Here is a 55,191-nt window from a genome sequence, read left to right as displayed (position 1 = left end):
TCATAGTGTAGGCTCAATGCCCTTTATTTATGGCTAGAAACCAATTATGAGTGAGTACATACCATATTCATCTTTTTGGGTCTGGGTTACCTCACTCAGAATGGTGTTTTCTATTTCCATCCATTTGCATGCAAAATTCAAGATGTCATTGTTTTTTACCACTGAGTAGTACTCTAATGCATACATATTCCACACTTTCTTTATCCATTCTTCTGTTGAGGGGCATCTAGGTTGTTTCCAGGTTCTGGCTATTACAAATAATGCTGCTATGAACATAGTTGAACAAATGCTTTTGTAGTATGATATAGCATCTCTCGGGTATATTTCCAAGAGTGGTATTGCTGGATCCTGGGGTAGGTTGATCCCGAATTTCCTGAGAAACCTCCACACTGATTTCCAAAGTGGTTGCACAAGTTTGCATTCCCACTAGCAATGGATGAGTGTTCCTCTTACTCCACATTCTCTCCAGCAAAGGCTATAATTGATGTTTTTGATTCTAGCCATTCTAACAAGTGTAAGATGGTATCTCAGAGTTGTTTTGATTTGCATTTCCCTGATTGCTAGGGAGGTTGAGCATGACCTTAAGTGTCTTTTGGCCATTTGAACTTCTTCTGTTGAGAATTCTCTGCTCAGTTCAGTGTCCCATTTTTTTAATTAGGTTAATTAGCAATTTTTAAAGTCTAGTTTCTTGAGCTCTTTATATATTTTGGAAATCAGACCTTTGTCTGTTGCAGGGTTGGTGAAGATCTTCTCCCGGTCAGTAGGTTGTCTTTTTGTCCTAATGACAGTGTCCTTTGCTTTACAAAAGCTTCTCAGTTTCAGGAGGTCCTATTTATTCAATGTTGCCCTTATTGTCTGTGCTACTGGGGTTATATGTAGGAAGTGGTCTCCTGTGCCCATGTGTTATAGATTGCTTCCCACTTTCTCTTCTATCAGATTCAGTGTGTTTAGATTGATATTGAGGTCTTCAATCCATTTGGACTTGAGTTTTGTGCATGGTGATAGATATAGATCTATTTTCATTCTTCTACAAGTTGACATCCAGTTATGCCAGCACCATTTGTTGAAGATGCTTTCTTTCTTCCATTGTATACTTTTAGCTCCTTTGTCAAAAATCAGGTGTTCATAGGTTTGTGGGTTAAAATCCGGGTCTTCTACTCGATTCCATTGGTCAACATCTCTGTTTTTGTGCCAATACCAATCTGATTTCATTACTGTAGCTCTGTAATAGAGTCTGAAGTCAGTGATGGTAATGCCACCAGATGTACCTTTATTCTACAGGATTGTTTTGGCTATCCTGGGTTTTTGTTTTTCCATATAAAGTTGATTATTGTTCTCTCAAGGTCTGTGAAGAAATTTGTTGGGATTTTGATAGGGATTGCATTGAATCTATAGATTGCTTTTGGTAGAATTGCCATTTTTTACTATGTTGATGATCTAATGGGAGCTCACCAAGGCTAGCTGGACTGGGACTTATGGAGCATGTAATCAAACCGTACTCCCTGAACATGGCTGAAAGGAGGGCTGACTGAGAAGCCAAGGACAATGGCACTGGGTTTTGATCCTACTGCATGTACTGGCTTTGTGGGAGCCTAGTCTGTTTGAATGCTCACTTTCCTAGTCCTGGATGGAGGGGGGAGGGCCTTGGACCTCCCACAGGGCAGGAAACCCCGACTGTTCTTTGGACTGGAGTGGGAAGGGAAAGGGGATGGGGGGAGTGGTAGGGAAATGGGAGGGGAGGAGATGGAAATTTTTAATTAAATAATAATAAAAAAGAGAAAAAAAGAAAAAAAGGGTGGGAGATCAGGCACAACAGGTTAAAGGAATTGGGATAGCAGATTCTCAAGACTGCTTCCTGCTTATTTGTGGGTATCATCTTGGGGGGAACCTGAGAAAGCTGGGTGCTGGTCACATTCTGCGGTAGCTGGTCACTTTGTTCCTGCCTGGTGTTTGTGGTATGGAAATGTGTGATTTCTCTTACACCTGTTTACGGTATTGGCAGAACAGAGAACAAAGTTAAGTTTAGGGGGAAAAAATTAGGACCATGGAATTGAGAGGGGTATATTTGACTTGTTTAAGGTGGGTCCTTCAGTTTGGCTCCCTGGAACTCACAATCCTTTGTGTTTGTGAAAACAGAAGTTTTAGACAGTAGCATACTTAGTGACAGATATTTTTGCGTAATGAAAAGTTTCTTTAAGACTATGAAAGGAAACATGAAAGAGATTTGATAACTTGTATTTATTGAAATTTGTTTGGTGAGGCTGTCCTTTTAAACAACAAAACTTCTCAGCTGTCAAACTACATCATAGATCTTTGAGAAGGATTAAATTTTACTTGAGAGTTGTTGATTAAAAAATGACAGAGAACTTACTTGGTTGGCACCTAAAGCTACTCCTCAGGGTTCTCCATGATTGCTGAGGGTTGTAATTATCTTTTGCTGTTTAGCACAGGGCCTGCCAGGCTCCAGAAGATTCTGTGGGCTAAGAAATCTGTAGGAAGATATGCTTACCTTGACCTGAGCAGCTAGGCTGTTTAATACAGCGATTCTGTCCATGTCTGGAGATCTTCAGTTTAAACGAAAGGCAGTTTTGCCAAGTGGCCAGCACTTGGCAGTTGAAGCAAATTGCAGATGGACATTGTTTTGTGCCCATTTGTCTTCTATCTTCTTTGGAGGAAATAAAGTGCTGTTAGGAGCCAAACTGTCTCTTTTTGTTATGAAAACTTTTTAATAATTAAATATTAAATTCCATATCACCCATATCTATGAGCAGTTGAGGGCTGTTTATTAGGTATCACTACAGTATAGAATCTGCCTGGAGAGTAGGGTCTGAGCTTGACTCTACTGGCTTTCAACTTAACAGGTAATATTTACACTCATAAAGACAGAAAGAAGAATAAAACTGCTTACAATAGAAGGTTAACAGCAGAACTTACAATAGTAGAGGACAGGTAATATATTTTAAATTAAGGTTGGATTAAAATATGCCTTATTTTTTGTAAGAAACTTAAAAGTACATACCAGTTTAAAATATGAGAATTATTGCTTTTGTAGTCTGAATTGAGATGCAACAAACAGACAATTATAACATTTAACAGTAGACATTGGTGTATTTAAGTACATGTATACCCACACACAGTGAACAGGAATTGTGCAAAGTTGTTGCTCTTGGTGGGCCCTACCAAAGGCATGCCACTGTGCAAAACACACATGTAACAGAGTTAGCATCAGGGAACCAGATAAGGAATACCTCAGTAAAGATGGTAGAACAAGGTCACCTGACCTGGCTCTCAGTTAAGATGGAGGTGAAGTCACCTGACCTCAGTCAAAATGGCAGCAGTCACATGTTGTATGGAAAAGCCATGATTTTTGAGCTGTAGGAGTTTTAAACAAAATAATGAGAGACCTAGAGACATGATCTGCCCTGTCATTGAGCTGCCATTCCACAAGACGTGGAGGGGAACAAAGGCTAGAATTGAAAACAGCTGCCTCGTGGATCCAGCCAATCTTGTCAGTAGTGGTGGAAGGGACAGTTTGAGGAAAAATAGAACCTGCAGGATACCAGTGGAGCATAGTTTGAAGGTTTATACCATAGTTGAAAATGTGAAACCCCACGAAAAACAGGGCCTATAGAAGAGCATCCTTTCTCTATAGGCAGGGTGTGAAATGGCAGTGAACACCTCAGGGCTTATAGAAGAGCATCCTCTCTCTACAGGCAGGGTATTAAATCATGACTGGCTCCAGTCCGGGATACTCAGAAGCCAGAGAAGCTTAGAGGCCACTACGAGTGGTCTGTCACAGAAGGGACCACTTATGAGGGGCTAAAAAGAAAAAGGAGAAAGATTGGATATTTATTTAGTGAGTTATGTAGGAGAAAGGGAAAAGGGGGAAGGGGAGAAGGGAGAAGAGCAGAAAGAAAGGCAGAGAGAAAGAGAGAAACAGAGAGGGGGAAGGGGAGAAGTGGGGAGAAGGGAGAGAGGCAGAAGCTGCTTCTTTGAGAAAGAGACAGAAAAGAAGGGACTCAGACTAGAAGAGGAAAAATGAGCCCCCTACCTCAGCAATGGGGGAGGGAATGGGCAGGGCTTGTCTCTCAAAAAGATGGGACAGACTATTACAGTGGCAGCATGAATCAAACGCTTCTCAGAGTTTGATGAGGACGGCTCCCACCCAGTGGTCCCAGAGCTGGCAGTAAAGGTACCTCTGCCATATTGAAAGGCTGAGATAGAGACAGAGACAACATCCAGGGACACTGAGACCAATTTGCTTACCATTTTCAAAGTGTGCCTGGCCCAACCCAGAGACCTTTGCCAGAGTAGACCCGAGGCAGTGACTTCCACAGAAACAGGTACAAGGGAGCTACCGCAGATGGAGCAGACCCAAGCCAGAGACCTCTTCAGGACTGGGCACAAGTCAGGGACCTCCAAGGGAGCAGCCATAAGCCAGGGACATCTGTGGGAGCAGGCCCAAGACTGCAACCTCAGCCTGAGCAGGCCTGAGGCAATGACCTCAACAAGAACAGGTACAAGGGAGCCACTATTGAGGGAACAGGCCAGAGCCAGAGACCTCTGTGGGATCGAGTGTGAATGAGAAACTTCCAAGGGATCAGGCCTGAGCCTGAGCCAGAAACTTCCACTGGAGCAGACCTGAGCCAACAACCTCCACTGAAGCAGACCTAAGCCAGCAACCTCTGCCATAGTAGGCCCAAGGCAGAGCCCCAACCTGTGAGAGCAGGGCTAAATGACCCCCGAGATTGCAGAGTGATCCCCTGGAGAACTGAACAACATCCAGGAACACAAAGTGGCCAACAGGGTGACTGGAACCATGGCCTTTACTGCACCACAAGGAGTAACCATCTGAACCTTGGATCCACATGGAAGATTGATCAAGAGAGCCACAGCCCCAACTGTTGTGAAAAAGATGGGTAGACAAAATAAGAACACACTCAACACCACAAAGAGCAATACAACCCCAAAAAAGCTATTGACCATGCAACAGCACAACTTGAACACTCAAATAGAACTGAAGCATAAGAAAATTACCTAAAAAATAACTTTAGGAGAATATTTGAGGCCCTTTAAAAGGAAATAAAAATATCCCTCAACGAAATGGAGGAAAAGACAAACAAAAAATTGGAAGAAGTCAACAAATCCCTTAAAGAGAACCAAGAAAAAGCAATCAAACAGATGAAAAAAATAATTCAAGACTTGAAAACCAAAATAGAGACAATAAAGAAAACACAAACTGAGGGAATTGGAGAAAAAGAAATTATGAGAAAAAGATCAGGAATCACAAATGCAAGCATAAATAGCAGAATACAAGAGATGGAAGAGAGAATCTAAAATGATGACGATACAATAGAGAGAACAGACTCATTAGTAAAAGAAAACATTAAATCTAACAAAAGCTTAAAACAAAATAGCCAGGAAATATGGAACACCAAATATGAAAAGACCAAGTGTAAGAATAACAGGGATAGAAAAAGGAGAAAAAGTTCAATTCAAAAGCACACAAAATATATTCAACAAAATTCATAGAAGAAAACTTTACCTACCTAAAGAAAGATATGCCTATGAAGATACAAGAAGCTTACAGAACACCAAAAAAGAAGTCCCCAAACCACATAATAAACAAAACATTAAACATACAGAATAAAGAAACAATATTAAGAGCAGCAAAGGAAAAAGGTCAAGTAACATATAAGGGCAGACCAATCAGAATTACACCTGACTTCTCAATGGAAACAATGAAAGCCAGAAGGTCCTGGTCAAGCATTATGCATATATTAAGTGACCATGGATGCCAGACCAGACTACTATACCAAGAAAAACTTTCAATCAGCGTAGAAGGACAAAACATATTCCATGACAGAACCACATTTAATTAAGACATAGCCAAAAACCCAGCCCTACACAAAGTACTAGAAGGAAAACTCCAACCCAAGGAAGTTAGCTACATCCAAAAAAATACAGACAATAGATGTTCTCACATCAACAAATACCAAAGGAAGGAAAGCACACACAATAATATCATCACCAATGAAAACTAAAATTACAGGATCAAGCAATCATTAATCACTAATATCCTTTAATATAAATGGACTCAACTCACTTATAAAAAGACACAGGTTAACAGATTGGATACAATAACAGAATACATCATTCTGCTGCATACAAGAAACACACCTCAACCTCAAAGACAGACATCACCTCAGAGTAAAGGGTTGGGGAAAATTTTCTAATCCAATGGGCCTAAGAAACAAGCTGGTGTAGCTATCCTAATATCTAACAAAGTAGATCTCAAACTAAAATCAATCAAAAGAGACAAAGAAGGACTTTTCTTATTAGTCACAGGAAAAATCCATCAAGAGGAAATCTCAATACTGGACATCTATGCCCCAAATACAAGGGCAACTTCATATATAAAAGAAATACTTCTAAAGCTTAAATAACACATTAAACCCCACACACTAAGAGTGGAGGACTGCAATGCTCTACTCTCACCACTGGACAGATCTGTCAGACAGAAACTTAACAGAGAAATAAGAGAACTAACAGATGTCATGACTCAAATGGACATAACAGACATCTATAGAACATTCCATCCAAACATAAAAAAATATACTTTCTTCTCATCACCTCATGGAAGCTTCTCAAAATTGACTACATACTAATTAACAAAGCAAACTTCAACATATTCAAAAAATTGGAATAACCCCATGTATCTTATTTGATCACCTTGGCGTAAAACTAGATTTCAACAGCAACACTAATTCCAGAAATCTCACAAACACATGGAAATTAAACAATGCTCACTTGAAGCATCAAAAGGTCAAGAAAAAAATAAAGGGAGAAATTAAAGACTTTTTAAAATTCAATGAAAATGACCACACAACATACCAAAATTTATGGGATACAATGAAAGTAGTGTTAAGAGGAATGTTCATAGCACTAAATGCCTACATGAAGAAGCTGGAAAAATCCCACACTAGTGAGTTAACAGAACATTTGAAAACTTTAGAACAAAAAGAAGGAAACTCACCCAAAAGAACTAGGTGGCAAGAAATAAATTGAGAGCAGAAATAAAAAAATAGAAACAAAGAAAACATTACCAAAAATCAATGAGACAACGAGTTGGTTCTTCAAGAAAATCAAAAAATAGACAAACCTTTATCCAAACTAACCAAAAAGTAGAGAAAGAATATCCAAATTTAAAAAATCAGAAGTGAAAAGGGGGTATAAAAACATACATATCTAGAGAATCATAAAGTCATATATCAAAAACCTGTACTCCATAAAATTGGAAAATTTAAAGAAAATGGACAATTTTATAGATAAATATCACTTACCAAAATTAAATCAAGACCAGATAAACAATTTAAATAGACCTATAATTGATAAAGGAATAGAAACAGTCATCAAGTCTCCAAACAAAAAAATAATAAAGCCCAGGACCAGATGGCTTCAACATAGAGTTCTAAAAAATTTTCAAAGAAGAACTAATACCAATACTCCTCAAATTATTCCACATAATAGAAACAGAAGAAACATTGCCAAACTTTTTTATGAGGCTACAATTACCCTGATACCCAAATCACACAAAGGCATAACTAAGAGAGAGAATTACAGACCAATCTCACTCATGAACATTGATGCAAAAATATTCAATTAACTACTGGCAAATCTAATCCAATAATACATCAAAAAAATCATCCAGCATGATCAAGTAGGCTCCAGCACAGAGATTAAGGGATGATTCAACATATGAAAATCTGTCCGGGACCATGAAGGGTGCACCCACCCACTGAGACAGTGGAGCTGATCTACTGGGAGCGCACCAAGGCCAGCTGGACTGTGACCGAAAAAGCATGGGTTAAAACCGGACTCTCTGAACATGGCGAACAATGAGGGCTGATGAGACGCCAAGGACAATGGCACGTGGTTTTGATCCTACTTAATGTGCTGGCTTTGTGGGAGTCTAGCCAGTTTGGATGTTCACCTTCCTAGACATGGACAGAGGGGGGAGGACCTAGGACTTACCACAGGGCAGGGAACCCGGACTGCTCTGTGGACTGGAGAGGGAGGGGGAGAGGAGTCGGGGGAGGGGGAGAAGGGTGGGAGGAGGGGGAGAAGGGTGGGTGGAGGGGGAGAAGGGTGGGAAGAGGGGGAGGGAAATGGGAGGCTGGGAGGAGGTGGAAACTTGTTTTTTGTTTATGTTTTTTTCTCCTTTTCTCAATAAAAAAAATTAAAAAAAGAAAATCTGTCAATGTAATCCACCATATACATAAACTGAAAGAAAAAAATCACATGATCATCTCATTAGATGGTGAAAAAGCCTTCAACTAAATATGACATCCCTTCATGAAAAAGGTCTTGTTGAGATCAGGGATACATGGAACATACCTAAACATAATAAAGGCAATAGACAGCAAGCCAACAGCCAACATCAAACTAAATGGAGAGAAATTCACATCAATTACACTGAAATCGGGAACAAGACAAGGTTACCCAATCATATCTATTCAATATAATTCTTGAGGTTCTAACAAGAGCAATAAAACAACAAATGGAGATCAAGGGGATACAAATCAGAAAAGAAGTAGTCAAACTCTATTTGTTCATGATATGATAGTTTACATAAGAAACCCAAAAATTTCTACCAAGGAACTTCTACAACTCATAAACACTTTCAATAATGTAGTAGAATACAAAATTAATTCAAAAAAAAATCTGTAACCCTCCTGTACACAGATGATAAATGGGCTAAGAAAGAATTCAGAGAAACATCACCCTTCACAATAACCACAAATATAAAATATCTCAGAGTAACTCTAACCAAACAAGTGGAAGACCTGTATGACAAGAACTGTAAATCTTTGAAGAAAGAAATTGAAGACACCAGAAAGTGGAAAGATCTCCCAAATTCTTGGGTAGGTAGAATTAACATGGTTGTAGTGATGAGTTGAGCAGGCCTGCTTTTCGCCCCCCCCCCCGGGCTCCCACACAGCTAGCTTTACACCTGAAATAATTACATGGAAACTGTATTCTTTTAACACCGCCTGGCCCATTATATCTAGCCTTTTCTAGGCTAACTCTCATATCTTGCTTAACCCATTTCTAATAATCTGTGTAGCACCACAAGGTGATGTCTTACTGGGAAAGATTCAGCATGTCTGACCTGGCAGCTGGCTCCATCGCATCTGACTCACCTCCCTTCTTCCCAGCATTATGTTTGGTCTACTCTGCCTATCTAAATCCTGCCCTATCAAAAAGCCAAGACAGTTTCTTTATTAACCAATGAGAGTAACACCTAAACAGATCATCATTTCCTCCATCACATGGTAAAAATGGCAATCTTACCAAAAGCAATTTGTTGATTCAATGCAATGCCTATCAATATCCCAGCAAAATTCTTCAAAGACCTCTAAAGAATGGTACTCAACTTCATTTGGAAAAGCAAAAAACCCAGGACAGCCAAAACAATACTGTACAACAAAGGAACTTCTAGAGGCATCACAATTCCTAACTTTAAACTCTACCACAGAACTACAGTACTGAAAAAAGCCTGGTATTTGCATAAGAACAGACAGGAGGATGATGGGAATGAATCAAAGACACAGATATTAATGAACACACCTACAAACACCTGAGTTTTGACAAAGAAGCAAAAAAATATCAAATGGAAAAAAGAAAGCATATTTAACTAATGGTGTTGGCATAACTGGATATCAACATGTAGAAGAATAAAAAATGGATCCATATCTATCACCATGCACAAAACTCAAGTTCAAATGGATCAAAGACCTCAACATAAAGCCAGCCACACTGAACCTTATAGGAGAGAAAGTGGGAAGTACACTTGAACACATTGGCACAGGAGACCACTTCCTAAATATAATGAGAGAAAAAATTAATAAATGGGACCTCCTGAAACTTAAAAGCTTCTGTAAAGCAAAGGACATGGTCAACAAGACAAAATGGCAGCCTACACAATGGGAAAAGATCTTAACTAACCATACATCAGACAGAGGTCTGATCTCCAAAACATTCAAAGAGCTCAAGATACTGGTCACCAAAAGATCACATAATCCAATAAAAAAAAATGGAGTACAGACCTAAACAGAGAATTCTCAACAGAGGAATCTAAAATGGCCAAAAGACACCTAAAGAAATGATCAACAGCCTTAGCCATCAGAGAAATGCAAATCAAAACAATTCTGAGATTCTATTTTACACCTATAAGAATGGCCAAGATCAAAAACACTGATGACAACTTATGCTGGAGAGGTTGTGGGGCTATGGGAACAATCTTGCATTGCTGGTGGGAATGCAAGCTAGTACAGCTCATTTGGTTGTCAGTGTGGTGATTTCTTAGAAAATTAGCAAACAACCTTCCTCAAGACCCAGAAATACCACTTTTGGGTATATACCCCAAGTATGTTCAATAATACCACAAGGGCATGTGCTCAACTATATTCATAGCAGCTTTGTTTGTCATAGACAAACCTGGAAACAACCTAAATGCCCCTCAACCGAAGAATGGATAAGGAAAATGTGGTACATTTACACAATGGAGTACTATACAGCAGAAAAAGTTAATGACATCTTGAATTTTGCAGGCAAATGGTTGAATCTAGAAAACATCAGTTTGAGTGAGGTAAGTCAGACCCAAAAAGACAAATATATCTACTCACTCATAAATGGTTATTAGACATAAAGCAAAAAAAAAAACAGCCTACAAATCACAATCACAGAGAACCTAGACAACAATGAAGACCCTAAGAGAGACATATATGGATCTAATCTACCTGGGAAATAGAAAAATACAAGATCCCCTGAGTAAATTGGTAGCATGGGCACCATGGGAGAAGGTTGAATTGGAGGGGAGAGGAAAGGAGGGGAGTATAGAAAGATGTATAGCTCAATAAAATCAATAAAAAGGGAAAAAACAGAATTCATTAAAATTGAGGAGTTTCTAGAGCAGATACTGGCTCCCCCAAGGTACAGTGTTTTATAGGATATTATTATACTTAAGAATTTTTGGTCTATTTATTCCAGATTAATTTTTTATCTTTAAAAATTACATTTATTGATTGGTTATATGATGTGTGTGTGCATGTGTGCACACACACACGTGAATGCCGTAGCACATGTGTGGAGACTATAGCAAAACTTGTGGGTGTCGGATATTTTCTTCCATTAATTGGGTCCCAAGGATCAAACTCAAGTCCTCAAATTTGGTTGTAAGTACCTGTACCCACTGAGCCAACTTACCAGTACCAGATTGTGGATTCTTGCTTACTCAAAAGTGCTTTGGGAATCTGGGCATACAATAAGAAATGTACATAAATCACTTCCTTCAACTTCAAATACATAATAGATATAATGTTCCAAATGATTTTTAAATTCATAGCAGGTTTTAAAACCTAAAAACACATTTTATGTGAACTTGAAATAAAGAACACACGGAATGGGAAACAAGAGTATTAACACTGTATAATTCATAAATGCTAGTTATCTTACTTAGCAGAGTATCTTGGACTCCTGTGACCAACAAGTTGAAGAGAGGTATGGTCTACCTGACAAAGCCATTTTTGTTAGATAGTCCATCACTCCTGGGTAGAGCATTACACTACCATGGAATAACTATTTCTAAATAATCTTGCATTGTAAATGCCAGGAGCCAATTCAGGCTTCTTTCTCACAACTCACAGGGCCTTGAAGTAGAAACTTTGAGACAGAAAGCTTAAAGTTAACCAAAACATTACGTGCTAACCTTGGAGACTCAAGCTCTGGAAAGCACCACAGAGTGTCTTCATTGCTTGCTGCTTATCACTAACAGCAGGTGTTCTAGCCACTGACCTTGCAACTACCCCGCTTAGCTGCCATGCCATGCTGCTGAATCCCTTTCCCCTTCCCCCTACCCCCTTCCCCAGTCCCCCCTGCCCGAGTTCCTCACTGAGGAGTATTTAAGACTAAAGCTTGCTTCAATAAAGGAAGACTTTGACAAATTGAGAACAGAATTCTGTTTTGCCTGCTTGGTCTTCTTTCCCTTTCTCACCCATGTTCTTTCAGGTAGTGCCCCTTCAGACCCTGGAATAACTGGACCTGCTGGTCGGGTTACATATAAATATAACAGGTTTCCCCTATGGCTTTTCCAAATATCCTTTGTTTTTTATCCCTCCCCCCCTCCCTCTCTATATGAACTGTCCCCCATATTAATTAGTTTTCTAGCATTGTGACAAAATGGCATGACCTATGCAACTTATTAAAGAAAATGTATAATTGGGCTTATAATTTCAGAGGATTAGAGTCAATGATGTTAGCGCAAAGGCATAGTGGCAGACATAAGTTGTGACAGCATTATCCAGAATTGAAGAGGGGCAGAAGGAAGGCTGGCTGGTTCATGGAGGAACACCATGCTCTTTGATTGGTATATGTGCATAAAACTGGAGATCCTGTGAACATCTTGGAAATAGATGACCAAAGAATCACAATTGCTGGTGCTATGCAAAAGGATAGAATCATTTTAGGAGGATAAGCAGAGCAAGAAGAGAGAGGGTTCCTCTGTGAAGAAATTGAGCATAGAATGGAACAAGACCCAACGGTACTTTAGGAGATGATGTTGGACGAGGAAAGGAGGATGATTTTAGGTTTAACAGGACATGAGACATGAATGTACTCCTTAGATAAGAGGAAAGAGCTAACAGAGACAAAGCAATAGATTATTCAGGGGTATGTTAGTCAGGGTTTTCTAGAGGAACAGAGCTAACAGAATGATTATATATGGGATTTGTTAGAGTGGCTTACAGGCTAAAGTCCATCTAGTCTGACAATGACTTTATACCAAAGGAAAGTCCAATAATTCAGTAGCTTTTAGTCCATGATGCTGTACGTCTCGGCTAATTTTCAGTATATGCCAGAATTCTGAAGAAGTAGGCTTTTGTGCCAGTGAAGGAATGAACTTGCCAGTGAAGGTGAAGGCAAGCAGGAAAAGAACAAGATCTTCCTTCATCTGTGTCTTTTATATAAACGGCCAGCAGAAGGTGTGGCCCAGACTAAAAGTGGATCTTCTCACCTCAAGGATCTGGATTAAAGGTGGGTATTCCCACTTCAAGTGATTTAATTGAGAAAAATCCCTCACAGGTATAGTGATATTTTTATTAATGTTTTAATAAATAAAGCATGCCTGAAGATCAGATTGCAAAGCTAGCCACACTGGTCAGCCATACAGGCCAGGCAGTGGTGGCACACACCTTTAATCCCAGCAGTCACACTAGTTAGCCATAGAGGCCAGGTGGTAGTGGTGCAGACCTTTAATCCCCATACTAGAAACAAGTAGAAGGCAGGAGGGGACAGGAATTCACTCTCTTTTTAGCCTGAAGATTTCATAGAAGTAAGAGCTCTCTAGAGACTTGGCTGCTTTGCTTCTCTGACCTTTCATCTTGAACCCTAATATGTATCTCGAGGTTTCTATTAGTTGTGCTATATACAGATGCACTGAGATTCTTGGGTTGTGATTAATTCAAGATGTAGTCAAAATGACACCAAGAATAGCTATCACAAGTCCACCCCTTGTCAACCTAACACATAATCATATCTTCTTATATCATGCTTAATTTTCAAATGAAAACAATAACCACCTAACATCATAGAGCTAACCCAAGTACAGTCACAAACACATTATAAGTTTTAGAATAAGTGGCATTGTCCCTGGAGGAACATTCTTTTGGTATCTCAAAATTTAAATATGATAATCACTGATATTCTCTTAATTGATGTTACATTACATGATAAAGAAATTGAGGGAAAACACAAATATATGTATAAGCATATCCTTAACAAAATATGATAGAAACACTCATATAAATTCCAATCACTATTTCTGCAATTGGTGGCATGGTTTTAGTTGGTATTTAGAACTACCTTCCTCTACTACCCCATTCTGTATTTCCCCCACCCTCAGGAAGCAAAGCAACTCAGCAGGTCTTGATTCTTTTCCTGGAGGAGTACCTCATACCTTCATTCCTGAAGTGTCTGTGCCCTTTGTCATCCTGCATGGATTAGGCTGTTCGAATTTCCCATTGGCTTCTATTGCAGGACATGGTAGCACCGAGAGACACCCTAAAGCATGTTGCCTTGATTGCTTTGTCAGTGTGTTTGTTACTTGTATATAGGAAGACTACTGATTTTTTTTGTGTGCTAGTTTTGTATTCTGCTACTTTGCTGAATGAATTTATCAGCTGGATGAAGACTTTAGGTTCTTTTTTTTTTTCATTCAAAAATTTACACTTCTTCCCCTCCTCCCATCCCCCTCCTGCTCAACCACTCCCCCTCTTTCCTCCCTCTCCCTCCTTAAGAGAGGGCAGGGTACCCTGCCTGTGGGGAGTCCAAGGCCCTCCCCCCTCCATCCAGGCCTAGGAAGGTGTGCATCTAAATAGACTAGGGTCCCAAAATGCCAACACATGCAGTAGAAACAAGTCCCAGTGCCATTATCGATGGCTTCTCACACATTCAGAGAGTCTGGTCTGATCACATGCTCGTTCAATCCCGGTCCAGCTGGATTTGGTGAGCTCACATTAGATCAGGCACACTGTCTCAGTGGGTAGACCAGACTTTAGGTTCTTTATGAAGAGAATAATATCATGTGAGAATAAGGATATTTTGATGTCTTCCTTTCCTATTTGTATCCCTCTTGTCTTATTGCTCTATCTAAGACGTCAAGCACTGAACAGGTATGGAGAGAGTGGACATCCTTGTCTTGTTTCTGATTTTAGTGGAAAATACTCGAGCTTTTCTCTATTTAGCATGATGTTGATTGTTGGTTATGGATTTGCTGTAAATTGCCTTTATTATGTTATGTCCCTTGTATCTCTAGTCTCTCTAGGACTTTAACAATGAAGGGTTGCTGGATTTCTGTCAAAAATCTTTTCTGCATCTAATGAAATGATCGTGCTTTTATGTACTTGAATCTACGAAAAAAGACATTTTACCTGCTTGTTTTCCTGACTACTTTATGAAAATGTATTGCTTTGTTCCTTGCAAATAGGAACATAAGCAAGACTCTAAAGCATTGTTGTTAAGAGCATATAAGGTTAAAATCCCAGGCCATAATTTCCACTAAATTTTAGAAACTAAAATATTCTCAGTTTGAATAGAACACATTTCTATTGAGAGATTTTGAATACCTTCAATTTTTGGCACAATTTGGAAATTTAGAAAAGTTCTATTCTTTATAAAGTCTAGGACACCATGGCCCTGTGATACAGTATGGGACTCATAGTGACCTGTGTTTCTTTTGAAGGTATCCTCACCTGAGTTCCAAGAACAAGGAATCTTTTGATATGGGCTGTAATCTCTTTGCCAAGTTTTCTGCATACATTAAAAACATGCAAAAGGAAGCAAATAAAAGTAAGAATTCTTTTTTTTTGATTGCTGATTATTCTTCTTTATTACATCTCTACCAGACAGATGAAAATGGCACTCTAAATACACAGATGAGGTATTTTCATGCTTCTGAGATCCTCTTCTGTTAATCATTTTAGCATTTACAGTTTAAAAAGTGTTGACAAAACAGGACACATTGGGTATATCTTCTATCCTTGGACTGGTACTCTGGAGGCTGACACATGATAATCATCAGTTCAAATGTAGCCTAGACTATTTACTGACATCCAGGCCAGGCTAAATCACAAGTCTCCACTTTTCTCAGTTATTTGCTCATTCTCCCATTGTTACTCAAGTAAAATAAAATTTTCACAAATATATAATCCATTTCAGGGAACAGCCTACTTCCCTTTCATTTTCTGTTCTGTCCTCTGAAATGCTTTTGCATTGAGTTTTATTACATTTAGAATCCAAGATTCAATATATCAATTACCAACACAGTTCAAATAGAGCTTTGTTGGCTAGCTGTGAACTAATTGAAGAACTATGCCTTTGAAGTTCTTTAAACTGAAGGATCTAACATCTCCAATAAATATTCTTGAATAGGTTTGCTTTCCTCTGAGTCACATAAACATGCTCTTCTCTCTTGGACCTTAAGTCCAAGATATTTCACTCACAATTTGAGCTGACTGTCTCATCATTGCATTAGTGGAAAAGAACTAGTTCAAGCAGTGTGCACACCATGAAAGCTTATTAAGAACATATATAGTTGTTACATTAACACTGGCTGGCTGCAGTTTGTTAGCCAAACTGAACATTATGAAAGTGAGTTTGAGTATGAATGGCTGTATATAGTGTGAGGGGTTTGTGAGTTGGTAGTATACAGCACAGTAACCTTCCAGTAAGGGAAACATATGACTTTGTCTACATTTTAGACAAAATATTAAATAATAAATCCAATATCCTTTATACTTATTTTTAAAGTTTATTTTGTAGTACCTTGTCTTTGAGGTGTATTTCTACATAGGAGAATATAAATGATGTATTTTACTAGCAACTTTTTCCACTTTTTTCTAGGTTGGTGCCATGAAGTATCATGACTTTGACATTCCAGCAGAATTCTCAGGAGTCTGGCGCTATCTCCACAATGTCTATGCTCATGAAGAATGTGCCCACACTTGTCCTGAAGACAAAGAAATTGAAAATATGTATGCAAGTCTGGCTAAACAGTAGAGAAAAGACAACTCTTTCAGGAGAAAAACTTCTCTTTGTTATTAAATTTCACTTTGTTACCTTATTAGAAATATTATTGAAAATAATAGCATGTAAATACTATTTCCTCTAATTAATGCAGTCATGGAAAAGAACTCTTAAGTTTTCTGTTATCTAGCTAGCCTAAAAATCTGACCTCTTTGTACTTTACAGATAATCGTATTTTTTTACTTCATTTATTCCTATGACAGACGATTGAATCTTAAAAATATGTAAAGCATCTTTTGTTCTTTTACTGAGTTCCTGAAGATAAAACGTATGTGGATGAAGTAAAGATTGACAAAAACTGTATAATATCACCCATTTATAAACTCACAAAAAGTGATGTCACAAAAGCACATATAGTAGTTACCAAAGGCTAGGAGAGTACAAGGATAGAAAAATGGTAAAAAACTTGATCAATAGGCATTAAGTTACAACTAGATATAAAAAATAAGTTCTGGTGTTCTTATGCATTCTAACATAACTATACATAAAATATGTATTATTAGAGTAGAAGAAAAATATTATTGTTTATGTCCCGAAAATGAAAAAAAATGGAAATTAGAGTTTAAAAGTATAATTTATTTTGGATTTTTCGAGACAGGGTTTCTCCTTAGTTTTTGGTTCCTGTCCTGGAACTAGCTCTTGTAGACCAGGCTGGCCTCGAACTCACAGAGATCTGCCTGCCTCTGCCTCCCAAGTACTGGGATTAAAGGCGTGCACCCACCGCCCGGCTAGTATTTTTGAGTTTTAATGATAGCCAATATAACCCAAAAAAGAAATGAAAATAAAATGTCTGAGGTTCCAAATTATGTAAATAGAGCCAAACTTCAATACTCCTTAGAAACAATTCGATCTAAATTACTATATTAATTTTATATTTTGATTAATACATAGCTGACATCAAAGTATGACCACTTTGAAGAGGGAAAATCCAAAACAATGATTTTTTTTAAATCATTAAACAGGTCAGGATAGTAGCACTTTCCTCTAATCCTAGTCCTTGGAAAAAGAGATAGGCAGATTTCCGTGAGTTTAAGGCCAGCCTGGTCTACATTGCAAGTACATAGCCAGAGATACATTGTGAGACCCTATAAATGACTAAATAAAAATCATTAAGAGATCAAGACCAATTAGTCATATGATAGCACTCAATACCTAGAAATATAATCAAATGATAGACACGAGACTATGTCCTTTGTGACCGTTTTATATTAGTATTATTAAATGAGCAGATATTCATTTTACAAAACTTAACTTTATAAAAAGAGATGAGGGAAAGCATAGCAAATCTGCAAAGTCAATTGGATTTTTCATTCATATAAAAAAGAAAATGAAGAAGCTTAGTTGACAAAAATGTTTGAGATATCCATCAAATTATAATGTAGATGGAAGATGTTCATAAAGTTTTCTATTTAATTTAAAAAGTACCATATATATTAAAAAATAGTAAATGCCTTGCATGTCATATGTCAGTGTATCATTCAAAACTAGGAACAACAGCTTAACTTGCTCCTTTCAAAGAGAAACAAGCAAAGGGGAAACTTCAAGAAAGAAAAACATGGTTACTATATGCTTTGAACAGAGTGGAATTTACATAAAATTTAAAGGATGTAGTGTTTTAATAGGTTTGAAGGAAAATGAGGCAGTGAGTCAAGAGTCAACATCAAGCCTAGGCATAAAAATGGTATAAATGGTCTTTGATAATCAGTGAAAGTAATATCATGATGTTTCTTTGTAGCATGATTAATGAAAACCCAGAGACAGATACTGAAGTTCAACCTGAAGATCAGAAAAGCAAAGCAGCCAGCCACTGGCTCTTACCTCTACCTCAGACCAAAATGTCAATCCTGCCTCCACAAATCCTCAGAATGAGACTCATCTGAGACCTGTCTCCTCCTGTTTTATATTCCTTTCTAGTACTGGTATTAAAGGCGTGCACCATAATATCACCTGGCTTATGTGGTGAACTAGTGTGACGACTAGGATTAAAGGTGTGTGCCACCACTGCCCGGTCTCTGGATGATCAATGTGGCTGTTTTACTCTCTGATCTCCAGTCAAGCTTTATTTATTAAAATACAAATGAAATATCACACTACATTTTTTTTCACTGGAAAAAAATCTAAGATCTAAGAAATTGCACTTGTAATCTGGTGGAGTTGTGGCTTCGCTGAAAAGATTTGACATTTTCATTTTCATTAATATGATTTCAAAAAGTAAAGTTGTTTAAGATTTATGATTTTAAGGCAACAAAGTTTTCTCAACAAAGTTGCTGTTATGCCTTGAAATTTATAAGCTCAAGCTGTTTTTACAGCTTAGTGATAAAGTAAGATCCTGAATATAACAAGATGGGGATTTATGACAAGGAAGTGGTTGCCCAACTACTCATAGACAAAAGAATTATTATCTTTTTCCATTAGGCTATTTGGGGCTGCCAGGGTCAGTTGAAGTGAATCCTAGAAGTTTCCCAGCCTCTTATCTTCTTAAATGATATTAGCAGGGCTCAATTCAGCAACAATTTAAAGAATGATTAATATGTGATTATTTTTCTATTTAATCCCCCACAACAACTCTGTGAATTATATAAAAGTACAGTTCTCTGCGAATTATATAAAAACACAATTCTCAAATGCTGTTATTTACTTATAAGAGAACTAATATGAAGATAGGCTAGACATTTGAAAAGGATAAGAAGATAAATGTTTTTCTCTGTTGATTGTGAAAGATAGTTTTGTTATGGATAGTATCTTGGGCTGGCATCTGGGGTCTTTCAGAGTTTGCAGAACATCTGTCCTTAACCTTTTGGCTCTCAAAGTCTCTGAGTAAGGTGTTATTCTAATGTGCCTTGCCTTTGTATGTGACTTGGTCTTGTCCCCTTGCCACTTTTAATATCCTATCTTTGTTCTTTATACTTAGTGTTTGATAATTATGTGTTGTGGGAAGGTTCTTTTCTGTTCCTGCCTACTTGGTGTTCTGTAGTTCTCTTGCACCTTGAGAGACATCTCTTTTTTTAGATTGGAGAATTTTCCTTTTATGATTTTATTATATTTTCTTTGCCTTTAACCTGAGTTTCTTCTCCTTCCTCTATACTTATTATTGTAGGTTTGTCCTTTTCACATTTCCTGTAGCTTTTATACCTGTGTATTTTAAAAGAGCATTTAAGAGGGCTGGAGAGGTGGCTCAGATGTTTAAGAGCACTGACTGCTCTTCCGGAGGTCCTGAGTTCAATTCCCAGCAACCACATGGTGTCTTACAACCGTCTGTAATGAGGTCTGGTGCCCTCTTCTGGCCTGCAGGCATACATGGAGGCTGAACACTGTGTACGTAATAAATAAATATATCTTGCACGCCTTTAATCCCAGCACTAGGGAGGCAGAGGCAGGCGGATCTCTGTGAGTTCGAGACCAGCCTGGTCTACAAGAGCTAGTTCCAGGACAGGCTGCAAAGCCACAGAGAAACCCTGTCTCGAAAAACCAAAAAAAAAAAAAAAAAAAAAGGATTTTAAAAATAAATAAAATAAAAGAGCATTTAACATTTCATTTGATTGAACTATTCTTTCTTCCTTACTTCTAAGCTTTTTATTTGAATTCCTGAATTTTTAATTTCCAGTTTTATTTTGGTTTCACTTTTCTTTAGTGATTTTATTTGTTACGTTCTGTTTTCATATCTTGAATTATTTTCATTATTTTTTTTCTTTTTTTATTGAGAAAAGGAGAAACAAAAAACAAGTTTCCACCTCCTCCCAGCCTCCCATTTCCCTCCCCCTCCTCCCAACCTACGCCCCCTCCTCCCACCCTTCTCCCCCTCCCCCCACTCCTTGCCCCCTCCCTCTCTAGTCCAAAGAGCAGTCAGGGTTTTCTGCCCTGTGGTAAGACCTAGGACCTCCCACCTCCGTCCATATCTAGGAAGGTGAACATCCAAACTGGCTGGGCTCCCGCAAAGCCATCACATTACGTAGGATCAAACCCCCGTGCCATTGTCCTTTGCGTCTCATCAGCCCTCATTGTTCGCCATGTTCAAAGAGTCCAGTTTTATCCCATGCTTTTTCAGTCACAGTCCAGCTGGTCTTGGTGAGCTCTCAATAGATCAGCTCCACTGTCTCAGTGGGTGGGTGCATCCCTCGTGGTCCCGACTTCTTTGCTCATGTTCTCCCTCCTTCTACTCCTCATTGGGACTTTGGGAGCTCAGTCCAGTGCTCCAGTGTGGGTCTCTGTCTCTATCTCCATCCATCACCAGATGAAGGTTCTATGATGATATGCAAGATATTCGTCAGTATTGCTCAAGGATAGGGTCATTTCAGGTTCCCTATTCTCAACTGCCCAAGGAACTAACTGGGGACCTCAGCTTGGGCACCTGGGAGCCCCTCTAGGGTCAGGTCTCTTGCCAACCCTAAAGTGGTTCCCTTAACTAAGAATTGTGGTTCCGTGCTCCCCTGTCCAACCTTCCTTTATCCCAATCCTCCTGCTTTCCCAAGGCCCGACCTCCTTCCCTTCTAACTTTTCTCTCCCCATCTCCCCTTACCCCCAACCCACCCCACCCATAGATCCCAATTTTCTCCCCGGCAATTTTGTCTACTTCCCTTAGCCAAGAGGATAACTATATGCTTTTCCTTGGGTTCCCCTAATTACTTAGCTTCTTTAGATTCACCTATTGTAGACTCCGTGACCCTTATTTATGGCTAGAAACCAATTATGACTGAGTACATCCCATATTCATCTTTTTGGGTCTGGGATACCTCACTCAGGATAGTGTTTTCTATTTCCATCCATTTGCATGCAAAATTCGAGAAGTCTTTGTTTTTTACCGCTGAGTAGTACTCTAATGTGTAGATATTCCATACTTTCTTCATCCATTCTTCCATTGAAGGGCATCTAGGTTGTTTCCAGGTTCTGGCTATTACAAATAATACTGCTATGAACATAGTTGAACAAATGCTTTTGTCATATGATAGGGCATCTCTTGGGTATATTCCCAAGAGTGGTATTGCTGGGTCCAGGGGTAGGTTGATCCCGAATTTCCTAAGAAACCGAAACACTGACTTCCATAGTGGTTGCACAAGTTTGCATTCCCACCAGCAATGGATGAGGGTACCCCTTCCTCCACAGCCTCTCCAGCAAAGGTTATCGTTGGTGTTTTTGACTTTAGCCATTCTGACAGGTGTAAGATGATATCTCAAAGTTGTTTTGATTTGCATTTCCCTGATTGCTAAGGAAGTTGTGCACGACCTTAAGTGTCTTTTGGCCATTTGAACTTCTTCTATTGAGAATTCTCTGTTCAGATCAGTGCCCCATTTTTTAATTGGGTTAGTTAGCATTTTAAAGTCTAGTTTCTTGAGTTCTCTATATATTTTGGAGATCAGACCTTTGTCTGTTGAGGGGTTGGTGAAGATCTTCTCCCAGTCAGTGGGTTGCCTTTGTGTCTTAGTGACAGTGTCCTTTGCTTTGCAGAAGCTTCTCAGTTTTAGTAGGTCCCATTTATTCAATGTTGCTCTTAATGTCTGTGCTTCTGGGGTTATACATAGGAAGCGATCTCCTGTGCCCAGCTGTTGTAGGGTATTTCCCACTTTCTCTTCTATCCTTTTCAGTGTGTTCGGGCTGATATTGAGGTCTTTAATCCATTTGGACTTGAGTTTTGTGCACGGTGAAAGATGTGGGTCTATTTTCATTCTTCTACAGGTTGACATCCAGTTGTGCCAGCACCATTTGTTGAAGATGCTATCTTTCTTCCATTGTATACTTTTAGCTCCTTTATCAAAAATGAGGTGTTCATAGGTTTGTGGGTTAAATCTGGGTCTTCTATACGATTCCATTGGTCGACTTCTCTGTTTTATGCCAGTACCACACTGTTTTCATTACTGTAGCTCTGTAATAGAGTTTGAAGTCAGGGATGGTAATGCCTCCAGAAGATCCTTTATTGTATAGGATTGTTTTGGCTATCCTGGGTTTTTTGTTTTTCCATATAAAGTTGATTATTGTCCTCTCCAGATCTGTGAAGAATTTTGATGGGATCTTGATGGGGATTGCATTGAATCTATAAATTGCCGTAGGTAGAATTGCCATTTTTACTATGTTGATCCTCCCAATCCAAGAGCAAGGTAGATCCATCCATTTTTTGGTATCCTCTTCAATTTCTTTCTTCAATGCCTTAAAGTTCTTGTCAAATAGATCTTTCACTTCCTTGGTTAGATTTACCCCAAGATATTTAATGCTGTTTGTGGCTATCGTGAATGGTGAAGCTTCTCTGATTTCCCTTTCTGCTTCCCTATCCTTTGTGTATAAGAGGGTGACTGATTTTTTGGAGTTGATCTTGTATCCTCCCACATTACTAAAGTTGTTTATCAGCTGTAAAAGTTCTTTGGTGGAGTTTTGGGGGTCACTTAAGTACACTATCATATCATCTGCAAATAACGAAAGTTTCACTTCTTCCTTTCCAATTCGAATCCCCTTGATCCCATTATGTTGTCTTATTGCTATTGCTAGAACTTCAAGTACTATATTGAAGAGGTATGGAGAGAGTGGACATCCTTGTCGTGTTCCTGATTTAAGCGGGATGGCTTTGAGTTTCTCTCCGTTTAATTTGATGTTAGCTGTCGGCTTGCTGTATATAGCTTTTATTATATTTAGGTATGACCCTTGTATCCCTAATCTCTCCAAGACTTTTAACATAAATGGATGTTGAATTTTGTCGAATGCTTTTTCAGCATCTAATGAGATGATCATATGGTTATTTTCTTTCAGATTATTTATATGCTGGATTACATTGATAGATTTGCGTATGTTGAACCAGCCCTGCATCTCTAGGATGAAGCCTACTTGATCATAATGGATAATATTTCTAATGTGTTCTTGGATTCGGTTTGCCAGTATTTTATTGAGAATTTTTGCGTTGATATTCATGAGTAATATAGGCCTGTAATTCTCTTTCCTGGTTGAGTCTTTGTGTGGTTTTGGTATCAGAGTAACTGTAGCTTCATAAAAGGAATTTGGTAATGACCCTTCTGTTTCTATATTGTGGAATACATTAAGGAGTATGGGTATTAGCTCTTCTTGGAAGTTCTGGTAGAATTCTGCATTGAAACCATCTGGTCCTGGGCTTTTTTTGGTAGGGAGGTTTTTGATAACAGCTTCTAATTCTTCGCGACCAACAGGTCTGTTTAGATTGTTCACCTGGTCCTGGTGTAACTTTGGTATATGGTATTTATCTAAAAAAGTGTCCATTTCTTTTACATTTTCCAGTTTTGTGTTATACAGGCTTTTGTAATAAGATCTGATGATTCTCTGAATTTCCTCTGTGTCTGTGGTTATGTCCCCCTTTTCATTTCTGATCTTATTAATTTGCGTATTCTCTCTCTGCCGTTTGATTAGTTTGGATAGGGGTTTATCAATCTTGTTGATTTTCTCCAGGAACCAGCTTTTGTTTCATTGATTCTTTGGATTGTTTTCTGTGTTTCTATTTTGTTGATTTCAGCCCTCAGTTTGATTATTTCCAATCTTCTACTCCTCCTAGGTGAGTCTGCTTCTTTTTTTTCTAGAGCTTTCAGGTGGGCTGTTAAGTCTTCAATATGTGCTTTCTCTGTTTTCTTTAAGTGGGCACTTAGTGCGATGAACTTTCCTTTTAGGACTGCTTTCATAGTGTCCCATAAGTTTGAGTATGTTGTTTCTTTATTTTCATTGAATTCCAGGAAGACTTTAATTTCTTTCTTTATTTCTTCCTTAATCCAGGTATGGTTCAGTAGTTGACTGTTCAGTTTCCATGAGTTTGTAGGCTTTCTGGGGGTAGCATTTTTGTTGAATTCTAACTTTAATCCATGGTGATCTGATAAGACGCAGGTGGTTACTAATATTTTTTTGTAACTGTGTAAGTTAGCTTTGTTACCGAGTATGTGGTCAATTTTCGAGAAGGTTCCATGAGCTGCCGAGAAGAAGGTATATTCTTTCCTCTTCGGGTGGAATAATCTATAGATGTCTGTTAAATCAAATTGATTCATTACCTCCATTAATTCTCTAATTTCTCTGTTAGGTTTCTGTTTGATTGACCATATATATGGTCATTGGTGAGAGAGGAGTGTTGAAGCCTCCTACTATTAGTGTGTGTGGTTTGATGGCTGCCTTGAGTTTTATTAATGTTTCTTTTACATACGTGGGCGCTTTTATATTAGGGGCATAGATATTCAGGATTGAGACTTCATCCTGATGAATTGTTCCTGTTATGAGTATAAAATGTCCCTCTCCATCTCTTCTGATTGATTTAAGTTTGAAGTCAACTTTGTTAGAAATTAGTATGGCCACACCTGCTTGTTTCTTAGGTCCATTTGCTTGATAAGCCTTTTCCCAGCCCTTTACTCTGAGTAGGTGCCTGTCTTTGTGGTTGAGGTGTGTTTCTTGTAGACAGCAGAATGTTGGATCCTGTTTTCGTATCCAATCCCTTAGCCTGTGCCTTTTTATAGGTGAGTTGAGCCCATTGACATTAAGTGATATTAATGACCAGTGGTTGTTAACTCCGGTCACTCTTTTAGTAGTAGGGTTTGTGTGTTTCCCTTCTTTGAGTTGCGCTGGTGAAAGGTCTCTAGATGACTGAGTTATTGTGGGCATTGTTGGACTCCTTGGTTAGTGATTTTCCTTCTATAGTTTTCTGTAAGACTGGATTTGTGGCTACGTATTGTTTAAATTTGTTTTTATCCTGGAAAATTTTTATTTTCATTATTTTACTCAACTATTAGATATTGTTTTAATGGTCTTCAATGAAGCATTTATTCATATCTTCTTTAAAGTCCTTGAACATATTCATAATTGCTATTTTGAAGTTTTTTCTTGGACTTTTGATTTTAAATTGCTTTACTCAAGGCCTATTGCAATAATATTGCTGACTTCTAGAGGAGGCATATTGTATTGGTTGTTTGTTTTGTTTGTGTTATGATCTAGGAATCTAGAATTATCATGTTTGAAGTGTTTCTTGATGTAAATATCTGTTCTAGTATTATTTGGATGGGTATTCTATTCTTGGAATTCAAGAACATGAGGAAAAAGTTGGTTTCATTTCAGAGATGCAGCCATGCTCCAACATGCAAAATCCATAAAAGTAATCCACCACAACTCATGGGATTTTGAGATTGGGGCAAAATAATAATAACCAAACTCAGAAATCTCATTTGCTATAGAAAAAAAGGTAATATATACCATAGGATAATAAAGTACACTAATTAGATACACTAATCTAGTATATCTACTTGTGAGCTATTTTAGCAACTATTACCTTTAGACAATTTACACTGGTATAGATTCTTGTATATTGGTATATATGTAAAATTATTTTTATATTCCTAAGATAATTTGTATATTGATACAAACTCAAAATTATATTTTTCTTTTTTATATACATTTTTATTAATATTTATTGAGCTCTATTTTTCTCTGCTCCCCTCCCTGCCTCTCGCCTCTCCCCTTCAATTCTCCCCCAAAGTCCCCATGCTCCCAATTTACTCAGGAGATCTTGTCTTTTTCTACTTTCTACTTCCCAAGTAGATTAGATCTATGTAAGTCTCTCTTAGTGTCAGCATTGTTGTCTAAATTCTCTGGGATTGTGGTTTGTAGGCTGGCTTTCTTTGCTTTATGTTTAAAAAACACCTATGAGTGAATACATATGATAATTGTCTCTCTGTATCTGGGTTACTTCACTCAAAATAATGTTTTCTAGCTCCATCCATTTTCCTGCAAAATTCAAGCTGTTGTTATTTTTTTTCTGCTGTGTAGTACTCCATTGTATAAATGTACCACATTTTTCTTATTCATTCTTCAATTGAGGAACATTTAGGTTGTTCTGGCTATGACAAACAAAGCTACTAGGAACATAGTGAAGCACATCTCCTTGTGGCATGATTGAGCATCCTTTGGATATATACCCAAAAGTGGTATTACTGGGTCTTGAGGAAGGTTGTTTGCTAATTTTCTGAGAAATCGCCACACTGACATTCAAAGGAATTGTACCAGCTTGCATTCCCACCAGCAATGCAGAAGGGTTCCCTTTTCTTCACATACTCTCCAGCATAAGTTGTCATCAGTGGGTTTTTTTTGTTGTTGTTTTGTTTTGTTTTGTTTTGTTTGTTTTGTTTTGTTTTTTCGAGACAGGGTTTCTCTGTGGTTTTGGAGTCTGTCCTGGAACTAGCTCTGTAGACCAGGCTGGTCTCGAACTCACAGAGATCCGCCTGCCTCTGCCTCCCGAATGCTGGGATTAAAGGCATGTGCCACCAAAGCCCAGTCATCAGTGTTTTTGATCTTGGCCATTCTTACAGGTGTAGGATGGAATCTCAGAATTGTTTTGATTTGCATTTCTCTGATGACTAAGGATGTTCCACATTTCCTTAAGTGTCTTTCAGCCATTTTAGATTCCTCTGTTGAGATTACTCTGTTTAGGTCTGTACTCCATTTTTTTATTGGATTATGTGATCTTTTGGTGTCCAATTTCTTGAATTCTTTGTATATTTTGGAAATCAGACCTCTGTCTGATATGTGGTTAGTGAAGATCTTTTCCCATTCTGTAGGCTGTCATTTTGTCTTGGTGACCCTGTCCTTTGCTTTACAGAAGTTTTCAGTTTCAGGAGGTCCCATTTATTAATTGTTTCTCTCAGTGTCTGTGCTGCTGGGGTTTTATTTAGGAAGTGGTCTCCTGTACAAATGTGTTCAAGTGTACTTCCCACTTTCTCTTCTATAAGGTTCAGTGTGGCTGGCTTTAATGTTGAGGTCTTTGACCCATTTGGACTTGAATTTTGTGCATGGTGATAGATATGGGTCTATTTTCATTTTTCTACATGTTGATATCCAGTTATGCTGGATATCATTATACCATTTGTTAAATGTGCTTTCTTTTTTCCGTTCAATATTTTTTGCTTCTTTATAAAAGATCAGGTGTTTGAAGATGTGTGGATTGATATCCAGGTCTTCTATTCAGTTCCATCGTTCCTCCTGTCTGTTCTTATGCCAATACCAGGCTGTTTTCAGTACTGTAGTTCTGTAGTCAAGTTTGAAGTCAGGGATTGTGATGCCTCCAGAAGTTCTTTTATTGTTTTGGCTATCCTGGGTTTTTGCTTTTCCAAATGAAGTTAAGTACCATTTTCTTGAGGTCTTTGAAGAATTTTGCTGGGATTTTGATAGGCATTGTGTTGAATCTGTAGATTGCTTTTGGTAAGATTGCCATTTTACATTGTTAATTCTGCCTACCCAAGAGCATGGAAGGTCTTTCCAGTTTCTGGTGTCTTCTTCAATTTCTTTCTTCCAAGATTTAATGTTCTTGTCATACACGTCTTCCACTTGTTTGGCTAGAGTTACTTCGAGATATTTTATGCTATTTGTGGCTGTTTTGAAGGGTTCTGATTCTCTGATTTCTTCCCCAGCCCTTTTATCACCTGTGTACAAGAGGGCTACTGATTTTTTTTTGAGTTAATCTTGTATCCTACTACATTGCTGAAAGTGTTTATGAGTTGTAGAGGTTCCTTGGTAGAATTTTTGGGATCATTTATGTAAACTATCATATCATCAGCAAACAGTGAGAGTATGACTTCTTCTTTTCCAATTTGTATCCCCTTGATTTCCCTTTGGTGTCTTATTGCTCTAGCTAGGACCTCAAGAACTATATTGAACAAATATGAAGAGAGTCTTGTTCCTGATTTCAGTAGAATTGCTGGGAGTTTCCATTTAGTTTGATGTTGGCTGTTGGCTTGCTGTATATTTCCTTAATTATGTTTAAGTATGTTCCTTGTATCCCTGCTCTCTCCAAGACCTTTATCATGAAGGGATACTGTATTGTGTCAAATGCTTTTTCTGCGTCTAATGAGATGATCATGTGGTTTTTATTTTTCAGCTTGTTTATATGGTGGATTACGTTAACAGATTTTTGTATGTTGAACCATCCCTGTATCTGTGGAATGAAGCCAACTTGGTCATGGTGGATGATGGTTCTGATATGTTCTTGGATTCAATTTACTAGTATTTTATTTAGTAGTTTTGCATCAATGTTCATGAGTGAGATTGGTCTATAATTCTCTTTCTTAGTATTGTCTTTCTGTGGTTTGGGTATCAGGGTGATTGTTCAAAATTATATTTTGCATATTGTACATTGTTAAAGAGAACTGTGGGCTGCTTTCTGCCACCCAGCTCCCAGCCACCTGGCTAGCTTATGCCCCGAAATAACAACACACAAACTGTATTCTTTTAAACACTGCCTGGCCCATTATATCTAGCCTCCTCTAGGCTAATTTTCATGTATTAATTTAGCCCATTTCTAATAATCTGTGTAGCACTGCTAGGTGCACTTACCGGGAAAGATTCATCATGTCTGACCTGGCGGCTTGCTTCATCGCATCTGCCCGGGAGAGGGGAGCTATCGAGTCTGAGCTCACTTCCTCTTCTTCCCAGCATTCTGTTCTGTTTACTCCACCCACCTATGTTTTAACCTATGAGGCCAAGCAGTTTCTTTATTAATTAACCAATGACCGACCTTCCTCCATCAGTACATGTTCTTATTTCTGTTTACAATGTTTTTGTACAGAGATATAAAATTATTTTTGTCATACTGTATGTATGATTCTACTTCTGATTAAGAGATTTTGTATAGTGATACAGATTAAGAATATTTTCATCATATTTTACTGTACATTCCAACCTCTGATTAAGATATTTTTATATATTGTTATAATTTTGAGATCATTATCCTTATTGTGTACATGTTTGAAGATTATTTTTAGTCCCTAAGCTATAGGTTATTAAAAATTACAGGTTAATAGTCATCCATATTTGTCATACTTACGTTAGTTAGGTTTTCTAGATGCACTGAGGAATACTCTGCATGGATAGGTAATCTTCAAACACTTCAAAGACCTGAAGAATATGGCATTTAAATGTATTAATTTAGAATTGTGTTGGTGTGAGCCATTGGCTCCTGGCAGCACCAATTTATTCCTGAGAGAATGATGAACACCAAAGACATTCCATATGGAGCTTGTATTCTTGTTGACAAAACTGGGCTATTGGTCAAAGAGCTGCTCTTGACTTGACTTCTGACAGTAAACACACTGTCCAATCTGGACAAGCAAGATATACAGACCAGTTACTACTGAACCTTGTCAAGACAAGGTAGGATAGTCTTTCAAATTTTCCTGCTTCTAAAAATTGTCTGTCAGGTACTCTAGGCCTATAGCCAAAGTTGGTTGCCCCAACACCATAGATAGACTTTTTGTGAATATCCAGCTAACCAGGTGTTTCTGTCATTTCTTAGATCTTTTCAAAGCCACTTGCTTGCACTTTCTGCTTACTTCAGTAATATTTTTCTTCTCAGGTCTTTGATGGGTTGGGGACTAGGTAGTCACAGTTACTATCTTAGCTAAGGCCTTTTAGGTACAAGACTTAGACTCCCCAGGATAAGACAACTATTAAAATAATCTCTGTTATTTGTAAATTACATATAGCCTGGACACTTAGTATGTATTTCTTGATTGATGTTCTTGTTAGTTGTAGTTTCATTTCACCTGGATATTGTATTCTGTTCCTATTCCTCATTGTGATCTGTGAGTCTCCTTTAATAAAAAACCCTTTATTATACCATATTAGAAACTAACATGGGATTTCTTTATTCATGCCCCCAATCTGACACATTTCTCTTCATCTGGCACCCAATGTGGGGCTGACTAAATCCATATAAAATGAGAGAAAGCTTAGAAAGGAATTCAAGACATACACACACAAAAAAAACAAAGTTAGCATGGTTTCTTGGTAGTCAGCATCTTTTTCTGGGTGGGCTCTGTTTGCTGGTGGTAAACAGGAGTGCCATGGCCCCTTTAAGAGAGGTCTTCCTGGTTCAGCATTAGCAGAAAATAAAGTGTGGCTTCTTTAAGAGATGGCAGCTTCCTGGTTTGTGCTAGTTCCATGTACAGTTCTGACTCCTTTAGGGGCCAAGCACTTAAATGGGGTCTGTAAGCAGTGTGTTGAAAAATGCTTAACAGTGACACAGACCCACTGTGACCCTGGATCTGGGATGGAGAGAATGGCTCTCAGAGGCAGTGATCATGTCTCTGTCATGTTGGACCAGGTGGAGCAAGAAGGCAGGACCACACAGTTGGTCCTAGCCATGCCCACTTAGGATTTAAAAGAAAAAAAAGCAGTTCTGGTTAAAAAAATAATTACAGATACAGATACAAAAGGAAAGGACCTCTAAATGGGTCACAGTGTTGGAAAAATGTGCGTAGGCTTGGGAGAGAGAAGAAAAAGAGTACAGAGATTTATAAAAGAAGTAAATCATTTTAAAAGTAAACAAAGTTTTTAAATAGAGTATAGAAATTCATAGATTAAAGGAATGAAGGAAAGAAAAATAAGCCACATAAAGACAGAATATACACAAAGAGTCTAGATTATGTACATTATTGTGTTTTCTTTGAATGTTTTGACTGTGAATAAGTTAAGTACAGAGAGACATTTCATTGTATAGGCAGCCAAGCAAAACCAACACATATACTTTAAAGGTATCTTAACTTCAAAAATTGGTTCTAAGGATATGCTGCTTTGAAAAAGAGGTTTTACTTTTGTTTCCACAGAAGATGAGAACCTGTGAATTCCTTCCAGACTAATGTAATTCAATAGAGCAAGAGCCCCCTGAAAGGTTTCTGTAAACCCATAAAATTACTTTCCCAACAAAAAGTAGGAAGCAGTTTGGAGAGAACTATGCCCAAAATCTCAAATATTGTTTATAAATGTTTGTTTACATTTAAAGGGGAATATGCTATAGAGATGAATACTTTGCATTGGTATGGATCTTGCTTTATTGATACAAATTTAAGATCAATTTTGTTATATGTATATTTCTGTTCCTTATTAAGATATTGTTTGTGCTGCTCACTTAAAAATGTAATATATAATTAATAAATACAAGTTAATAGTTATCTATAATAGTCAAGCTTGTAGTCATGCTAGCTAGGATTTCTAGACATATGGAGGTGTATTTCAGTTAGATAATCTTCAAACCTTTGAAAGACCTATGGATTATGGCATTTAAAATGTTTTAAGAACTTAGGACTCGCCGGGCGATGGTGGCGCACACCTTTAATCCCAGCACTCAGGAGGCAGAGGCAGGCGGATCTGTGTGAGTTCGAGACCAGCCTGGTCTACAAGAGCTAGTTCCAGGACAGGCTCCAAAACCACAGAGAAACCCTGTCTCGAAAAACCAAAAAAAAAAAAAAAAGCAAAACAAAACAAAAAAACAAAAAAAAAAGAACTTAGGACTTTTCATGACAATAAAAAACCGTATGATCAACTCATTAAATGTAGAAAGGCCTTTGAGAAAATTCAACAATGTTTCATAATAAAAGTTCTGGAGAGACGAGAAATACCTCAATATAATAAAGGCAATTTACAACAAGTCCACAGCCAACATTACCCTAAACTGAGACAAATTCAAAGCATTTCCATTAAAATAAGGAATAAGGCAAGAGGGCCAACTCTCTTCAAACATATTTAACATAGTTTGTGAAGTCTTAGCTAGAGCAATAAGACAACTGAAGGATATCAAGTGTATTCAAATAGAAAAAAGAAGTACAAGCATAAAAGACTCCACCAGGAAAATTACACAGCTGATAAACACCTTCAGTAAAGTAGCAGGATATAGAATTAATACAAAATACAGTGTCCTTCCTATATAGACATAACAAACATTTAGAAAGAAGTCATGGAAAAAGTACCTTTCACAGTTGTCTCAAAAATATAAAATATCTTGATACAACTCTAACCTAGCAAGTGAAATGCTTTTCTAACAAAAAACTTTAAGACATTGGAGAAAGAAATTAAAGAAGACGCCAGAAGATGAAAAGATTCCCTATGCTCGTAGATCAGAACTACCCCCTGGTGTGGGAGGTCCTTCTGTCTATGTGAAGCTTTCATTGGTTAATAAAGAAACTGCCCTGGCCTGTTGATAGGGCAAAACTTAGGTAGGCAAGGAAGACATAACTGAATTCTGGGAGGAAGAAGGCAGAATCAGAGAGATGCCATGGATCCACTGAGACAAACACTGGGAATTTTACCTGGTAAGCCACTGCCACATGGGGATACACAGATAAATAAAAATGGGTAAAATTAAGATGTAAGAATTAACCAATAAGAAACTAGAGCTAATGGGCCAAGCAGTGATTTAATTAATACAGTTTTTGTGTAGTTATTTCAGGGCTAAGCTAGCTGGGTGGCCATGATGAACAAGCAGCCTTCTCCTGTTACAACTCCCAAGTGTCAAAAGAATGAAACTTAATTCAGCCTGATTTAGGTAACTGGTGGTGGGCCAAGACTTCTTTAAGTCTGACATCAGCTCATTTATTTTAGTCATATTTAAAGATAGCACAGTTTTGGGGGGAAAGTTTACAGATAACAATTAACTCAGCTCCATGAATATAACAAAGGTTAAGACATGCTTACATGGAATGTCACTGGGTATATCAACCATATTCTAGGGCAGGATCCATGGCAAGGAGAATCTGACCAAAACAAAATGTACTCCATGGTTTTTGGTGTGCTTTTATTTTGCTTTGGCATTTCTTGTCTTATTGGGTTTTTTGTTTGTTTGTTTCTTTGTTTAGGGATTTTGTTTGTTTGAATTATTTTGTTTTACAGTGAGAGTGGGGGAGATCCTGAAGTTAGTTGGGTAGGAAAGTGGGGAGATAAGGATCTGGGGAAGCAAAAATATGACATATATTATATAAAACATAAATAAAAAATATATAAATTTTTATAAAATGTAGATTGACAGAAGCCTTAAAAAACAAGCAAACAAAAGACCTGCCAAGCCAGACGGTGGTGGTGCACGCCTTTAATCCCAGCACTCGGGAGGCAGAGGCAGGCGGATCTCGGTGAGTTTGAGGCCAGCCTGGTCTACAAGAGCTAGTTCCAGGACAGGAACCAAAAGCTACGGAGAAACCCTGTCTCGAAAATAAAAAAATAAAAAAAAGACCTGCCAAAATACCAGGAAGTCTAATGTGAAACAATCTCTCCTAAAATTGGCTGCATAAATATGAACAGAACAGTGACACTATAAATAGACATGCTATTGTGGAAGGAGGAAATTTGCGTGGCATCCCACCTTTAGACAAAGAACTATAGACAACTAATGACTTGCTGGAAATGAAAAAAACTTGCTTCTCCCAGGACTGAGCCTCCTTGTTGTTTATGTAATACAAAGTCATCATACATGAAATTATAAATATAAGCAACAAAATGGACCAATCAAGTTGTATTCGTGTGTGTGTGTGTGTGTGTGTGTGACAATAATAACAAAAGAGGCTATTAATTTGAGCGTGGAAAGAGCTAAATGGAGGTGTGATGCCTATTCTTGGTGTCAACTTGACTACATCTGGAATTAAATAAAATCTAAACAGCTAGGAACACCTGTGAGGAATTTTATTTCTTCATTAAATAACTTGAAATAGGAGGAACTATCTTTAAACTGTATCTTTTGAGGTGGGACAATCTACATTTAACCTGGGCCCCACCTATATAAAAGATATAAAAGAAGGAAACTCTATTCTTCTCCTGCTTGCCCTCACTCTAGATGGCAAGTCCATTCATTTACTGGCATTAGAGCCTACTTCTTTGGGATTCGGGCATATACTAAAGACCAGCTGAGAATTCCAGTCTTATGGACTGAACAACTACTGGAGATTCTTGGAATTTCCTTCGGTAGACAGCTGTTATTGAGCTAGCAGGACCACAGCCTGCTTGCTTATTGGAGTGGCTTATAGGCTGTGAACCTGCTAGTCCAACAGTGGCTACATCTATCTATCTATCTATCTATCTATCTATCCATCCATCCATCCATCTATCTATCTATCTATCTCTCTATATATATATCTATGTGCGTGTTTGTGTATGTATACAATGAGTATATTATGTGCTATGTAATATAGAATATTAATACATTGGTGATATATAATAAATATATTTTAAAATACACATTTTCATTTATTATATATATTTGATATAGATATAGATATATATTCTATCAGTTCTGTTCTTCAAGAGAACCCTAATACAGGAGGGTATCTGGGAGAGGCTAGAGGGAAAAGGAAAATTATATAAATTATTTTTATTTAAAAATGTATTAAGAATAAGTATTACATCATAAAAATTTTTAAAGACATCTTTTAGACATGCCATGTCCATTGTTCTCATAAATTCACTGGAGCTGTGGTTACCCACCGAGGATTTGCACAAGATTGAGCCCATCAACATTTGTTGTTTGTATGATCTTCTATTGCTGAAGTGTGGCTTTGAATCCTCAACTATTATTGTATTGCAACAAAAACAATATCATATTTGTAGCAATACTTCCATCAAAAGCTATTTTGAATGAATATGGGAGAGACTCATAAACACACACACACACGTGTGTGTAAGAGAAGGAGAAACCTATTGTGGGGGGAAAATGTTACAAATGAAAAAGGAGGAGTTTGAAAAAAAACTTGAAAATGACTAAAATTCCTTATAAGCATGTAAAACACTGTCAATAATAAAAATGTAACAAAAGCAACACCATCTGGATAGGCCAAACAGAATAAAGAGACCTCAGCATTTAATTATAATCTAGACCAAATGAACCTAAGAGATATATATAGGCAACTGCTTCCAACAACTGCTAAATACACATTTTTATCAGAACGGAGAATATTCTTGATATTCAAGATAGATCATATAATAGGTCACAAAATAAGTCTCAACACATTTTTAAATTGATATTACGCTGAATATCTTTGCTGACAAAAATACAATAAAGCTAGAAATCAATAACAAAATAATTTAGAATTATACTAATACACAAAAAAATCAATGTATCATTGGGCATTAATAGAGCAAGGAAAAATCAATAAGGAATTTTTTTTTCTGAAAGATGTGGATGGAAACAGAGATACAACATATCAAAACCTCTGGGAAGCAGAAAAATCTAGGCAAAAAGTGACATTTGTGGCAATTTAAAAAGTAAAAAGACATTAGATAAATAATCTATCACTGCATCTCAATGAGCTAACAAAAAAACAACACATTAAATTTAAAGCTATTAGAACATATAACAAAAGAACAAAATATCTAAACTAAAACAAAATAATATGAAGGATCAATGAAAAAATGAACCATCTCTTCCAATAACTAAGTTAAGAAAAGAAAAAAACTGAAACAGAATAAGTGATGAAAAGGGAAATAGAGTTAATATCACAAAATAGTCATTAGAAATTATGAACACATGCAAAGAAATGGTGCTTTAGAAGAAACTTGCAAATTACTAGATACATACACTTTATCAAAACTGAATCAGGAAAAATTTGAAAACCTGAACAGGCAAATAAAATATAATGAGATTGAATCAACTGGAAAAAAAAACTGTCACAAAAAGTAGTCCAGAACCAGGTGGTTCCATCATTAGATTCAACAGAACATTTAAAGAGTTATCCCCATCCCCCAAAAGGAAGCAATTCTTCTGAATACATTCTATGAAGCCAGCATCACTCAAGCCAAGTGATTTTGACAAAGATGGTAAGGACACACACTGAGAAAAAGGATTTTTCTTTTTCAATAAATAGTGCTAAAATATTAGATATTCAAATGCATAAAAATGAAACTAGTCTTCAATTTCTCACATTACAAGAATCAACTCAAAATGTATTGAATACTGACATGAAGTACTTGAAATTATTAATCTTGAAGAAAACACAGGGAAAATGCTTCAGAACATTGCAATGAACAATGTTCTTCTTTAAAGCCTCCAAAAGAACAGGAAACAAAAATTAAAACAGACAAATAAGTTATATAAAGTTAAAAAGTTTTCATAAAAAAAGAAACACTTGATAGAGTGCAAAGACAGACTACAGAACAGGAAAATATTAGCAATGCATACCTCTGACAAAGAGTTGATATTCAAAATACAGGAGGGATTTCAAAAACTCAATATCAAAATAAAAAATTACTCAATTAAAACTAAGCATTAAATCTAAACAGATGTGTCTCAGAATGAATGCAAACGATCATTAAAGGATATGAAAATTATTCAATATAATTAATCATAAAATGTAAATCATAATAGAATGTCACTTCAACAAGGGAGGAAGGACTATTATCAAAAAGATAAACAGATACTTATCTGGGGGAGGAGATACCATGATCACTAAGGTGGTCTACCCAGATGAGGCTTATCCATTGCACTCAGGATGTGCTGACTCTCTGCGATTTCCCCAAATATGGGAAAACTCAACTGTATAATTTGTGGTAATGGGAGCACTGAGTTCATGCTCTCCATGGGGCTGAGGGAACAAGACTAAAAATAACAAGTGCCTGTGCAGATGTAGAGTAAAAGAGAACCCTTGCACACTGCTAGTTACAATATAAATTAGGAGCGCTATTAGGGAAAACAATATGGATAGTCTTTTAAAAATGAGTTGGAAATAGAGAGATGCCTATGATACTTTGCTATTTACACAAAAGGTATCAGGTTAAAAGTACATTTTTGTATGTTTTTTAAAGAAATAGCAATAAATGCACATGCATATGCATGAATAATATTTTCATGTTTGAGCATAGAAATATTTAGACAATTATTTAATTAAGGGCTTTTGTGTTTTTTATTTAACTTTAACGAAAATGAACTATATTTGCAATTTTAACGGCAGAGAAATATTTAAATTAGTAGGAGATGTTTATGTTTGGTGTAATCAAGAAGGGAATACACTAGTCTCCTGTCCGTTTTTTCATGCGCTCCTCTTACAAACAGTGTGTTGGAGCTAGTGTCGCATCTACGCGAAGAATTACAGTAACCCGGTTTTTGGTGATGAGTCAGAGTGCGTGGTGCTGATGCTGCTGCCATTTCAGCACCTATGCGAGCACAGCATCCATCCTTCCGCTCCCATAGCGCCTGGGCCTACCTTACTTCGGGCTACTGGGCCAGTTATGTGCTCGCGGTCAAGCCAAATAAGGGCTGATTGGAGCTAAGGCCTTGGTGGGGCGCCCCCTTCCGCCTCCCCAGGCCCGGGCCGAGTTCTGCCAGGCCACGGACATGGAGGCCATTTGGCTGTACCAGTTCCGGCTCATTGTCATCGGCGATTCCACGGTGGGCAAGTCCTGCCTGATCCGCCGCTTCACCGAGGGCCGTTTTGCTCAGGTTTCAGACCCCACCGTGGGGGTAGATTTTTTTTCCCGCTTGGTGGAGATCGAGCCAGGAAAACGCATCAAGCTCCAGATCTGGGATACAGCGGGTCAAGAAAGGTTCAGATGGGAGTGCAGCACGGGCCCGCGCGAGCAGTTGGGGGAAGGGGGCAGGGGGGTGTCTTTGGTGCTCATCTGGCCCCTGAGGAGAAAGGATTTCCTTGGTTCTTTTCGTGATGTCGCCGAGGTGACAAGCAAGGTTCCTGGGGCTTCTGCTCAAGCTCACTTTGAGCTTGCTAGGAGTTCAGTACAGGAAAAGAAGCACCCAAGCAGGGGAAGGCCATTCATTATTAACACATTGTTTGCACCACAACTCCATCAACCTGCTTTTTGGTAGCTAATGAATCGTCTGGAATTGACTACTATATAATTCATCAAAATCAGAGCCCATGTTCCATAGTTTATAACAGTATTTTCAAGTCATCTTAATATGACTGGAAGCTGTAAGTAGGTAACTAGGTAGGTATGTAGGTAAGTAGACAAACTAGATAGATTAGATATATATTGATGTCTTTTTATATCTCTATTATATTTGGGAGGGAGGGAGAGAGAGAGAGAGAGAGAGAGAGAGACCTAATAAAGGAATTAGAGACTGATCAATTAATTCTCTCTTGGAACCACCATACATTCAATTTCCAGAGAATGAAACTGTTTCTGAGAAAATAGTGTGAGGTTACTCACATAAGAGAATGCCATATAATATAATATAATATAATATAATATAATATAATATAATATACAGAGCCCCTGACCTTTTGAGAACTTCAGTACTACTATAGTTGGAAGGAATATATACAGAGGCAACACACAGAAGAGCGTTTTGTTGTTTGTATTTATATGCCACTCCCTACTGTACCACTGGATACTTATTGGGCAATCAGTGAGTATGGTTATTTTTCTCTCACAATTCTTTGTTCTTCCTTTTAGTCTGTATTTGTGATTTTATGTATGGATACAGAGTTGAGAAGTTTAACTGGAGAAGGTGAAGCCCAAACAGAGATAGAAAACGCCCAGAGATGAGAAACAGCATGAATAAAAACAGAACTGACAGAAAACAAACTACATAAAAAGTTTGCAGAGAACAGTTTAAACTAAAGTAAGGTAGAGCAGCAGGAACAAGAGCAAAAGGATTCTATACCCCTATATTTATATCATTTACTCATTTTCTGCTGAACATTAGTTGAGCATAGAAGGTACCAGTTAGGTCACTAAGGATGATACAGGTAATAAATACTTACAAACTTAAGTTGCCTCTAACTTCTCACTTGTACAAAGCTTTGGCAAATACTTTATACAGTTCTCATAAATAAAGAAAAGTATCTTGTATATGTTTACTGGGGTCTTTGTTGGAACAGCTTGTTTATATTTATTACTCATTATGTATTATGCAGTATTGATTTTAGGACTTCTTTATATACTAAAAATAATAACCCCAACACCAACAGTGGTGGCACATGTTTATAATTTCAGCCCCCTGAATGCTGAAGCAAGAGGATGATGAGTAGTTGAAGGCCAGCCTGGACTTCTGTCTAATAAAAATATTAACCCTTTTATGTCATTTATGTTGTAAGATATTTCCCCAGTTTGTCATTTTATTTTTTCATGTTATGATTTTTTTTTATTCGGGGAAGACGTCTAGTTCTGTGTGCTCTATGTTATGCCTAAAACATTTTGATACTTTCTGTGCTAAATACAAATTACTAATGCATAAATATATTCTAGAGCTTTGACTGATTGCTAATTGATTTCTCAAAGCAACATTTTCACAAATTAGAACTTTTTCTGATATAACTATCTTTCTGAATGAATCTTTAAACATAAAGGAATTAGGAATATTTTAATTCCCCGGGGTTAATCTCGCTGGTTCTGGAGACTTGAACTCATTTGTAAGGCCTACCCATACCATCTTTTTCTTGGACTGCAATTCCCTAGATATTTCTCCATTAACATTGGCCATTTTTTCATGAATTTTCAGCCATAGAGATCTTCATTATTTATCATACCCATCTGAGAAGACAGAAATCCTAAATATAGACATAGATTTCAAAAATTGCCATAGTCTAAAACAAGTGATCATAGAGGCAAATTGTTCTACATCTTTTCATAATCTCCTACATTCTTAAGCAAAATACAATAATATATGTTTATAATGAGGCTCATCAACTCAAGAAATTAAATTATGTGATGTTTCTTCTGTTTGAGAATTACCATAATATACAAATAACCTAATTACATGATTCAAATTAAATAATATAACTTGATGGAAATGCTTTGACTATTTTGGCGGATTCTCCCAGCTAGTACCTCCTCAACCAACCTCTCTGAATTTTGTCAATGAGTAGTGATGTTAGGCATTTTTCTCCAGAACAATTTTTAATATTTATTATTTTATTTTATGTGTATGGGTGTTTTGGCTACATAGAAGTCTGTGAATCATGTGAGTGCCTGGTGGCCATAGAGGCCAGAAGAGGATGTCAGATCACCTGGAACTGGTGTTAAAGACAGTTCTGAGCTGCCATGTGGGTGCTGGAAATCCAAAGTTCAAGTCCTTTGGAAGAGCAGTCAATGCTCATAACTACTGAGCCATCTCTCTAGCCATGGCCCAGAACATTTTACCATCCACATCTTTTCATTCCCACATGGCTTGGGAAATAAAACAAGATTGTTTTTTCTCTTCATAGAAGTTATTGGTGATATCTGATAGAAAAAATTAGCAATAATGAAAACAAAGAAATGGAGTAATGGTAAATAGAAAAATGAAATATCTTGCAAGATATTTTTCTTGGTTCATCAATTATATTTATAATCTCTATTCATTATAGTAAAATCATCTTATTCTTGAAAATTCTTTTAAACTACTAACACTTGCCACATCAAAAAAAAAACACTTTAATGCCCATTATTTCATTTTGCTTTATGATTACTCTATAACTCAGATGCCTTATTTTGCAAATTATGTTTTAGTTATTCAGATTTGGAAGCAGAGGAAATAATTGTGGTGAAAAAATAGAACTCAGTCATTTCCTAGGGGTTCTTTCAATGTCTGGATCAAGGGAAAACACCTGAAAGTTCATGAGCATTCATTTCTAGAAAGGGTTACCTTAACATTTTACCCAATTGAAAATTTATCGTTATTGTTATAGAATGGCATTTATATTTACTAAAAGACTGTCAGTAACCAGGAACACTAGCATACACTGAGTTCGTTGGAGTGAAGGAGTTTGGGCACGAACTTTATTCTTTACTTCTTTCTTGTGTTTTAGATCCATCACTCGCGCCTACTACAGGAATTCAGTAGGTGGTCTACTCTTATTTGACATTACCAACCGCAGGTCCTTCCAGAATGTCCATGAGTGGTTAGAAGAGACCAAAGTACACGTTCAGCCCTACCAAATTGTATTTGTTCTGGTGGGTCACAAGTGTGACCTGGATACACAGAGGCAAGTGACTCGCCACGAGGCCGAGAAACTGGCTGCTGCATACGGCATGAAGTACATTGAGACGTCAGCCCGAGATGCCATTAATGTGGAGAAAGCCTTCACAGACCTGACAAGAGACATATATGAGCTGGTTAAAAGAGGGGAGATTACAATCCAGGAGGGTTGGGAAGGGGTGAAGAGTGGATTTGTACCAAATGTGGTTCACTCTTCGGAAGAAGTTATCAAATCAGAGAGGAGATGTTTGTGCTAGTCAACCCTTATATTTTCAAAAAATACTCTCCCATTTGAACTTAAAAGTTACCGAAATAAATAGAATCCTTATGTGACTGAAGAGAACTCAACCTTTGAATAACAAATGAGCCTTCTTCCTAGGGGTGGAGCTCTGACAGGTTCATGTGTGGGTAGATAGGGAGTCCAGGTGCTGTGATTGAGGGACTAAATTGCTGACATGGGCTAGATTAGACATTGTTTTATGGCCCAGGCTTGGCAATGATTGCTCTGTGTGCTCTTTGTGAACCACATATTAAGGGTCTGGGGTTTTGGAAGTTAGGTTCCAGGAAAACATACCTACAGAGAGAAAAACTGTTCCTTGGTATTTTAACTTTGCAGATGTGGTGACCATAAAGAAACATGTAGAAGGAAATCAAGTATCAAATTGAGGACAATTAGAATAACTGAAAGAAGAGTATGGTATCAATTTATTCAATGATAATACCATGCCAGATGTGTCCTGAGTTTGATACAAACACACTAATTCACTTTTAACAGTTCAACTGTAAAATGAAAGGCCCATATGAATTATCTATTCAGTAAGGCCCTTACAAGGTCGAGCAGTCTAGTAAAAATGATGTGATTATGAAAAGGGAAGTCATTCACACCTTGTTATTAATCACATTTGAGAAGTGTACACTCTCAAGATAGAGTTACGAACTGTGTGAAAGAAACTGTCCCGTGTAAAATGACCGTGTATTTCCTCTGACCATACCTGGACTTTCACTGCATCAGCGAACTACAATCTGAAAGGAAGCATACTGTCTGCTTCTTTAGGCACTGACAGTGACAACACAGAGATTGTCTACAAAGAACCCTGAGTCAAGTCCTTGATCATTGGTTCTGTACTGAATATTTGCTCAGCGTGTGGCCCTGGAACCCTTAAAAATCCTGCATATTGATTTACTTCACCTATTCGATCACTGTAATAGTCCTGTGAGATTTTTATTTACCCCATTTTACAGAATAAGAAAGCAAAAACCAAGTCTACCTGATTCCTAGCTTTTTTCACTGGATCATAATGCTGTTACATGGATAAATAATTAGTTAGCTTTGGAAGTCATGTGATTATAAATTAATGTTCTCTACATGATAGGATATGTTTTCCTTATTGTTTTACAGCTCAACTATAATCCTGCAGGAATCTAGGAATGAATCAAAGGTAAAGCCCATTCAGGTATTATTGACAAGAGGGCATTAAATAAGGGATTAACTGCACATCTGAAAACACATTAAAACTGTGTGGGTTTCTAAGTGTTCTTCTCACAAACTAAACATTTTATTGAAAGGAACCAAATACAACAATGGGGAGTGGGATGCGGATAAAGTACTCATCCCACAATAACCTTGGCCACCTGTCTGCTATGTACCTACACTGGGTTCCTGTCTACCCGAGAGAGTCAGCTCTTAATTCTCAGGTGAACAGACAGCTAACCACATCAGCAAATTAGAATGGCTGACATGAAAATTTCATTATCTTCTTGAAAAGAAGTGATGCTTTAAATTACTTTTTGGATTGTAGCCAGTTCAGCTAGGCAAAAGCCATACTTTTCACAGTAAGAAAACTATTCTGATTAGAGTCGTTTCTCATATCCGTTGTGGTAGAAAGATCGGCAAACTGTTTTTGCAATATCCTATTCAAGTTCTGTAGTAATATGGGGCGGCAGGGCTGCGTCCCCCACACCCGGCCGCCCACATGGCTAGCTTATGCTCCGAAATAACAACACACAAACTGTATTCTTTTAATCACTGCTTGGCCCATTCTCTTCTAGGCTAATTCTCACATATTAATTTAGCCCATTCCTAATCATCTGTGTGTAGCACCCCAAGGTGCGCTTACCGGGGAGATTCTAGCCTAGTCCATCCTGGGTCCGAGCTTCATCCCGGGAGCAGGGCATGGCGTCTCTCTCAGGCGTCTGCTCCCGCGAGGAAAGCGGTCGAGTCTCCGAGCTCACTTCCTCTTCCTCCCAGCATTTTGTTCTGTTTACTCCTCCCACCTATCCTCTAACCAATAAAATGGGCCAGGGCAGTGCCTTTATTAGCCAATGACCTTCCTCCATCATTTCCCCTTTTTCGGTTTAAACAAAAAAAAAAGGATTTAACATAGCAAAATTACATATAACAAAACAGTTATCAAGTAAAAGTTACAATAATCTTTATCATAACTAAGGAAAACTATAACTATAACTAACTATTCTTAACTCCATCAAAGACTCCAGAAAGATATAATATTACCTAAGTAAACAAGAACTAAGAAACTTTTAAAACTCTAGAAATGACAGAGACATCTCGCTGCCTCGACAGTCACCCAAAGTTCCTCTGTACCGTTGGGGCATCCATCTTCAGCCTTCAGGCCCATGGTATCCAGCAGACATTTCCATAAAGCAGGAAAATTCAAAGTCAGTTCAGTCACTATCTGTTGTGTCCTGCAGAATGTCTCGCAGACTCTTTCATGAATCAGGAACCCCGAAAGATCATCTCACCTTAGGCAAGTTCAGTAGTCCTCTCTCTGCGGGTTCTCTGTTTCCAGTTTATGCAATAGTCCAGGCAAGAGCAGTTTCTTGCCCAAATGGCTACCAAACCCCATAAGGTGCCTCTTCGATGCCCATGTTCCTCTTGAAGTAGATTGGTGCTGCCAGGAGCAGAGTGTCTCATTGTCATGAAAAGTCCTCAGTTATTAAAACATTAAATGTCCTATTCTGTAATCTTTGAAAGACACGAAGAATGTCTATCTAAAATATATCTCTATATATCTAGAAAATCTAACTAACATGACTACAAGCTTTACTATTATTGATGATTATCCATTAACAACCTATATTTCTCAATTATACAGTACATATTTAAATGAACTACACAATCACAATACCTTAATCAAAATCAGAAACACTTATACATATAACACAATTGACCTTAAATTTCTATCAATAAAGCAAAATCTATACTAATGTAAATTATTCATATCTATATCATATCCCCCTTTAAATGTAAAAGGACTTTTATAAACCATATTTGGGAACATGGGCGCAGTTTTTTCTCTCCAAACTGCTTCCTGCTGAATGGGGGCGTCGTTAATTAGGTCTTTCATGGTATAACCTGTGTGCTAGTTTCATCTCAGTTGGCAGTTGAGCAAAGCAATTTTCTGAAGATGTTCACTGCAACCCTTCAGGAGGGCGTGGTCCATCATACCAAATCGGAATAGAAGAAATGAACAGCGTCTCATCCTCTGTGAAAACAAAATAAGAAACTCCTTTCCAAAGCATCATGTCCTTAGATCCAAATTTCAAAGTTAAGGCATCAAAATATCTATGTCGGATTAGTTCAGCAGCATTTATCAATAAATATCTTTTAGCAGCTGTTGCTTCTTCCTCAGCATTCAAACAATTCAAAGAGAGCATAATAGCATACAGTATCAAGATTCTCTGTGTATTTTCCATCTTTGTGCAGCTTTGTTTTAACCTCTATTTTGTTTATTTTTACTTTTAACTCTTTGCTTTTTGAGACAGGTTCTCTGTATCTTTGACCTGAAGTAACTCTGTAAACCAGGCTGTCTTTGAACTCTCAGAGATCCGCCTGTCTCTGCCTCCCAGGCATTGGGATTAAAGGTGTAAGCTACTACACCTTGAACTCACAGAGATCTGTTTGCCTCTGCCTTCTAGGCACTGGGATTAAAGGCGTATGTTACCACACACAAAAACTCTCTTCCTTTTTTTTGTTACTTTAAGAACTTTAAATTTTAGTCTGCATATATTTTTAACACACTTCAAACCATTTAGAAATTTTCTGTCTTTGAATCTCTCTTTACTGTATATCTCTCTTTTTCTGACCACATGAATCTTTAATTTACCAAGCAATATCAGTAGGATTAAAGGCATGGATTTACCGGCTGGATCCAGCCCATTCCTTAGCTTTCGAGCCTCATGGCTGAGGTACTGGCTGTAGCCAGCAAGCGAGCTTCAGCAGCCTGTGCTTGCAAACTGCACAAACCGCCTGCGTAAAAGAGTGAGAGTTTGTCCTGGCAGGACAGCCCAGAAAGCCGGCATTTTTAAATGGCGCAGCTTTTTTCCTGTTATGGCTGAAAACCGAAAAGCATGTGTTCAGCTTTTCGTCAACACCGTTTAAGTGTTTCGTGGCAGGACCTCTTAATGAGCTGCAGGCTTTGCAGCTAAAGCTGAGTCAGGAAGCCTCTCTTAGATGAGGCGCTTGCTTGCCTCTAGCAAGCAGAGTAGAACCGAGAAATTGCTGCTACCAAGAAACCAGGCACAATGCTTTCATTTTGTTCTAGAATTACTTCCCAAGCTGTCTCAGGCTTTATGTGGAAGCAGTTGTCCACGTGGGTGCCATATGTGGTAATAGGGGTGGCGGGGCTGCGTTCCCAGCCCCCCGGCCGCCTGCCAGGCTAGCTTATGCCCCGAAATAATTACACAGACACTGTATTCTTTTAAGCACTGCTTGGCCCTTTAGCTCTAGCAGTTACAGGCTAATTCTCACATCCCGATCAACCCATCTCTAATAATCTGTGAGCACCGGTCTTACCGGGAAAGGTTCAGCATGTCTAACCTGGCGGCTTGCTTCATGGCGTGTGTCTGCCCAGGAGCCGGGAGCATGGTGTCTCTCTCTGAGGCATCTGCTCCCGAGAGAGCTGTGGAGTCTCTGAGCTCACTTCCTCTTCCTCCCAGCATTTTGTTCTGTTTACTCCTCCCACCTATCCTCTAACCAATAAAATGGGCCAGGGCAGTGCCTTTATTAGCCAATGACCTTCCTCCATCAAAGTTCAGTATGAATATGTGTGCATCAAAAAGTCTGGGAATTTGTTTCAGCTAAAATAAACCAAATAATAAAAATTATGCAAGAGCATTCTGCCACCTTTGCTCCAATTTGGATAACCAAATCATCTTAGACCAATTCACATCATCAACTGCAGGTGAAGTGGTCATTTATTCTATATTCATTTCACACAGTTTAAATTGCCAGCTTCTTGGTTGTAGAAGGCAAGGCAAACAACATTTTTTGTGAGTTGACACAAAATTTCAACAATTATACTTGTGTCTAGATGGTTCCAAAGTTAGAATTATCCTGTGGATAAATGAGAGTTGACTATATTCTTGTCAACTTAGAAAAGGGGGTGGGGTGTAGAAATAAAACATGTCTACAGCTTTCTTGACAAAACTACATTAATATACTTTCCCATTCCTTACTTTTTTAAAATGCGGGTTTCAAAATACCCAACATAGATGCAACAGAGGTGGCTGAATTTAACTGCTTGAATAAATTCTAGAAAAATCTTAAAATCATTTTAGTAGAATTCAGTACTATTGTCACTGCAATAAATGGGTTTTAGAAAATAAGTGTGAAAAATCAGGCGTTCATAGAATACTGAGGATAAAGCTTTAGAAGCTATTTTCCTACATAGGTAAAGAAAAGATTAACTTGTAACAATGATCACAACTGCATGTTGGATTAGACTGTCTTATATTCCAGAACAAAATGTACTGTATTCTTTGCCTCACTTTGTTGTGCACTGTAATGAAATGTGAAAAATTCTTTATTTAGCTGTATGTGAATGAAAATGCTTGTATTTAGTAAAATGGTTGATTATGTGACTGTGAGATTCCACATGTGTGTTGTAGCTATTTTTAGAATGTGTCCTTTTATTGTAGCAAAGAAGGATACCAGTAAGATACCAATCAGATACTGTAATGTATACTAATATGATATTACATACTTTGCATAAATAGAGTCATCAGTATCTGAAAGCCAAACAGAGGACACAATTTATTAAAGGAATATGATCCTCATGTTGAAAACCACAGAAATCTCACTACTTCATTTTTAGCCCAAGCCTCTATATAAAAAGTTGAATCTGTGAAGCATAAAACTTCCAACTTTCACCAGGTGAGTAGTTAATTACAACTATTGTCTTCACTGAAAATTCTTTTTCAAGCTAAATTGCTTTGGTTTTAAAAAAAAAGAAACTACTGTGGCACACTGTATCATATAAGGAACACTGCAAGTGTTGGGACCAGTTGAAACATAGTCATCTAGCACATTTTCCAAGGTGGATATTGCACATCTGAGAAAAATAGAAGAGAAATCTTTGATTCTGGATCTAGGCATACACAGGCTAATCTCAGCACAGCTTTATCACTTTTACAGTCAAATAAATTAAGTGGGGATGGGGGTGAGAAAAAAAGAAGTAAAATATTAACAAAAAACAGCATTTCATAATTTTCTACTCTCTTAAAATTTTCTCTAGGCTTTGTCATCTTTTCTTCATTTATATCCTTTGGTGATCTCAGCCATTCTGTGGTTTAAAAGACCATCTGTAAGCCAGTAAGCCCTGGACTGGTATGTCCAGCTCATTTATTACCCATGGACTCAATACTTTTTTATTTTACATACCAACCACAGTTTCCCCTCCCTCTTCTCCTCCAGTCCCCTCCCCCCACCTCCTTTCTACCGTCCCCCATCTACTCCTCTGACTCCATTCAGAAGGGGTAAGGTCTCCCAAGGGAGTCATCAAAGCATGGAATATCAACTTGAGGCGAACCAAGCTGCTACCCCTTGCGTAAAGGCTGGGTAAGGCATCCCACCATAGGGATTAGGTTTTAAAGAGCTAGCTCATGCTTCAGGGACAGGTTCTGGCCCCATTGCTAGGAGCCCCACAAAGACCAAGCTACCTGTCACCCACGTGCAGAGGATCTAGTTCGGTCCCATGCTAACTCCCTTGCTGTCGGTCCAGAGTCCATGAGCTCCCACAAGCTCAGGTCAGCTGTCTCTGTGGGTTTCCCTGTCGTGATCTTGAACCTCCTTGCTCATGAATTCCTCCTCCCACTCTTCAACTGGACTCCTCGAGCTCAGCCTAGTGCTTGGCTGTGGATCTCTGCATCTGATTCCGTCAGTTACTGAACAAAAGCTCTATGATGATAATTAGAGTAGTTACCAATCTGATTACAGGGGAAGGGCAATTCTGACACCCTCTCCACTATTTCTAGGAGTCTTACCTGGGGTCGTCCTTGTGGGTTCCTGGCAGTTTCCCTGGCACTAGGTTTCTCCCTGACAACATAATGGCCCCCTCTATCAAGATATCTCTTTCATTACTGTCACCCTCCATGCTGCCCCCAACTCAACCATCCTGATCCCTCATGTTTCCCTCCCTTTATTCCCCCCTCTACCTCAACCCCCAGTTTACCCAGGACATCTCATCTATTTCCTCTTCCCAGGGAGATCCATGTGTCCCTCTTAGGGTCCTTCTTTTTACCTAGCTTCTCTGGAGCTGGAAATTGTAGCCTGGTTATCTTTGCTTTATATCTAGTATCCACTTATGAATGAGTACATACCGTGTTTGTCTTTCTGGGTCGGGGTTACCTCACTTAGGATGTTTTTTTTTTCTAGTTCTATCCATTTGCCTGCAAATTTTATGATGCCATTGTTTTTTTTCCACTGAGTAATACTCCACTGTGTAGATGTACCACGTTTTCTTTATCCATTATTTGGTTGAGGGGCATCTAGCTTGTTTCCCATTTCTGATATTGTAAATAAAGCTGCAATGAAGATAGTTGAGCAAGTGTCCTTGTATATTAGAGCATCCTTTGGGTATATGCCCAGAACAGTATCGTTGAGTCTTGAGGTAGATTGGTTCCCAAGTTTCTGAGAAACTGCAATACTGATTTTCAAAGTGGCTACACAAGTTTGCACTCCCACTAAGAGTGTAGAGTGTTCCCCTAACTCCCACATCTGCTCCAGCATAGACTGTCATTAGCATTTTTGATCTTAGTCATTCTGACAGGTGTAAGAGTCATTTTGATTTGCATTTCCCTAATAGCTAAGGATTGAACATTTATGTGTATCTCAGCCATTTGAGATTCTTCTGTTGAGAATTCTCTGTTTAAATCTGTATCCCATTTTTAATGGGATTATTTGGTATTTTGATGTCTAGTTTCTTGAGTTGTTTATATATTTTGAATATCAATTCGCTGTCCAATGTGGGGTTGGTGAAGATCTTTTCCCATTCTATAGGCTGCCATTTTGTCATATTGACAATGACATTTGCCTTACAGAAGCTTTTCAGGAAGTCCCACTTATTATTTATCTCTGGGTCTATGCTGTTGGTGTTATACTCAGAAAGTAGTCTCCTGTACCAATGCCTTCAATGCTACTTCTCACATTCTCTTCTATCGTAGCTTCAGTGAAACTGTATTTATGTTAAGGCCTTTGATCTGCTTGGACTTAAGTTTTGTGCAGGGCAAAAAAGATATGGATTTATTTGTATTCTTCTACATGCTGCTATCCAGTTATGCCAGCACCATTTGTTGAAGATAATTTTTTTATTCATTGTATATTTTTGGCTTCTTTTTCAAAAATCAGGTGTTCATAGTTGGGTGGATTATGTCAGGGTCTTCAACCCAAATTGATCCATGTATGTTTTTATGCCAATACCAAACCGTTTTTATTACTATAGCTCTATAGTAGAGCTTGAAACCAGGGATGGTGTTAGCTCCAGAAGATCCTGTAATGTACAGGATTGTTTTAGCTATGGTGGGATTTTCATTTTTCCATATGAAGTTGAGTATTGTTTTTTGAGGTCTGTGAAGAATTGTGTTAGGATTTTATGGGGATTGCATTTAATCTGTAGATTGATTTTGATAAGATTGCCATTTTTACTATGTTAATCCTACTGATCTCTTTCCTAATTTCTTTCTTCAAATGCTTAAAATTCTTGTCATATAGTGTAGCAGGCTTAACAAAATTCCAGAGACGCACATTGGGGTTCAACCTGAAGGTCAGAAAAGCAAACAGCCAGCCACTGGCTCTTACCTCTCTCTTAGTCTGAAATGGTCATCCTGCTTCCAGGAATCTCAGAATGAGACTGTAACTATGACATGTCTCTTCCCATTTTGTATTCCTCTCTAGTGCTGGGATTAAAAGTATGCACCACCACTGCTCAGCCTCTATGGCTGACTAGTGTGACTGCTGGGATTAAGGGTGTGTGCCACCACTGCCTGGCCTGTATGGCTGACTAGTGTGGCTGCTATGCACTGAATTTCAGGCAAGTTTTATTCATTACAACACAAGTAATATACCACTATATTTCCCCTTTTTGTCTAAAATAAAAAGAAAGGCTGTAACTAATATAAGAAAAGTGTGTGTGTATATATATGTGTAATAACTACATGCAATATATACAAGCAATAAATACATCAACAATATCTAGTCCATTTGCATTTGAAAAATTCAGAGAAAATACTCCATTTTCTATCCTATCTTGGTGAGTCCAAAGTCTTGTACCTAATTTACTTTCTATCCTATGTTTTCTGTGTCTGGTAAACAAGGAAAACTATAACTATCTAGTCTTCAATTCCCTCAGAGACCTAAGAAGGAAATAATACTGAGTAAGCAGGAAATGTGAGCAAGCAACTTCTAAAACTTGTGAGTAATAACAGGAAACAGGTGACTGCCTGGGAAGTTACCCAAAGTTCCTCTGCAATTTTGGAGCATCCATCTTTGACCTACAAGTCTAGAATATTTGACAGACTTTTCTATGAAGCAGGGTTTTTTGAAGCACTGTCCCTCTTTGTCTGGGCAAGATTTGGCAGTCACTCTCTTTTGTGTCCTGCTTGTCCCATTAGGACAGCACACTGTAAACAGTTGAGGAAAGGGCACATTCTTGTCCAGTGGCTTACTTTTGCCACAAAGAAAGCAAACTCAATGTAGAATTTCTTCAAAGCCCATCGTCTTCTCTAAAGTAGATTGGTGCAGCCAGGAGCAGACATGTCTATTTGTCATTTAAAAAAGAACCTATGTTATTAAAACATCTTAAATGCCATATTCTGTAGATCTCTGAAGTGTTTGAAGATGATCTGTCTATTGAAAATGTATCTTTGTTTTACTATGAAAACACACCTAATGTTTAATTATAATAGGTGACTAATTACTAACCTGCATTTCCTTATCCTATACAGTTGGTAATTATAACTTTCAAGGACTAGAAATTTGTATTACATTGTTAAATGAACTATCTAGGTACAATGACTTAAACAAGATTAGAAACCTATGTATAGCATGTTTTAACAAAATTAATCTCAAATTTGTATCAATATACAAAATTTGTATACAATATGCAAAAGTCCAATCCAATGTAAAACAATTAAAACTAATAGTTGCTTTTCTAAAGTAGATTCAATAATCTATCCTTTTTTATCTTATCATATCTATATCCTTCCTTTCTTCTTTTCAAAGTAGATTCAATAATCTACCCTTTTATTCTAGCATAGCGATATCCCCCTCTTTTCAAAACAAGACCCTTGAATCTAATTTCCTTTGTTTAGCTTTTTTTCCTTATCATTACCAATAACAACTTGTAACCAACCCCCTAAACGATGACAAATATCCATATCTCATTGAATGACCAAAAACCACCCACCCTGCCTCTTGGGAATGAGGGTATTTTTTTCTTAAATTTATTTCCTGTTGTCTGGAGGTGACAGTATCTTTAAGGAATCCTGAAAAGAAAAATTTGGATTAATTGTCAAGTCCTGGGAGAGGTAGCTATATCATTTTTGCACAATCTCAGTGTAATGAGAAAGTGCAGGGCTTATCTCAAGTTCTGACTAGAGTAGTCTGTTAGGCTGAATCATCTCAGCTAGCCACCTCAAAATTATTCTGAGCAGTTTGTAGTCCAAAGCCATTCTAATTTAGGTGGTGTTTTTCATCTTAGTGGTGTTATCATAGTCCTAGAGGAATCATCATTGTGGGGCCCTGTCCTCTTTTTGGAGACTTCAAAGGTAGCTGTTAGGTGTGCTCATGGTTCACTGTAGAAAACCGATACTCAAACCTAAAATCATGCATAGAAAGGTATATGAAACTTTTTCTAGAATTAATTAGTACTCTATATGACCATTAATATCATGACAAAATGTTTAAAATATATAAGAGGTAAGAGTCAGTGGCTTGCCGGGCGGTGGTGGCGCACGCCTTTAATCCCAGCACTTGGGAGGCAGAGGCAGGCGGATCTTTGTGAGTTCGAGACCAGCCTGGTCTACAAGAGCTAGTTCCAGGACAGGCTCCAAAACCACAGAGAAACCCTGTCTCAAAAAAAATAAAAAATAAAAAATAAAAATAAAAGAGTCAGTGGCTGACTGTTTTGCTCTTCTGACCTTCAGGTTGAACCCCAATATCTGTCTCTGGGATTTTATTAATTATGCTACAATATAGGTCTTTCACTTGTTTGGTTAGAGTTACCCTGAGATATTTTTATATAATTTGTGGCTATTGTAAAGGGTGCTGTTCCTGTGATTTCTTTCTCAACCCATTTATCATTTGTATATAGGAAGGCTACTGATTTTTTTTGTTAATTTTGTATCCAGCCACATTACTGAAGGTGTTTACCAGCTGTAGGAATTCCCTGGTAGAATTTTTGGGGGATCAGTTTTGTACACTATCATATCATCTTCAAGTAGTAAAAGTTTGACTTCTTCCTTTCCGATTTGTATCCATTTGATCTCCTTTTGTTGTCTTATTGCTTTAGCTAGAACCTTGAATATTATATTGAATAGATATGGAAAGAGTGGGCAGCCTTGTCCCTGGCTTTAGTGGAATCACTTTGAGTTTCTCTCCATTTAGTTTGATGTTGGCTATCAGCTTGCTGTATATTGCCTTTATTATGTTTAGGTATGCTCCTTGTATCCCTGTTCTTTTCAGAACCTTTATCATGAAGGGGTATAATACTTTGTCAAATGCTTTTTCTGCATCTAATGAGATGATCATGTGATTTTTTTTCTTTCAGTTGTTTATATAGTGGATTACATTGACAAATTTTCATATATTGAACCATCCCTGCTGAATTTCCGGGATGAAGCCTACTTGATCACAGTGGATAATTTTTTTGACTCCAGAATTTTATAACCAGCTATTTACTATCATCTCCATTTGATTGTTCATAAGCAGCATAAGTTTAATATGTCCCAAATCAGGCTCCTGATCTACTTTAAGCCATGCCATAACCTTCTCCTGGGTAAATGATAAATTTTTCCTATGTATTCCTGACAAAAGCTTAGTCATTCTTCTTTCCCTCTCTTTTTGTACTCCACATTTGATTTAACTGAAAATTAAATTGGTATAAGAACATAACAATAACCTGACAACTTTTCAACATCTTCAATGTTAACACACTGGTGTTTTCCAATGTTACTTATCACCCAAGTTATTGTGATAAAACTGGTCTCTGTATAGCCATTTTTGCTACCCCTTCCCTACTACAGTCTGTTATCCACATCGCAGCCCAAGGGAGCCTGATTAAAGCATGAGTTGAAAACAGCCACCTGCTCATAATTTCCCAGTGGTTATTAATTTTACTCAACCTAAAGCACAAAGTCCTTTCAATAGTCTGCAGAAAAATCAGTAAAAATGAATTCCATCCCATCATCTTTGCAACCTCATTTCTTACAGCTTATCACTTGTTCCTTTCACAGTAGGTAGTTTCCTTTCTTGTTCTTTATTTTAAATTATTTTTTTCATTCATAATTATGTGTATACATGTGAGTCTATATGTGGGTGTGTGTTCTGTTCCTCAGCAACCAGAAGAGGTGGACAGGTTACCTGGAGCTGGAGTTACAGGTAGTTGTGATCAACATGATATGGGGACTGAACTCATTTCCTCTACAAGAGCAGTATGTACCCTTAATCATTAAGCCATCTCTCCAGCCCCTTCTATTTTGTTCTTCAAACATGCCAAGAGTATTTCTAACTCAGGGCTTTTGTGCTTTATCTCCACATGTTTGTAATTCTTTTCTGAGATAGTTACATGGATTGCTTTTCACATCCATCAAGTTATCAGACCAGCAGCTTCCAAAATCTTTGAATAGCTTACCGATACTAGGGAACACATCCATCCATCTGGATATCATTGCTGACCGATAGCCCAGAATCCTGCTCTTTAGCCTTACCTATGGAACAACTAAGATTCTGGAATACAAAATGGGAAGAAAAAAAAAAACTAAAACAGCAGTTCTCAATCTGTGGTTGTAACCCCTTAGGGGGTCAAACAACCCTTTCACAGCGGTTGCCTAAGACCATCTGAAAACACATATTTGCATTATGATTCAAAACAGTAGAGAAATTACAGTTATGAAGAAGTAATGAAAATAGTTTTATGGTTGGGGGTACCACAGCATGAGGAACTGTATTAAAAAGTCACAGCATTAGGAATATTGAGAACCACTGACCTACAAGGAGATCACGGAAACCCTAGACAGTAGTGCTGTCATAGCCCAGCAGTGGGTTTAGGGGAAGAAATGAAACAAATTGTTCTTAAAGGATTTGTTGATAGAATGACTTCTGATTAGGTAAGCTTTTCAGGAAATTGTATGGAAAGGCAATAATCTTCCTTTGCTCTTCAAAATCTCTCCGTCACAGACAATCTAATCCCTTCATGACTTCAATTGTTCTCTTCTTTGCAAAGTAACTCACCCCGTTATTTTGAGCATCAAACAAAGGCAGTCAATTTGCTTAAGACATACAGACATAAATTTCTCAAACTCAGACCATTTTCCTCCGTCTTCACTGTTATCACCATTGTCCAAGCCATTACTAACTCTAATTGGAACTAATTCAACATCTTACCCCTCTCCCTATTTCT

The 55,191-nt window shown here is 37.8% G+C and overlaps 2 protein-coding genes and 1 non-coding gene across 3 annotated transcripts; all 3 read left to right on the top strand.

Moving 5' to 3' along the window:
* The first annotated feature begins 10,906 nt into the window (after positions 1–10,906).
* On the top strand, positions 10,907–16,614 carry LOC121437076 (chloride intracellular channel protein 2-like). The gene is made up of 4 exons (XM_041636927.1): positions 10,907–10,995; positions 15,299–15,405; positions 16,151–16,206; positions 16,459–16,614. Exons 1-4 carry the CDS (start codon positions 10,907–10,909, stop codon positions 16,612–16,614), a joined length of 408 nt encoding a protein of 135 aa, XP_041492861.1.
* A 20,165-nt stretch (positions 16,615–36,779) lies between these two features.
* LOC121437291 lies at positions 36,780–36,941 on the top strand. The gene has a single exon (XR_005972953.1). It is a non-coding gene; the product is annotated as a U1 spliceosomal RNA (small nuclear RNA).
* A 753-nt stretch (positions 36,942–37,694) lies between these two features.
* On the top strand, positions 37,695–42,463 carry Rab39b (RAB39B, member RAS oncogene family). The gene is made up of 2 exons (XM_041636907.1): positions 37,695–37,911; positions 41,109–42,463. The coding sequence occupies exons 1-2, from the start codon at positions 37,697–37,699 to the stop codon at positions 41,533–41,535; spliced, it is 642 nt and encodes a 213-aa protein (XP_041492841.1). The 5' UTR covers positions 37,695–37,696; the 3' UTR covers positions 41,536–42,463.
* The last annotated feature ends 12,728 nt before the right edge of the window (positions 42,464–55,191 follow it).

The sequence above is a fragment of the Microtus oregoni genome, unplaced genomic scaffold (genome assembly GCF_018167655.1).
Source record: "Microtus oregoni isolate MIOR12 unplaced genomic scaffold, Mior012 000050F_ref0000143, whole genome shotgun sequence".
NCBI classification, from domain to species: Eukaryota; Metazoa; Chordata; class Mammalia; order Rodentia; family Cricetidae; genus Microtus; species Microtus oregoni.
Note: the sequence above shows the minus strand (reverse complement) of the source record. Positions and strands in the feature narration are given on the sequence as shown.

Bases quoted from the DNA above. Each gene is read 5' to 3' on its own strand.
- LOC121437076 (XM_041636927.1), top strand. From the start codon at position 10,907: ATGTATAGCTCAATAAAATCAATAAAAAGGGAAAAAACAGAATTCATT. The intron at 10,996-15,298 runs GTACAGTGTTTT...TTTCTTTTGAAG, and splicing joins CAGATACTGGCTCCCCCAAG to GTATCCTCACCTGAGTTCCA. The intron at 16,207-16,458 runs GTGAGTTTGAGT...ACTTTTTTCTAG, and splicing joins CCAAACTGAACATTATGAAA to GTTGGTGCCATGAAGTATCA.
- Rab39b (XM_041636907.1), top strand. From the start codon at position 37,697: ATGGAGGCCATTTGGCTGTACCAGTTCCGGCTCATTGTCATCGGCGAT. The intron at 37,912-41,108 runs ATGGGAGTGCAG...CTTGTGTTTTAG, and splicing joins GCGGGTCAAGAAAGGTTCAG to ATCCATCACTCGCGCCTACT.